This window comes from Vombatus ursinus, unplaced genomic scaffold (assembly GCF_900497805.2).
Source record: "Vombatus ursinus unplaced genomic scaffold, bare-nosed wombat genome assembly UNPS02014355.1, whole genome shotgun sequence".
NCBI lineage: Eukaryota > Metazoa > Chordata > Mammalia > Diprotodontia > Vombatidae > Vombatus > Vombatus ursinus.
The window spans coordinates 202,434-274,522 of record NW_020954133.1 but is presented as its reverse complement, the minus strand read 5'-3'; the positions used below and the strand labels follow the sequence as shown (position 1 = coordinate 274,522).

General features: G+C 39.3%; 3 protein-coding genes and 3 pseudogenes across 4 annotated transcripts; 4 read left to right on the top strand and 2 right to left on the bottom strand.

Annotated features, from left to right (window-relative positions):
- The first annotated feature begins 13,767 nt into the window (after positions 1-13,767).
- LOC114042320 (olfactory receptor 51I2-like) lies at positions 13,768-17,319 on the top strand. 2 transcript variants are annotated; one of them, XM_027861003.1, is made up of 2 exons: positions 13,768-13,799; positions 16,410-17,319. In XM_027861003.1, the coding sequence occupies exons 1-2, from the start codon at positions 13,768-13,770 to the stop codon at positions 17,317-17,319; spliced, it is 942 nt and encodes a 313-aa protein (XP_027716804.1). The 2 variants fall into 2 exon arrangements, with proteins under 2 accessions (XP_027716804.1, XP_027716805.1); XM_027861004.1 differs by lacking the exon at positions 13,768-13,799 and having other exon boundaries at positions 16,381-17,319.
- Positions 17,320-29,277: 11,958 nt separating this feature from the next.
- Positions 29,278-30,222, bottom strand: LOC114042323 (olfactory receptor 51I2-like). The gene has a single exon (XM_027861007.1). The coding sequence runs from the start codon at positions 30,220-30,222 to the stop codon at positions 29,278-29,280; it is 945 nt and encodes a 314-aa protein (XP_027716808.1).
- A 6,844-nt stretch (positions 30,223-37,066) lies between these two features.
- Positions 37,067-42,489, top strand: LOC114042338 (annotated as a pseudogene).
- An 11,093-nt stretch (positions 42,490-53,582) lies between these two features.
- Positions 53,583-54,521, top strand: LOC114042326 (olfactory receptor 51I2-like). Its single transcript, XM_027861009.1, has one exon. The coding sequence runs from the start codon at positions 53,583-53,585 to the stop codon at positions 54,519-54,521; it is 939 nt and encodes a 312-aa protein (XP_027716810.1).
- Positions 54,522-62,050: 7,529 nt separating this feature from the next.
- LOC114042307 lies at positions 62,051-62,996 on the bottom strand (annotated as a pseudogene).
- Positions 62,997-66,793: 3,797 nt separating this feature from the next.
- On the top strand, positions 66,794-68,517 carry LOC114042337 (annotated as a pseudogene).
- Positions 68,518-72,089: the final 3,572 nt, after the last annotated feature.

The following is a 72,089-nucleotide window of genomic DNA, read 5'->3' as shown; positions in this document are numbered from 1 at the left end:
ATGAGGGGATGGTTCAAAGATATACTTTAATACAAGAACCTTCAAAGCACAGTTTAGGACTAGTTTTTATCAGTTTCTGCTACACTTCAGAACTTAACTAAGCCAGTCCTTAAATTCTTTCATGCTATTCAAAGTTAAAAATTGACTAATCCCTCTCCCCATCATAAAGTCAGTTAAAAATCATGTTCTTTATTCTCAATTGGGCACAACAATCTTTTTCACTTGTCTCATATATACTCCCTTATTACATCTCTCATAGTGGTTGTGCCAAATCTTTTCCCCAAATCCTGCCCCCACGTAAAGAATGTATCTCTTATTTTATTGAGAAAACTTTTCATTGTCTAACCAAAGTTCCTTTGGCTCCTTTTCTTCATGTCTGAGTCTTTATGTCTTTTCTCAAACTCTTTTGCTTCTGTCCCATCTTAGAGACTCTTCTTATCAAAGCCTTTGATGTTTGCCTTTGATCCCATCATCCCCTCCTCCCTTCTCTAGAGCCTTGTTCCATTGATCATCACTTCTCTTTCATATATCTTCAACCTCTACTTTTCCACTGGCTTGGTCTCATTGCCTACATTTTCAGAGTGACTCCCAAGGCTTTGTCTCTTAGCCTGACCTGTCTCCTGAGCTCTGGGCCTGCACCCCTAGCTTCCTGGGGGCAGATCCAGCTGGCTTCCCATAAACACTTCAATTAGTTCCATGATATTTCATATTTAAGCAGAAATCTTACAATAGGTATTTAAGATAAAGGTCTTGGAGAACTGCAGACAAAGGGGTACATTTAACAGGGAAGGCAGATTGAGATGAGGAAAAGCTTCCTGGAGGAAGGAACATTTGAATTGGGCTTTAGGAATGGGTGAAAGTCCAACACAGGAGATAGGCAGGTATTCAAGATTCTCATGGATTCTTTGCTTGAGCAAAAAAGAGCATGGCTGAAGGCAAAAAGCATGTTTGGGTATGAAGAACTGTCTAATTTGGCTAGCATATAGAGTTTGTAATGAGAAGTAATAGGAAATGAGGATGGATACATGGAGTGGCAAGTTGGAGAAGGCCTTGAATGCCAGGCAAAATAGTTTGACATTTACTTTGCATACAGTAGTAAATCACTGAAAATTTGATATCAGAGGAGTGCCAGGACTAAATCTATGCTTAAGGATTTTTTTTTTCTTGGAACCTTTCTTATGGTAGGTGTAGATAATGGAGTTATGAAGACATGTAAAGAAACTATTGCAATAGTACAGAAATTTGATAATAAGGGCCTTTATACATACAAAATGGTGCTAATATTGAGGCTCATTTTACAAATGAGGAAACCAAGTCCTAGGAAGGCTAAAACTTAACCAAGGTTACATGAGTAACAGATGGTGAAGCTAAGACTCAAATCAAGTGATACAATGCCAAGTTTGATGCTCTTTCCACTATTTCCCAGCACCATCCTTGTGCACTCACAACATTACACCCTGTATCATACATGATTAATTGGGTCCGTGGGCTATCTGTCTTATTGCACTGTCATTCCATGAGGTTGGGGGCCACATAACTTATTTATCTTCACATCCCCCAAGATGTTGTCCTAGAACTCACACAAAAAAGCTATTGGGACCTATTTCTTTAATCTAATTTAATTGATTCAGTAAAATAAGAAGGGTTGAAATGGAAACTTATGGTCTCATTCTATCCTAAAGTTCTATGTTCCCATGATCTTTAACATAGGCATACACAGAAAAAAGACACAGCAGAAAGACCCACATATACTCAAACACAAAAGACTCTCAGTCATACTCATTTATAAATAAATATATATATACATGTACATAGATATATACATAAACAAATACTCTCATGTAAACTCACATCCACAAACATGAAAACATTCATGAACGTACTGACACATATAGCTATACAACACAAAGTCACAGTCACTGGCGTGTAAACACATACTCACAAATACCTCCAAGCCCCTCATACATGAACATTCACATACACATTCTCGTTTTTATAGTTTTATTCTTACCTGTTGTTCTCATACCATAGTAATTTCCTTAATATACAACCCCACATCTAAACCTTGATGCATTCCCTTATATTAAAGAAAAATAATTAAGCAAGATAAAATAACACAGAGACTCAGTTTAAGAGCATATATAAGATTCCTCACCCATAAGAAGTCCCCTGTCTTTCCACCAAGAGAAAATAGGAACATAGACACACATTCACTCACCTCTCCCACCCTGGTCCCGAGGGTGTGGTATTGTTCTGAAGTGGTTTAGGAAGAATCAAATCAAGATTCTGGTATTTCACATTCTGAGGGCTAGCTTCATTTGGGGTGGTTTTTCAGTTTTGTTTTGTTTTGTTTTGTTTTGGGTAGGCTCAGGTCAGGATTAAGGCTGATATGAGCACAATGTTCCAAGGTTTAGGACAAGGTCTGTGTTGGAATTGGGATTAAAATTAAGGTCTGAGTCAGAGTGAAGACTGAGTCTAGGGCTCAGGGTCAGGCTCTGAGTCTGGTTTGGGTTCAAGGCTTGGATGGTATCCTCAGGAGTGATTGTGAGAGGTGCTTCCCTCTCCTTCATGGGGAGAGCAGGCGGAGTGGCCCCTCCCTTACTTGGGGTCAGAATACTTATGAAATTTCTGTAGCACCCTGGGGGTTGCATGTGGGGATGGAGGAAGAGCTCTGTAGGGGACCAACTCCCTGGAGCAATCTGATATTTGGTGGCAGCCTCAGTGTTGACCCTTTCATGGCCATTGGCATGCAAGCACAGTTTTAAACACACACTCTGAGTTATTCTGATATTTATACACCCAGTCCTAACCCTAAAATATTTACAGACACATACATGGCTCCTAAGGTACATGGTATCTAAAGTACATGCTTAGATACACCATTTGTTATACACTCAAACATACACATAAACATAGACACACAGGTATATAAAAGCAAAGAAATTCTCATATACTCAAGTGAATTGTATATGCATATACATAAAAGCAGATGCATATATATATACATATTATACATACATGATTTGACAAATTAGTAAATTAAGGAAAGTAAAAGGACTTACATAAAGTTAAACTGTAAGAGGCAGGAATAGGACTGAAATCTAGGTCTTATTACTTGCAAGAAATGATTATAAATAACCAATTATTGGGGAGATACAGGTTTTTTTTTTCCTTTTTCCTATTTTCTCATTCAAAGTCTTCAAGGACATCTCTGACCTTGCCCAAAAATTTACCCTACCTAGACCATCTTATCTAGGTGGAGTTATTGCCCCATCCAGCTAGAAAAACCTGACAAAGAAAATCTATTCTGGGTGAATTGCAGTCCATTGTGTTCTACTCAGGCTCCAGGGTGGGGTAGGGGGGATGGGGGGGTGGGGTGAGGTAGTAGATTCTTTGTCTAGATTGCTCAAGGCTGGGGTGGTCTGGGAGTAAGAGTGACATAATCAGTCATGCCCCCCCCAGCCCCTCATTAGAATATGTCCATCTTTCATTATAATATTCATTCTTCTTATTAATTGTTAATGAATCAGAATTGATTGCTCTCTGTCAGGAACACCCACCCTTCCTTAATTGATTCAGTAAAATAAGAAGGGTTGAAATGGAAACTTATGGTCTCATTCTATCCTAAAGTTCTATGTTCCCATGATCTTTAACATAGGCATACACAGAAAAAAGACACAGCAGAAAGACCCACATATACTCAAACACAAAAGACTCTCAGTCATACTCATTTATAAATAAATATATATATACATGTACATAGATATATACATAAACAAATACTCTCATGTAAACTCACATCCACAAACATGAAAACATTCATGAACGTACAGACACATATAGCTATACAACACAAAGTCACAGTCACTGGCAGGTATATAAGCATCAAGAAGATGCCATGATCCATCCTTGGTTTAGGAGGGCTGGCCAAATGGCCGCCATTTATTAATTACTCTCTAGCATAATTAATAAAATGATTAATTATCCAGAAACTATGTTTCTTGAACTTTTTATACAACACAGACTTAAAATCCAGGTGTTGAGTTTGTGTTATTGGTGTCCATGTTATTGGAGTCTGTATAATAAACAGAGTATGTAACTTTAAGGCCATCTGAGAGTATGAATGTATTTTTTAAATAAAAAGCTTATAGTTTAATTGCTCTTCAACTTCTTTTTGTAAAAAATATTTATTTTGGGGGCAGCTAGGTGGCACACTGGATAGAGCACCGGTCTTGGAGTCAGGAGAACCTGAGTTCAAATCTGGCCTCAGACCAAACACTTGATACTTACTAGCTGGGTGACCCTGGGCAAGTCATTTAACCCCAACTGCCTAAAATAAAATATTTATTTTTAACATTCATTTTTAAAAAATAGTGAACTCTGAATTCTCTCCTTCCTACTCCTCCCCCATCCACTGTGAAGGCAAGAGATGTGATATCAGTTATATATGTGAAATCATGCAAAATATATTCCCATATAAGCAATGTTGCAAAAAAAAAGAAAGAAATGCAAAAGAAATAAAAAAGTGAAAAAAATTACGTTTCAGTCTCATTCAGACTCCATTCTTTCTCTGGAAGTGGATAAAATTTTTCATCCTAAGTCCTTCAGAATTGTCATGGGTCATCATATTGATCAGAGTAGCTAGGTGATTCACAGTTGATCATCATCCAATATAGCTGTTATTGTGTACATAATGTTCTCCTGGTTCTACTCAATTCACTTTGCATCAATTCAAATAAGTCTTCTCAGGTTTTTCTGAAAGCATCCTGGGTATTATTTCTTATAGTACAATAGTATTCCATTACAATAATATACCACAACTTGTTCAAGTACTCTCCAATTGATGGGCATGCCCTTGATTTCTAATTCTTTGCCACCACAAAAAGAGCAGTTATAAATATTTTTGTATGTATGGGTCCTTATTACCTTTTTCTTTGATCTCTTTGGGATATAGACCTAGTACTGGTATTGCTGGGTCAAAGGGTATGCATGGTTTTAAAGCCATTTGGGCATAGTTCCAAATTGTTCTCCAGAATGGTTGAATTAGTTTACAACTCCACCAACTGTGCATTAGTGTCTTAATTTTTCTACATCTTCTCCAACATTTGTCATTTTCTTTTTCTGTCATGTTAGCCAATCTGATAGGTGTGAGGTTGTACTTCACAATTGTTTTAATTTGCATTTCTCTAATTGATAGTGATTTAGAGATTTTTTTCATGTCCTTTCCTACTTCATTCTCATGCCCTACTCCACTTCTGGAAGTATGATATATGACTAAATCAACCCAAACACTCCAGATCTTAGCTAGGCATGTGGTAACTACTTAATAAATCCTATGTGGTAGGTTCAAAACAAAAAAGTAAAATTACTGGAGTAATTCACAAGTAACAATAGCCAACAGAGGTAATAATAATAATCTCATAGTTTAAGATATCCATCCATAAATGCAGAGCATAGTCAATAAAGAAAGTAAATGTCTAGAGATCTTAACTCAAGGAGCTATATTTTATCTCACTGGTATCCCTGAGTCTTGGTGGGATGTGGCTTAAAACTAGATTATGGCTATGAAAGGGTATACATTAATCAAAAAGTATAGAATCAGGAAGGTATGACAACAATAATTTATGAGAAAAAGCCAGTTATGTCTATGGAAGGTGGTGGATTTATAAATTGTAGGTTTAACATGAGTCATAGCACTGTGCTATGGCAGCCCCTCCCAACCCCCCCCAAAAAAACACCCCACCTTCTTAGGCTGAATTAATAAGTGAGTAGTGTCCAGAACAAGAAGGGTGATAATCCCTTTGTACTCTGCCTTGGTCAAATCAAATCGGGAGTATTATATTCAGATACCAGAGCTACATTTTAAGAAGGACATTGACAATCTAGAGCATATCCTGAGGAAGGTAACCAGGATGGTGAGAGATGCCTTATGAGGAATGATATATGAGACAATATGGCATAGTGAAACACTGACTTTAGTGCCAGGAAGGCCTGGGTTCAAATCTCAATTATTTACTAGCTCTCTGACCTTCAGCAAGCCCTTTAACCTATCTCAGCCTCAGTTTCCTCATCTATAAAATGAGATTAAAGTAGCTGGAATAATTACCTCACAAGATTATTGGGAAGAATGATGGAAATGATGTATGCAAAGAACTTTGCAAACCATAAAATGTTAAAGAAATGTGAGCACTTGTTAATGTTATTTATGGAAAGGATTGGGGATGTTTAATTCTCAGAAGGGAAGATTTGGGATGATATGATCCTTTTCTTCAAACATCTAAAGGGTTGTCAAGTAGAAAATAAATTAGATTTGTTCTACTTGGCCCTAAAGAGAAGACCTGGAACTCTGAGGTAGCAGCACATTACACCTATCAGATTGGCCAACATGACAACTCAGGAAAATGATAAATGTTGAAGAACATGTGGGAAAATTGGAACACTAATGCATTGTTGGTGGAGTTGCGAAATGATTCAACCATTTTGGAGAGCAATTTGGAACTATGCTCAAAGGGCTATAAAAATGTGCATACCCTTTGACCCAGTAATAGTACTTCTAGGGCTGTATCCCAAAGAGATCATAAACATGGGAAAAGGACTCACATATACAAAAATATTTATAGCAGCTCTTTTTGTAGTGGCAAAGAATTGGAAACTGAGGGAATGCCCAGCAATTGGGAAAGGGTATATGAACAAGTTGTGGTATATGAATGTAATGGAATACTATTGTGCTATAAGAAATGATGAGCAAGTGGACTTCAGAAAAACCTAGAAAGACTTGTATGGACTGATGCTGAGTGAAGTGAGCAGAACCAGGAGAATGTTGTACACAGCAACAGCCATGTTGTGTGATGACTAATGTTGATAGACTCAACCCTTCTCAGCAATGCAAGGATCTAAGACATCTCCAAAGGTCTCATGATGGAAAATACTATCGACATCCAAAGAAAGAACTATGGAGTTTGAATGCATATCGAAGCACACTATTTGCCCTTTTTTTCTTCTGTTTTGTTTTTTTTTCTTTTTCTTGTGGTTCCTCCTATTGGTTCTAATTCTTCCTTATAACATCACTAATGTGAAAATATGTTTAATAGGAATGTATGTATAACCTGTATCAGATTGCATGCTGTCTTGGGGAGGGAGGTGGGGAGGGAAGGAGAGAAAAATTTAAAACTCAAAAGCTTATAGGAGTGATTGTTGATAAATCAAAATAAATTAATAAAGAATTTGTTATAAAAAAAAAAAAGAGAGAGAAGACCTGGGAGTACGGGATACAACTTACCAGGATGCAGAGTTCAGCACTTTGTGAATCAAGAGGATGAATATCAGGCAGGAGGCTGATCTATGTCATGCTGGAGGTCCCTTCCTGCTCTGGGATTCAAAATACAAGAAATCAATACAATTGTAAGATGATCTTGAAACCTCAAATGTGTAAAATAAGGGTCATACAAAAAGCTAGAAAACTTCTGAGGCTCAGAAACACTGCTCTGGTACCACAGTATGCAGTCTGAACCCAGGCCACATCCTGTCTGTCATTCTGGGGTTAATCTTGGAGCTTTCATTTACAGAGCCTTCAAAAGAGGATGAGATGGCTAGAAGAAAGAGGAGAGAAAATGGAGACTCTTTTTAATTTTTTAAAATGTATTTTATTTGTAATTTATGGAATAAAACAAGCATTCCCATAACATAGTACAATAAAAAATGATTGAACATGAAACTGCAAATCTATTATGTGCAACTTGATATTCCTTTTAAATACAGAAAAAAGTTATCATGTAAATTTCTTTTTTTCCCTTTTTTCCCACTCTAGAGATGGCTACCATTAGACACAAATATATATACATATATATGTATATATTCTATTTATCAGTTCTTTCTCTGGATGCAGATAGAATCTTCCTTTATATTACTTTTCCAGTTAATTTGGGAGTCAAAATGATTTACTCCCTCAAAATTGTTCTTAAAACAATATCACTATTACTGTATACAATATTCTCTCGGTTCTGTTCATTTCACTCTTCATTATTTCATGCAAGTCTATCCATGGTTTTTCTAAGATCATCAAGCTCATAATTTCTTACAGCACAGTAGTATTGCATTACAATCATACACCACAATTTGTTCAGCCATCCCCAATAGACACGCATCCCCAAAATTTCCAGTTCTTTGCCACAACAAAGAGAGCCACTATAAATATTTTAGAACATATAGGTTCTTTTCTTTTTTCCCTAATAATCTTTAGAAATAGACCTAGCAGTGGTATTACTGAGTCAAAGGGTATAGGAAGTTTAATAACTCTTTGGGCATAATTCCAGTTTGTTTTCCAAAATGGTTGAATCAGTTCACAATTCTACCAACAATGAATTAATGTCCCAATTTTTTCCTTATCCTCTCCAACATTTGTCATTTTCCCCTTCAATCATTTTAGCTAATCTGATAGGTGTTGCCTGCAACTAAGAGACACACCTAATGGGAGAGCGTGAAATGAAGAAACTTGGGCCAGGTGGGTCAGTGAAGACTGAGCCGTTTATTCATCTGAGGGTCACAGCATATATAGGAAAGGGTTTGGAATTACAAAGGATCCCTTGTGTGGGAAAACTATGCATATTCTGTAACTGTTGCTGATTACACTTTCAAGGTTTAGAGCTCAGTAAAAGATGCTTTCAGGACATATATCAAAGGCGCATGCAATACAAGTGTCAAGAAAAGGATTATACACATTTTAAACAAATGGTTACAAGATAGAGATTAACAATCAATTAATAGGCCTCCACAATCATTCTCAGGGCTGTCTCAGGTTGTTATCTCAAAGTATGTGACTAGTTCCCCCTAGTTTGTCACATGTTATCCCTCATGCCAGACTTTTATTGTGTCACAGTCAGGCAGTTCCACAAGCCCCTTAATGAATAGGAGAGTAGTGAGCCAACATCCTGATTAAGTGAGCCCTTGAAGGTAAGAACAGGCAAGAGTTAAATTCCAACCTGAATTCTTTAACCCTTTCTGGACTGATCAGAGCTGGCCCTCTACAGATAGGTATAAGATGATATCTCAAGGTTGTTTTAATTTGCATTTCTCTAATCAATAGTTACTTAGAACATGTTTTTATATGACTATAAAGTGTTTTGATTTCTTCATTGGAAAACTGCCTGTTCATATGCTTTGACGATTTATCAATTGGAGAATGACTCATATTTTTTATAGACTTGACAAGTTCTTTATATGTTTGATATATGAGACTTTTATCTAAGAATCTGTCTATAAAATTTCCCCCCAATTCTCTGCTTTCCCTCTGATCTTGGCTACATTTGTTTTATTTGTACAAAAGCTTTTTAATTTAATGTAAACAAAACAATCCATTTCATACCTCAATCTGCTCTCTATCTCTTTTTTATTCATAAACTGTTCACCTATTCATAAGTCTGATAAGTAATCTGTTCCGTGTTCTTCAAATTTTCTTGTAATATCTTTCTTTATATCTAGGTCATATATCCATGTTGACTTTATCTTTGTAAACAGTGCAAGATATTGGTCTATGCCCCAGGTTCTGCCATTTTGCTTTCCAGTTTTTCCAACAACTTTTATCAAATAGTGAATTCTTATCCCAAAATCTCAAATCTTTACACTTGTCAATTAAAAGGTTTATATATTTATTTGCTGCTATAAATTGTATATCTACTCTGTTCCATTGATATACCTTCTATTTCTCAGCTAAGGCCAGATAGTTTAGATAATTACTGCCTTATAATATAGTTAAGATCTTGTACTGTTAAACCTCCTCCCTTTATATTTTTTGTATTAGTTCCTTTAATACTCTTGACTTTTTGTTTTTCCAAATGAATTTTCTTATTTTTTCTAATTCAGTAAAAAAAAAATGGTAATTTTTTGGGGATGGCATTGAATATATAAATTATATTTATATATTTATGGAAATGTATTTATATAATTTATATAAATTATATATATAAACTATATAAGTTAGTTTGTCATTTTTTTATTATATTGGTCCTAATCTACCCTTGAACAATTAATATTTCTACAATTATTGAGATCTGATTTTATTTGTATAAAAAGGGTTTTTTTTTTAATAATTTTGTTTCTATAGTTTCTGAGTTTGCTTTGGCAGGTATACTTTTAGGTATTTTATACTGTCTAGAGTTATTTTATTTTATATATATATGTATATATATATATATATAATTTATTTATTTTTAGTTTTCAACATTACATCCATAAGACATTGAGTTTTAAATTTTCTCCCCCTCCCTTTCCTTCCCCCCTCAACAAGATGGTATGCAATCTGATATAGGCTCTACTTATACATTCATATTAAAAATATTTTCACATTAGTCATGGTGTGAAGAATTAGAACTAATAGAAGGAACAAGAAAGAAGAAACAAAACAAAACAAAACAACAGAAGAAAAGGAGAGCAAATAGTATGCTTCCATCTGCATTCAGACTCCAAAGCTCTTTCTTTGGATGTGGATAGAATTTCCCATCATAAGTCATTTGGAGTTGTTTTAAATCCTTGTATTGCTGAGAAGAGCTAAGTCTATCAAAGTCAGTCATAGCACAATGTGGCTGCTACTGTGTACAATGTTCTTCTTGTTCCACTCATTTCACTTAGCCTCAGTCTAGAGTTATTTTAAATGGGGTATCTCTTACTATCTCTTCTTGAAGGGTTATGTTTGTGATATATAGGAATGTTAGTGATAAATATACATTTACTTTATGTCCTGCTACTTTGATAAAATTGTTAATTGTTTCAGCTGAAATTTCAGTTGAGTCTTTGGGATTTTCCAAATATATCATCATATTATCTGCAAAAAGAGATAGTTTTATTACCTCATCGCCTATTCTGATTCCTTCTATTTCTTTTTCTTCTCTTATTGCTATTGCTAGGATTTATAATACAATATTGAATGATATTGGTGACAGCAGGAATCCTTATTTCACACCAGATCTTACTGGGAAGGATTCTAGTTTATCCCCATTACAAATAATAATTGCTGATGGTTTTACATACATGCTTTTTTTGTATCAATTTAAGAAAAAAAAACATTTATACCTATACTTTTAAGTGTTTTGTTTTTTTTTTTAATACAAATGACTGTTGTACTTTATGTTTCTTTTTTCTGCCTGAGCATTTCATGGGAAAGGGAGCTGAAGCCATGTGTTTAAAACCAAAGCTGGAATGAATTAATTCTACATTCTCCTCCAAACTGAAATGAAGAATATGACTTGACCAGATTCATCCAGGAAAGGAAGGGTCCCATAAACGTCTCAATAATATTCTCTTGCACTTGGAATGTTTAGCCTCGAGGATACTTCTTCACTAAGGGAAGAGGGTTCGAAGCCCCAAGAGGGTCCTGAGCCTCATCTCATCACTGACTTCCACCTATTCCCTCTCTGTCCCTTCCCTGGAGTCTCAGATCAGGCTATGAATACAGTGACAACAGACCTGCTCACATTGTGACAGGCAGGGAGAAGGATACACACAGTTCTGTGTATAAGGCTATCTTTCCGTCAATCTACTTTTCTGGATGGGTCTGGTGAGTTCTGGGATCCTCCTGCACTGGTGAGCTCGTTGGTCTCTTCTATTTTCTTCTGGTCCTATGACTACATAAGGTAAGTTCCAGGGATAGAGCAATCTTAAGGAGATAGACACAGTAGGAACTCAAAGAAGGTAGTGAATACTACATTGGAAGCTGGGAAACCTGCAAAACTCCAACTTTGTCACCAATTAATTGTGGTAACTGTGGTAAATCCCTCCACCTTTCTGGGCTTGTGTGTGTGTGTGTGTGTGTGTGTGTGTGTGCGTGTGCATGTGTGTGTGTGTCACAGAGAAACAGAGACAGAGAGAGAAAGACAGCAGGACAGACAGAGAGACAGAGAGAGATTGGATTAGATAATCTCTACTATTCCTTCTAGCTAGGATATAATTGAAAGAGCTTGAGGAGGCAAATAGGCAGAGAGAGCTGAATGTCCAGAGAATAATTCAGGTTCTGAAGGCAACAGTTTCCCAGAGGGAGGGAACTGGAAGTGGAAAGAGGATTGGGTATGAAATCCATCCTCCCAGAATCCTTAATAAAAGACATTTGCATTACCCTAAACAAAATGCTTTCATGATAACACTCCTGTAAGGTAAGTAGCAGAGATATTATTACTCTCATTTTATAGCTAAGCTGAGGTTGAGAGATTAACTGACTTGTCCATGGTTAAACAGCTAGTTAATGTCAGAATCAGCATTTCAATCTAGGTGTTCTTGACTCAGCAATCAGGAACATTTGCATCATACCACAGCTGGCTCTTAGAACCACATAGTTGGTCTCTGGGATTTCTTTCCTAAAAACTAGAGTTCAGGTCAGGTCTGACGTTGTTCAGCACAGAGACAGTGAGATGGACAGGAAACAGGGCTCTGTAATCTTGAGAAGGAACAGAAGACACGGACATGGTGATAGGGAGCAACACTCTTAGAAACTCAAACTACAGAGGACTGATTTCAAGTTAAGGACTCTTGCTTTAAAGTTACCACCTGAGGGCTTAGAGAAGATGTCAGATAAAGAATGAGGTATTTGTGGAGGGGAATGCATTTCCAGTTCCTTGCTGTCATCATGACAACCACAAAGGCAGGCACTTTGCCCTCAGAGGGAACTCCAGGAATATGCTACAAATGCAGGCTCTCTGCCAGTCTGGGGATCAGAGACACTTCAACCCAAATGAGTCCAAACTTGGACAGCATCTTAATGGTTTTCTCCAGTTACCCACAATCACAGCTGAAAGAGGTTTTAAATAAGTAATTCCTATTTCCATAATGCTTGAAGGTTTACAAAGCACCTTCCTTACAATGATCTTAACAAGCAGAGTACATGTTATCTAGCTTTTACCCTTGCCCCAATGCCTCACCCCCAGGTGCTAGTGACTCCACCCTGAAATTGCCTTGTATTTATTTTGTAAATATTTTTGATATATTTCTATTCTTTTGAAAGATACATGTACATAAATTCCTTGAAGACAGAAATTGTTTTATTTTTGTCTGTATTTCTAGCACCAAAGAGTGCCTGGCAACTCTCTTGCTGACTGATTAATTGATCTTTCATTTATTCTGATTCTTTCTTCACAAGGTTCTTAAGTTTCCTTCTGGGGCTGGTCCTCTTCAACCCTTCTAAGATAACTTCCAATGAAGATCATGAAGAGTCAAGGATAAGGACTGGGTGATTTGGTAGGATGGCATCTCAGACAGGGCAGCTTGCTGTGGCACAAAGAGCATGGCATATACAGGATCAGACGGCTAGGATTCAAACCTGGAATCTGCTACAAATTAGCTACATGATCTGGGGGCATGATTTTCCTCTCTTAAATAAGTAAATTGTTCTAGATCAAGACTTCTCAAATTTTTAGGTCTCAGGACCATTTTATACTCTTAAAAATTATTGACACCCCAACCAAAAACAAGTTTTTGCTTGTGCTGCTATACCTATTGATGGTGACTGTATTAGAAATTAAAACATCTTAATATTATTGTGAAAATAGTTCATCTTTAGGGCATCTTGAGAGGTCTCGAGCTTCTTCAAGGGTTCCCATTTTGAGAACCCCTGCTCTATATAGTCCTATCTAGTTCTATACTGTGCACCTGTTAATTTTCTTCTTTTGTGGTCACTACCCTGCATTCCTACTGCCAAATTACCCCTTCACTTCGAGGTATCAAGGACCCTGCAGCATAAAGAGATTTTCTAGGGAAAGCATTCCCTGGGACCTTTTGGATCCTTGGATGTCAAGCCATAAGCCCTCTACTTCCCATAAATGGTAATACAATCGATCCATAGCTGAGGGACAGGTATACGGGCAGCCATATTTTGACTCTGGTAAAGATGTCTTCTTCAAGCCACTAATCTGTGTTCAGGCAGTCAGTCTAAAGACATTAATGATACATATACTGGGAATATGTTGTTATTCAACCATTTCAGTCATGTCTGTTTCTTTGTGAGTCCATTTAGGGTTTTCTTGGCAAAGATATTAGAGTGATTTGCCACTTCCTTTTCTGGCTCATTTTACAGATGAGGAAACTGAGGTAAACAGGGTTATATGACTTGCCCAGAATCACTCAACTAGTAAATGTCTGAGGCCAGATTTCAACTCAGATCTTTCTGACTCCAGGTTTGGTACTCTAGCCACTGTGTCACATAGCTGCTCAAGGGAATATAAAGAAAGACAAAATATGGTCCCTGCCCTAAAGAGGCTCACGTTCTAATAGGGAAGATAGAATGCAAATAAACATATACATGCATGAAATCTGCAGTGTCAATGGAAGGTAACCGCATAGGGAAGGTGGCAGGCAGTGGGGTCTACTGTTTGGGGGGAAAGGAGTGCAGGGATAGACTAGGAAAGGTCTCTTCCAAAATGTGGGACTTACTCTGAGTCTTGAAAGAGACTAGGGAATCCTGGAGACTGAGGGGAGGTGGGAAAGTATTCTGGACATGGGCAACAGTTAGTTAAAAGGCAGAGAGTGGAAGAAATGGAATACTGAGGGCAAAGAATAGCAAGTGGGACAATCTAGATGATAGAGTTTACCTAAGGGAGAATGCTAGAGAAGACTGGAAAGTGATCAATATTATTTGACCCTCACCCTACTCTCAGGGCGCTACTTTCTCAAAGTCTCTCCACAATCTAACTCTGCTTTCAGAAAAGGATTTAAGTGGTTAACCAAAACCTGAGATGTCATGACTATCACTGGGCTAATGCTCCCAGGGCACCTGCATTCTGTGCATGACCTCTCCTAGTGAGGGAAAGATTTTATCTCCTGAGAATTGTCTCTGGCAGCAGTAAGAAGTGGGCAGAAGCCCTTCCTTGCTTCAAGTGATAGAGTGACAGAAAGTCCAGTGCTGAGGGACATAGAGAATAGTGTATGTGTGTGTGTGTGTGTGTGTATTCAAGTGATATTATTGATTGACTATGATAAACCTCACAGTGAACAGTTACCCATGATTTATCAGTGAAGTGGACACCTATAGTGGGTATCTATTTGCATGGAGTTAGTAATAAATTCAGTGAATCAAGGTATTCTATAAAGCATTCTATACATTTAGCAAATTGATTAAATGTCCTTTTCCAATCAGATGCTTAGTGAAGTAAGTTCATTGAAATGGGAATTAAGAGTCCTGGGTTCTAGTATTGGTTCTGCCATATACAATGGGGAATTTCCTTTATTTCTCTCAGACTCATTTTATTTATCTATGGTTTCTACTGGAAGGTCTAATGGGATGAGTGCAACTGCTGGAGTTGAAAGACCTAGATTCCAAACTTACCTCTGAAGTTTACTACCTCTATGACTTTGTGTAAGTCACTTATCCTTCTGAGGTCTCAGTTGCTTTATCTATGAAATGAGAAGGCTTGACTAGAAGACCTCTGAAATTTCTCCCAATTTAAAATCTATGCCCCTTTAACCCTATGAACATACACCTTTTCATTTCCTCTACTTCTGTAAGGAGCTCCATGTTGCTTCCAGGCAGATTTGTGAATAGGTAGATAAGAACTCTCTTGGGACTACATTTTCCAAAATGCTTTGGGCCAAAGGGCATGATAACTGAGAAAGCAACCAGAAGATGATTTTTCCTTGGGCTGTACATGAGGAATATCTCTAGTCAAGAGAGGTTTTTAAAGAAGGGCGATAAAAGAATAAAAAAAAATAGATGAAACTTGGGAGAAAGAACAGTAGCCAACGATGAGTGGTGCCACATGGGTCTTGCCTCATCTAAGGCTGAGGGGATGATATAGCTATAAAGCATGGGAGCCTGCACCCTTGCTGATACATTCTATGATTGTAGCCCTTTGTAGAATGTACCCACCCAGTGGCAGGAGACAATGCTATCACAACCAGGGAAGTGCAAATGCCATTTGTGTTCATTTAGTGAGTGTGTTCAACATTCTGTCAATTCCCTATCCCACAGAACTATATAATAAGGTATTTCTGGGGAGCTATGAACTCATAGTCCTAGTGATCTGGTCATCACTAATTGAAGAGATTCTGCTGAGAATACATTTTATGCTATTTGTTACAGTATTTTCACAATATCATGATTCTTTATCATTTGAGTACATTGTTCTTTTTCTTCAGGATGTAAAGCCAAGGGATTTTATAACACTTAGATTGGGAGAGGGGAACTGAAAGGAACAGGAGGACTTGCGACCACTAAATGCAGTAAAATAAGACCCGACGAGGTTTTGCAGGTGGGCAAATAGCTAGGGAATAGCTAAATTCTTTAGAGCTCTCTAATTCTGAATGTAAGCCTTTAATTTCTCTATCTCTTGATTCTCCTCTAAAAGGGTTCTTCTGCTGTCTTTGTGACAGAAGATCTGACAGTGAAGATTTTCCTGGTCTCTCACCATGGGACTGTTCAATGTCTCACAGCCCACTGTATTCCTCCTGACAGGGATTCCTGGCCTAGAGAGCACTCAGAAATGGCTGGCTGGGCCCCTCTGTATGATGTACACAGTGGCTCTTGGGGGCAATACAATGATCCTGATGGCAGTATGGGGGGAGTCCAGCCTCCATGCACCCATGTACTATTTCCTGTCCATGCTTTCCTTCAGTGATGTGGCCATGTCCCTGGCTACACTTCCCACTGTATTCAGAACCTTCTGCCTCAATTCCCGGGCCATTCTTTTTGATGCTTGCCTTGCACAAATGTTCCTCATTCACTCATTCTCCATGATGGAGTCTGGCATTCTGTTGGCCATGAGTTTTGATCGCTATGTAGCCATCTGCAACCCACTGCGCTATGCCTCTGTCCTCACCAACCAGGTGATTGCTGGGATGGGCCTGGCTGTGACAGCCCGAAGCTTCACAACCCTCTTCCCCTTCCCTTTCCTCATCAAGAGACTCCCCATTTGCAGATCCAATGTGCTCTCCCATTCCTATTGCCTGCACCCAGACATGATGAAATTAGCCTGTGCTGATATTACTGTCAACAGCATTTATGGGATGTTTGTGCTTCTATCTACCTATGGACTAGACCTTCTCTCCATTATCTTCTCCTACATTCTGATCCTTCGCTCTGTGTTGGCCATTGCCTCCCGTGAGGAGAGGCTCAAGGCTCTTAACACATGTGTGTCACACATCTGTGCTGTGCTCATCTTCTACATACCCATGATTGGTGTCTCCACTGTGCATCGCTTTGGCAAACATGCTCCTCGGTATGTGCATGTTCTCATGTCAAATATGTACCTCTTTGTGCCCCCTGTTCTCAACCCTATTATCTACAGTGCCAAAACAAAGGAGATCAGACGAAGTATTGTCCGCATGTTTCACCGACTATGTATGTGACTCGCTTGGATCTGGGTGCTGTGGTACCACTCTGGAAGTCATTATTATCACTGTCATCATTATAATCCATAAACATTGTTTAGTGCTTATTTTGTGTAGGAAAGTAGGAAAGAAACAGCTATAGAGCATAGGCTGCTTTGGATGAGCTTATGGTCTTATAGGGGAGACAGAATATACACCTAAAGTAATGCTTAACCATAGAATGGAGAATAGGAAAGATACAAAAAATTAGGTGCCTCGGATCTTCAGAGAAGGAAGACAGAAATGGCAGGGGAAGACTTTCTGGAGAAGGAGAGAAGCTGTCCAGTATCCCTATCACCATCACAGTCATTACCATCACCATCGCCATCCATACCATAATCACCATCATCACATTAATACCACAATATTTCTGGTGATGTGTATGGCAAGTGTTCAATTTTAGAAGTGGCCTCAGGAGAATTGTCAGATAACATGTACTTAGAATAAGTACAAATTTATCAGCTCCCGTTACACATCAAGAAGTCTTCTAGGACTCTTCGATTTGAATGAAGAATGACAGAACTATTTTTCCCCACTGTGGCAAGTGATTTAGTTTTCCTATCTTGCTATGCATACAAAACGTATGTGACTAAATATGTAATTGTGGGAATAGGAGTATATCCCATTCTTCAATTAGCTTCTAAAGCATATTTCCATCTATCCCTCAATATTGTATTTAGTTAACTTCATACTTGACGTAGTTATTTCCCTTTTTCCATTGTCTTTTTCCATTTTTCTATAGTTTGTACTTTTTCATTTGTAGTAAGTAATCCAACCAAATTATTTGTGTATATGCTCATCTGGCTGTCTGGAAGAAAGAGAAGAAGGCCTAGGGATCAGTGCATATGCTAAAGGGAGGCTTAATATGAAGTCAGCATAGGATGTGGAGTTTAAGATTGTGAGCTCTTTAGAAACTTACCAATCACTACTGTAATGAGTGGGCTAACCCACAATCTGGACTAATCAATGCTTCCAAGTTGGGTATTTATTCCTCCAGTAAAGTTATAGTAGTGCTGAGTAAAAAGGGGGAGCCACCACATTCCAAACTTTTGTGTTAAAATGTAGGCACCCCCTGCCCCCACTTGCATGGGCCTGCTACATACATTAGAGCTGAGCATCATGACATTCAAAATGGGTCTCAAATATCTCTGTATCCTTCCTCTACTACATCCATTAAATGAATCAACCTTGGTGAATTTTGAGTTGAATAGTTCCTTTCTCCTTGACATCTTTTATCCCACATCTGTACAATCACTATCACTTGTCAAGATGATCACCACATTCATTACTACCACCAACAGCACAAGCATCACAGAGAGCTGACAAATATCTGCAGGAAAATGCTAGACCATTTAAAAAATGAATCAGCCAGACCCTATTCTTCATATTCTCCTAAAGCTCATTAGCAAAGACATAGATATAGTTTTATATGCCGAGGACATAGAAAGTAAACCTGTGTAAGTGGAAATGCTACTGGAATAGTAATAGCAAAGTCCTATTTTTCCCCCAGAGCAGTGAGGCCCCATCCTTTCCCTATATCCTGATTAGACAAGCCTTTCCCCTATATTCTTAGCCTTATATGCTGAGCAGACAACTACTTCCTCATATGCTGAGCAGACAATTACTTCCCCCATATGCTGAATAGGCAACCTCACCACTCTGTAACCCACCCTATCACTTGCAACCTTGTGGTCTAGAGACCCTCAGGCTACCCCATCACCGGTGACCTTGTGGTCAACAGACTTTCTCAAGACTATGAAAGAACAATAAGACTCCTCAATGCCCAATAGTAACTTATGTGATGTCAAAGTCCCTATTTACATCTTATGAATATGGTAATGAAGGGCCTCTCAAGAGTGAAGGTATGGCTATTTCAAGATTCCCACCCAGAAGACCCAGTATAGCGTAGGAGCAAGTCTTTTTTTTGCTTATCCTGAACTGCTTGGTTCCATTTGCTTTTACTATAATAAAGCCCTGCTTGGAAGGACTCTGGCCTTGTTATTCTTACCAACTCCAAACCAGCCCTCCCACTGCATTTCTTGGTGCCAAAACCCAGGAGGAGAGGTTAGCTCCTCAGTGCCACTCCCCTCCTCCTATACCAGACTCCTTTCTTAAGCAGGCTTCACTGATTTGACCTCGGCCCAGGTTGGCTAAGTCTTTTTGCTTTCTTTATAGAGATCCCTTTCTCCCTTGCCCCACTGTCAAACAGCCTGTGGACTCCCTGAGAAGCCTCCACTTCTTGGCGGCAGTTGGGTAGCGCCAACCCTGGAGAGAGTTGTGTACTGTGCAGTTCTACTGCAGTAACCTTTCATTAAACTAAGGGACACCTTGGTTGGAATGGTCCATGCTTTCATTTTCTCCCCATGCTCTCAGGACGCTGCGACCACTGGGGACTCTGACTGTTTCAGATGAGACAGGGACCATCTATCCTAGCATGCCCGGCTTTGGGATGCTTGTGAAAGAATTGGGAAAAATTCCCAAGAGGGAACCTGAGGAGAAAGCATCTAGTCTTTTTCTGTAACACCACCTGGCCTCAATATTCTCTAAAAGATCAAGAAAAATGACTAGAATATAGATCCCTAAATTATAATACCATCTTGCAATTAGATCTTTTTGTAAACAGGAAAATTTGTGATGGGGGTTTCTATCAAGCCTCTAATTCCCCCTGTCACTGTCATTAATTATGCACTCTTTTTGTATTTGTCTGTGTCTTTATATATTAAAATGTCTAGGTGTTGTATTGTGAGCAAGATATTGTTCTGTTACCTAGTAAGATTTAAAATGCAGCCAGCAAGAGACTTCTAAGGGCTGCAGCTAGAAAAACAAACAAACAAACCTGTAAAACTCTTTTCCTTTTGGTTCCTAGCCTGGCCAGCCTGGAATTACAGTGAAAATTTCGATACAGCTAAAAACATCTTAGCAGATTTTGGAAGTTTTGAGATTAATCATTAAGAAGTCTGGAAATTGATGGTTTTGGGATTGAAGAAGAAAACTCCTGAGACTTTTGGGATAATTCCATGAGCTCACCCACTGCCAAAACACTTCCACATAATCCTGATTACTCAGCATTCCCCACTCCCTCCCCAGGGTTAGGAGTGTATCTCAGTGTGGGGATTGTAAACAGCCCCATGGATCCTCGTCAATCCCTCTCATCCCAGATCAGATGAAGAAAAGATAATGCTGGAGAATTGTAGGGAAAACTTAAATCCCCTTTCCCCACCTGGCAAAAGGAGGGGAGGGGCCGCAATCACAGACTGGCGGTGGACCTGACAGCCCTGTGCCCCTGGGCACCGTGCAGCCCATCCCGCTAGGCAAAGGCTGAAAATATGACCCAGGTTCTATACAGTCTGCCCATCCTACCCCAGCAGCTGCAAACCACCCCAGACTCATTAAATTCTGTAGCTGTGGGGAGGAGAGAGGTGGACAGATCAGGCCTATAATGAACATTCCCTAAGCTCTGCTACCAAGAGTTGTCACTACTGGGAAGGTCCTAGCATGAGCCACCCCAGCCCCTAGGCAGTGCCCACTGCTGCACCCCACCCCCCAGCACCCAGCTGCTACCTGAGACAATCTGGGTGCCCCTGGAAGTGCCTAGTGAGAAGCCAGCCAGCCTCTGTTCTTGGTAAGCCTCACAGTTCTTTGCTCCCATTGCAAAATATATGGAAAGCTATTTTATCTCTGTTTGCCTCATTTCCTGATATGTAAAGGGAAAAGTAGTGATAGTTGTTGTTATGGGATCAAAGTGATATAATGAGTGTAAAGTGCTTAATACAATGACTGGCATATGTTAGACACAGCATTATTATTATCTCTCTAGTTTAATGTAATTGTTACATACTTGATAACTTGGAAGTGGGTTTTAAATATCAAAAGTAGTAAGAGCAATAATTTCTACATGTGATAATCTGAAAATGCAACATGTCATCTGAAATTTATTATTTGTGCTTTTATTGTATTTCTAAATTGTACTGTATTTCCAAAACTCTCTTAGACTGTAAAATTTGAGAGACCATTGTGAGGTAGAAATGGTGTTAAAGCCATTTTAATCTGGATTTTGTTGTGTATGAATTGAGCCTTTTAAAAGGATGTGATGAAAATAGATGATTTGAAAACTGTTAAATATTTAATGAGGTATATTTGGTTATAAACAAGTAATAATAATAATACTGATATTTACTATGATAGCAGATTTTTCATTAGAAATCTTGACTATTGTAAAAATATATATGGTGGTTTAGAGTTGTAGTTTCAACATATTAATGATGAGATGAATGATTCTCTGTGCAAAGTGATTTCGAAGTGCATTTGCCTAAATTGATAATGGCTTGTTTCAAGTTTAAATACATAATGTTCAGCATATTGTTACATTTCTAACTTGTGTAATTTGGTAAACAGTTGCATCAACTATATTGTTGTAAAACAATTTCTCTTATAATGTAGATGATAGATTTAAGAATTGTACCAAAAAAATAAGGGAGAATGAATGGGTTAGGATAAGCTTTCAAGTTAAGAGGAAGTTTCACTTAAAATTCTTATCAACTCTGTGCAAAAGTTTTCTGTGCTGTAGAATTCCTACTGAGCAAATGAGAATCCTTGCAAAAAAAAAAATTCTCTTGTCTGCACGAGTTAGTGTCTGAACTTATCATATGTATAAGATTTTAGTTCCTGAAGTGTCTTATTCTTCCAGAGTGAATATTATTAGGGAAGAATAAACAAGCTTGTGAAACAAGGACATAAGTCCATCAACCTGTGAAGTTAAAGTAAGGAACCTCTTGTTTAAGGAATGAGATTCCAGGACATACAATTATGTTAGTGGAGAGTAGTAACCTATGAGCTTTTTTGTATTATCTTAATGAGAAATTTAATATTATTTAATCTGGAATTAGCACATGTGCAGAAATTTATGCAAACTGCTTAAGACTCACTTTAAGATGCTCCCATAGCTTAAAGAGATGAGAGCAGTAGTATTTTTCTGTGATCAATCTCTTACTTTTACCAACATGAGATTAAATATTTATTATCTAGGAGTGTGATCCTTGAGAGCCAAATTCACCTGAAGCTCTGATTATTGGAACTTGCTACACAAGGCATGATAGGACTGCAATTTATTATTGTTTTGAGCTTTGATTACAGGGATAGTTGTCTGAATTTTCACGAAGCCAATAGTAGAATGGCATGCGCTGCAGGCTGAGAACTGCTAAAGGTGGATGTCTGTGCCTGGGAAGAGTTTTGAGGATGACCTTGGACACAGCCTAGGTAGAATCTTCCTGACTCCCAATTCCTGACTCCCTGACTTCCCAACTGTGCTACTTCCTTTCTGAAAAGGAAAATTCCCCACCTGCTGCTTTTAACATCTAGTGACTATGAGAATGGCTGTCACATATGACTCATACCTGGAATCAAACAAACCTAAAGAAGTCTTTTTTTTCCTTCTGTCATGATATATGACACCCTCTTTTTCCTTGTATAGCAAATTTCTATAATCAAGAAGTTGTATAAGTACAATACTAAATCTATTAAATAATAGATGGATACTGGAACATCCCTGAGTTACTACAATAGGATGCAACAATAAATAGCTTACAATTTTAACTTACATTCATGGTCAAATAATAATAATATAGGGATAGCATCCTCCTAAGGAGAAAATGATTAGACCAAGTAATAAGACAAAGATGTAATGTGATAGATGTCTAATTATATAGGATAATGGTAGAAGTAAGTGAAATTATTTCTCCTTTATTAAAGTATCCGTCTGATAATTTTAAAAGGAAGAAGAGTTCATTTTATGGTTGAAACCTCATATTTTAAAAGATCCTTATACCACATACAGGATTTAGGTATGGGCAGAAACAGCAGATGATATATAAACTGAAATTCTCTGAAGTTTCAAGAATGGAGAACCAAATTTAAGTGATTTACTAATCTATATTAAGTCAGAATTATCTGGGAACTTCTAAATTTGAACCAGAGAAGCAGAGCTCCCTTTTAGAGCTGTCCAAAGAATAAAACCTATTGTCAAAGAAAGGATATTTAGACACCAGATAACTATATGAGACATCTGGGATACAAAAGGTACTGCTTAAATAGACATTGGGAATAGATTACAGGAATACAAGGAACTTAAGGGTTAGTTAACATTGGTAATAATGATTATATTGATTTGTATGATTCATGTTTAAGTTTTCTTGGTTACCTTAGTGACATGTAAATTTCCCTTCTCAAAACTAGTCTATTATGAGCCTTCTGAAGTAGTTTAATCTGTACCTGACTTAACGTTATTATTCAATTTTGTGAATTATGAGAAAAAATTGTATTGTATTATTGGAACCTAATTCCGCATGGCTGGGAAACTGAACCATCTCTCTGTGCCTTTAACCAAGGACCTATGTTATACTGTTTTCTCTCAATTGTCAACTCATGTCTTCTAAGAATCCCTATCAGGTCTTTCTGACTACTCCTACAGCTGCCCACTGGTGGATGTGGACTCCTGAATCATCTGATGATGTAGGCTCCAAGTGGAGCCTCACTCCCTGAGGAAGAGTGAAGTTTTCCCATGCCTAGATGGTCTGCAGGGGCACCTTTTGGTGCACCATTGACCAAAAGTAGACCCTTCCCCAAACCATTTTTGAAACCTCAAGACCCGAGAAAGGCCTAAAACTTGGATTGGCCAATCAGGAGGAACATTTTGGCCCTCTTCCTTGGTCCGCCCCTCCTCTCTCATTGCCAGACACCTCTTTCAAATCAGAGTCCTCAGAACAGCTAGGTGGCATAGCGGATAGAGCACTGGCCCTGGAGTCAGGAGGACCTGAGTTCAAATCCGGCCTCAGACACATAACACTTACTATCTTTGTGACCTTGGGCAAGTCACTTAACCCCATTGCCTAGCAAAAACAAAAACAAAACAAAACAAAAAAAAAACAAATCAGAGTCCTCACAGCCACCACTTATTCTACTTCACTTGATGTCTCCACTGCCTCCTTTGGTGCTGCTTGTGTGCAGTAACCCTGCTTTGACGCTCCTTACCTTTGCCCCTTATCAGCTTGAAGCAGCCAATGATGGGCTTCCCCTTAATTTCCACAACACAGGAAGCTGGGAAAATGGAGTAGGAACAGCAAAGTCCTATTTTTCCCCCCAGAGCAGTGAGGCCCCATCCTTTCCCTATATCCTGATTAGGCAACCCTTTCCCCTATATTCTTAGCCCTATGTGCTTAGCGAACAGATACTTTTCCCATATGCTGAATAGGCAACCTCACCACTCCATAGCCCACCCTATCACTTGCAACCTTGTGGTCTAGAGACCCTCAGCCTAACCTATCACCAATGACCTTGCGGTCAACGGACTTTCTCAAGACTATGAAAGCACAATAAGACTCCTCAATGCCCAATAGTAACTTATGTGATGTCAAAGTCTCTATTTACATCTTATGATTATGGTAATGAAGGGCCTCTCAAGAGTGAAGGTATGGCTATTTCAAGATAGCCACCCGGAAGACCCAGTACAGTGCAGGAGCAAATCTTTTTTTGCTCACATAGCACAAAGATTATGCTATAGCAAATTTCCATAAGCTACTACCCTTTCAGCTCTGATATAAGCAAGTCCCCATTCCCCTTCCACCCAACCAAAGAGTATCCTGAACTGCTTGGTTCCATTTGCTTTTACTATAATAAAGCCCTGCTTGGAAGGACTCTGGCCTTGGTAGTCTTACTGACTCCAAACCAGCTCTCACACTCCACTACTACCAAAGAAGAACAAAAATACATTGAAAAACAAAAAACATTAATGGACTTCTTATTCAGTAAACAAGCATTTATGCAATGCTTACTATATTTCAGTCATGAGTTTGAATTCCTATGGATTTTAAATGTGAACAATCTTAATCAAAGGTAATGGCATTATAGTGAAGAATTCCTTGATGACCAAGGGGCATTAAATAAAAAAACTGACACTAAGCCCAAAGGGCCACTAGAGGACAACAAAATTATTAGTCCCATAAATACACTGGGTTACTGAGTACAGAAGTGTTAACAAGACAATACAGAAGACAGGGTCAGAGTTGAGCTGACAATGCCATGCCTTGGAATTTACTGCTTCTAAACCACTTCTCTTAATCACTTTGACTTTCTGCCAATGCCAGTTGTGGTAACTGGTTGGGTATACTGGAGTGCTTTCCATGGTTTTAGCAAACACAAATACATCATGCTTTTTCTCTTTTTCGGTGGTTGTTGTTAGTCTGAATTCTGAACCACAAATAATAGAATTGTTCTATAACAAAAGCAATCATAATGCCCACCTTGATGTAATTGTGACTATTCTAAAAATCCAACATGCGTCTCACACCAAGACTTCTTTGCTACTACGGATAGAATTCAACTGAATGAGAAATTCTGTGTAATGGCTGCATTCACAGTTCCCTCTTCAGACTAGAGTTTGTCATAATTAAACTTTGTATCTCTTCCAGTGCCTATCACAGTGACCTGTGAACAGTGCATACATATTAAATGTGTGCATGATTTGTTTTGTTGTTGTGCAGTCATTTCAGTTGTGTTGAACTCTTTGTGACCCCATTTGGGGTTTTTCTGAGCAAAGATAATGGAGTGGTTTGTCATTTCCTTCTCTACCTCATTCTATAGATGAGGAAACACGCTTAACAAGTCACTTAAATGGGTTAAGTCCTTTATAATGTCCCATATTCTACTTTTTTGCACAAAAATTGTTACTGATAATATGTAGCTGCCTACTCATGACCATTCGGTGGCATTCTTCCAAAACTTTTTATTGATATGCTCTATTTCTTATATCATAGTCATTTCTGATATACCTTCTCCTGCTCCCAAGCCCCTTGAATTATTCCTTGTAACATTTTAAAAGATATGGTAAGGAAAACCAACCAATGCAGCAACTGTGTCTGACATCTTACCCAATACTCTGGACCCACCCAAAGTGTTCACCACCTCCTCATTGAGAGGAAGGAGGTACATTTTTTAATCTCTTCTCTGTAACAAGATTTGGCATTGGATCAAAATTGCTGAACTCAGAGCTCTTATATGCTTACCCTCTCACTTTACATAAGAAGCAGCTGAGAACTTGAGAGGTGAAGTGATTTCTCCCAGGTTTTACAGTAAGTAGCAAAGATCTGACCCAAAGTCATAGGTTCACAGGTTTGGAGCCTGAAGGGACCTTAGACTCCACTTAGATCAAAGCCTTCCTTTTACAGATAAGGAAACTGAGACCTGGAGAGGTGAATGGATTTACTTGAGATCATACAGGTAGTAAGTAGCACAATTAGAACAGGAAACCAGGTCATTTAAGTATAAATTCAGACTTCTTTCCAGTACTGAATGCCATGTTAGACCCTAAACTCTTAAGAGCTAAAAAGGACCTTGAACTCATTTAGTCAGACTTTTATTGATTTTACATGTACAAACAAGGAAATCAATGTTCAGAGAAGGAAAAGCAACTTGTCCTAGGTCACACAGTGGGCCAGAAATAGATAGGGTCAGGGCTAAAACAGTGAACAAGCTTCATTACTCTCCTCTTCTCTATTTGCTCTACTCCTGACTCTCTGGTCCTTCTCTACCATGCCTCCACATTAGCTTCCTCATCCTGGAAGTTCTCTCCACTTGTGGACTTCTCACACTAGAATTACATTCCACCTCGGGGACCCCTTCCTCTGACTGCATCCTTGCTCTCAGGACCTTCATTTTAACAAAATGTCCAAGGCAGTCACATCTTCCTTCCTCTCCAGGCTCTGCTCCTGACTCTTCAGACTTTCTTTGCCATGCCCCCAAATGGATACCTTCTCCTCCCTCTCTAGCCTTTAATTATTTCACTTATGGGTTGTCTTCCCTCGATAGAATGTAAGGTTTTTGAGAGAAGGGAATATCTTTTTGACTTATATTTTTATTCCCAGTGCTTAGTACAGTGCCTGGAATATAGTAAGTAATTCATGCTTGTTGACTTAACTTGACTAGAATCTATACCTGGAAAAGAATGGAGAAAGGCTATGGGTCCTGGACTTAAGACTTGTCTGTCTTCTTTTCTTCTCCAGAATTTCATGATGCCTTCATTTCTCCTTCTCCTTCTTAATGCCGGAGCAAACTCACAGTTCTTTGAAGGCACAGAGCTCAATATTTCTACATTAGTAATAGTTCTACATAACTAGTCTATCAGACTTTGCAGCTCCTGAAGCTTTTCCCAGGACTGTATCAGATTCATTTTAGATACATAAATTTTATACTAGTCTAAGTCTATATTTTGTTAGTAATTTACATACTATTTCTAGAATAATAAGAGTGGTCATTTTTAGGTCAGTTTAAATTTTGCAAAACACTTCATATTCACTATTTCATTTTAGCTGCCACTAAACTCAGACAGGTAAACTATTATTTCCACTATATAGATGAGGAAACCAGGTCTCAGAGATGTATAATGTCTTCTTGACTTGCATGTGAATTGGATTTAAGTGAGGTTGAACTGTGTGTCAACCTCTCTGTCTTCCAGAATCATTAGAGTCTAGTGGCAAGACAAAGGTCAAGATGCCTGGTGATGCCTCAAGATGCAGTAAACGACCTTGCATGTTCAATGTTTGGCAAAGTTCTAAGCTCTCAACAGGGCCTGTTTCCCCCTCCTTCATGTCCCATTGGAATAAATTGTCCTCCTCCGTCTATTTTGCCAAGAAAGACTTCACCTACTTCGAGTAGATATTCCCCTAACCAACCATCAGGTTTAAGGCTTGTTGGTTACCTTCAACCTGGTTTAGCCTTTCTAAGGAGACAGTTTTACTAGAGTGTGTCTGTGACACATGCTACAGCTTCTTAGAGTCATAGGTGAGAGCTGGGTGGCAGGTGGACACCAAAGGTAGAAAGCAACCCTGAAAAGGGCTTGGCAAGCCTTCGTATCAGATTGCTAGTCCTCCTGAACACTCTAGAGATGTATAATAATTCTTCCATTGTAGAGCACTTATGAATTGTTAATGTCAGAGATGGATTCAAATCCAGGTCTTCCAAAATCCAAGTCCAACACTCAATTCACTACACATGTATTATTGTGTTTTTAGCCATTTTATGTGCCTGGGTTTGTATCTGTGTAACAATGGTGGTTGACATTAGTAATTTGGAACTATGCCCAAAGGTCTACAGAACTGTGCATGTCCTTTGACCCAGTAATACCACTGGGTTAGGTCTACATCCCAAAGAGATTTTTAAAAAAGAGTAAAGGACTTATTGTACAAAAATATTTATACCAGCTCTTTTGGTGTTGGCTAAAAATTGGAAATTGAGGGGACACCTATCAATTGGGGAATGGCTGAACAAGTTGTAGTATATGATTGTGATGGAATATTTTTGTTCTGTAATAAATGACAAGCAGGCTGATTTCAGAAAAACCTGGAAACTTACATAAACTGATGCAAAGTGAAGTGAGCAGAACCAAGAGAACATTGCACACAGTAACAGCAATATCATATGACAAAGTACTCTGAATGACTTAGCTATTCTCAACATTACAATGATCCAAGTCAATCCCAAAGGACTCAGGATGAAACATGGTCTCTGTCTCCAGAAAAAGAATGAATGTTTCTGAATACAGATTGAAGAATACTATTTTTCATTTTCTTTCTTTTTTTGTTCAAGTCTTCTTGTACAAAATGAATAATGTATAAATGTTTTACATGACTGCATACACACACACACACACATACACACACACAAATGATCTCTATCAGGTTGCTTACTATCTCAGGGAAGAGGGAGTGGAGGAAGGGAGAGAATTCAAAACATAAGAAAACAATGATTTCAAAAAGACCTGGTATGTTAAATTTATACAAATGGCAGCCACCAGTATCTGTGTGTAGATATTGTAAAACCAACACTTAAAGTCACAATGGACTTGATGGTATAACGTGTGTGATTGGTGTTTTTTTCTAGCTTCTTTGTTCAAAGTTTTGTCCCAGAGAATAACCTGATGAGCCTCCTATGGATCTCCTTTGTCTTGATAGAATAGATGACAGGATTGAGCATGGGAGGCACAAAGAGGTAGACAAGGGACATTAGTGTATACACATAAGGTGGTGCATATCTCCCATAGCGGTGTACCATGGATACACCTAACATGGGCACATAGAAGATTAGTACTGCGCATATGTGAGACACACAAGTATTGAGTGTTTTAAGCCTCTCTCCTTGGGAGGCAATAGCTAGCACAGAGCGGAGGATGAGAATGTAAGAGACGAGGATGAGTACAGAATCCAGGACAAAGGTAGAGATGATAACACAGAGACCAAATATGCTATTGAAAGTGATGTCCCCACAGGGTAGATGGATCACGTCTGGGTATAGACAGTAAGCATGGGACAAAATATTGGCTTTGCAAAAGGGCAGACGCTTCAGGAGGAAGGGCAATGGAAAAACCACACAGAAGCTGCGGAAACCAATGGACAGGCTCATTTGTGCAACTCGAGTGTCAGTGAGAATGGTAGGATACTTCAGTGGGTTGCAGATAGCCACATAACGATCAAAGCTCATGGCCAGTAAAATCCCAGACTCTGTGAAAGAGAAGAAATGAATGAAGAACATCTGTGCCATACAGGTATCAAAGGTTATCTTCTTGGTATGGAAGCAGAAAGTGGCTAATACTGAGGGCAGTGTGGACAAGGACGCACCAAGGTCATTGATTGAAAGCAGAGACAAGAAATAGTACATGGGTTGGTGCAGACTTTGCTCCTCTTTGACAATGAAGAGAATTAGGCTGTTTCCCACAATAGAGACAGTGTAGAGGACTCCAAGGAGAAGGAACATCCAGTGTTGGGAGTCTTCCAGCCCTGGGAGGCCAGTTAGAGTGAAGAGAGGTGACCCTGTGTCATTAGTGGAAGAATTTCTCATCCTGGGAATTTTCTTCAGGCTTTACAGTCAAAATTCATGGAAGGGAAAGGAAGAGGTAGGTCATTGTTGATCATATCCTTCAGGGTGGCATTCAAGATCTTTGTAATCTGAAACCGCTCTATTCAAAGTTCTATGTTACTCTATTGCTCAGTATATACCTTCTATTCTAGTGAGGGAGGTCTCCTAAACATCTCCTGTCCTTTACTCCTTGCCAACACTTAGAATAACTTCCCTTAGTCTTTCAGTTAATCCTTGTTCATTACCTTCTTTAAGGAAGATTTACAAATTAATTCATTCAGGAAGTCTTTCTTGCTCACCCTAACCTCTGCGGATCTCTTGGCCTTCCAGACTGATAATAGTAAATGATAACAATGCCAATTTATTAGTTTAGTCCTTTGTTTGCAGCCATAGCCTATGTCCTCACATTTCCCCAGCTCCCTCATTCCCACTAAAGAACAGGGTGTGAGGGACTGTCTGATGTTGGCTACTGCCAAGTGCAGGTTGTGGCAAGATGGGGTAGGAACTGGGTATTAGGAAGTAACCGGAGCTCACGCTCCCGAGGCAGGGGCTGTGCTAGGCGGAGTTGTGGTGAACTGGGATGGGCTGGATACGGAGAAGTAACCGGAGCTCACGCTCCTGAGGCAGCGGGCAGTGCTATGTGAGCTGTGATAAGCTGGGGAAGGAACAGGATGCAAGGAAGTAGCCGGAGCACGTGCTCCTGAGGCAGGGGGCTGTGCCATGTGGGAGCAAGACAGCAGAGGACGAGTTCCCTTTGCTTATTCTCCCATTCCCTGTTTCCAGTGTCCTCTGCCTCACTCCCTGATTCTTCCTCACTACTGATTTCTGCTTCTTTCACTCTTTCATATACTTCTTTCCCTAGCACCTCCCAATCTGGGACCTTAACAAACATCTGTCCCATCTTCCTTCCTTCACCCTATTGGCTACGGGTCTCGTCTCTCTTCCTGCGACCAGACCAGCTGATCCGCCTCTGGCCTATTTCCTCCGCCCCACGTTGGGCGCCACTTGTGCCGGCCGCGCCGTGCACTCTCCTCCTATAAGGAGCAGGCTGCCAGAGTCATACTTACCAGTCTTTGGGGCCTACCCGGATAAACACACAGAGACGAGCCGACCAGGAGGTGCCAACACCCGAGCTTTATTCAGAGGCCATCACAGCAAGGCCAAGCAGGAAGGCTATAGCAAGAGAGCAGGAGCAAAGAGAGAGTGTGCTCCGACCAGGACCGTTCCTTAAGTACCTACCTAGCCCCTCCTCCTCAGCCTGCCTACTAGTCATTGATTGTAGGATCAGATACAGGAAGGGGATGTCTGGGTTTAGCGCACCAAGGGAGAGGAAGTGACGCAGGAGGCTAGGACTGGATACAGGAAGGAGGCGTCTGGGATTAGTGCATAGACAAAGAGAGTACGTGACCTAGGAAGTCAGGCTCAGATACTGGGAGGAGGCGTCTGGGGTCAGTGCTACACAAAGGGAAGGTACGTGACCCAGGAAGTCAGGAAGGACACAGGAAGGAGGCGTCTGGGGTTGATGTTGCACTTAGGGAGGGGATTAAGCAAAGGGAACTCGTCCTCTGCTGTCTCGCTCCCACGTGGCACAGCCCCCTGCCTCAGGAGCACATGCTCCGGCTACTTCCTTGTATCCTGTTCCTTCCCCAGCTTATCACAGCTCACATAGCACTGCCCGCTGCCTCAGGAGCGTGAGCTCCGGTTACTTCTCCGTATCCAGCCCATCCCAGTTCACCACAACTCCGCCTAGCACAGCCCCTGCCTCGGGAGCGTGAGCTCCGGTTACTTCCTAATACCCAGTTCCTACCCCATCTTGCCACAACCTGCACTTGGCAGTAGTCAACATCAGACAGTCCCTCACAACAGGGAACAGAAATTTCTCCCCCATACGTCCTCCCCCTTTTTATCCTCTTACATACCCTCCTCTCTTCTTCTTCTTCCTCTTCCTCTCCCCTCTATTACTACCTTACTTTTTTTCCTCTTCCTTCTTTGCTTTTCCTCCTTTCCTCATGCTTCTCCTCAAAGCACAGAACACACCTTGACTATTTCTTTACTTTCTAACAGACCTTAATCACAAATCCTCTTTGAGATTGGGGAGAATGAAGGCTACTTTTGCTGCCTGAATCTACAAGACTGGGATGAGGTAGAAATTCTTAAGCAAGCTGAGTTAGTTATGTCTAAAAAGCTTTATTCACAAATTTATGAGAAATAACCACAAAAATAAGGTTCAAAAATACAGTTGTTGAATCTCAGAGCTAGAATCATAGAATCTCAGAATTTTAGAGTCGGGAGGGTCCTTAGTGACCATTGAATGTAACCAATAGTCCCAAATGAATCTCTCCTTCACTGAACATGAAAAGTATTATCCAAGTATTGCTTGAAGATGTCTAATGAGGGGAAACCTATTACCTCTAGCAGCTTTTCAATAACTTAAATGATAGATAACTTAAATAAATTTTGGATAACTTAATTAAAACCATTAATAGTTTTAATGTTTATTAAAACTATGGTTATTAAAACATTTCTTAACATAACAAGTTCATGGCTCCCAGGTTAAGAATCCCTGCTTTAGAAGGAAATACAAACTGCTTTGTTTCACATTTAAGGTCCTTTAAAACTGAGCCCCAACCTAATAGCACATCATTCCTTTCCTCAATCTAGTCAAACTGATCTTATTTTGCCTTATATGTGGCAAGCAACCTAAATTCATAAATGTAAATTAAGGGCTATCTCACTATCTCCCTAATCCTTTAGTTCTTTTATTTTTTCCCCGTCTAGAGATACCCACCTCGGCAGAGACAGCAGATGCAAAATGAAAATTGAGCATCTCTGAGTTTTCTCTGCTGTCAGTTATTCCTTCTTTAATGTTCCTTCCTCCCCCCACATAACCAAAAACAAAGACATCGAAAGGTGGACAAAAACCTTTTGTTGTCCTTAACCTTTCCACATCAAGTTCATCTCCTTTTGGAGGTGAGTACTCAGCTCTATTTTTAATGTACAGCTTTTTGAATTCCTGGTACGTTACCTGCCCTTGTTTCATACATATGTAGACAGATGTAGATATATTGATATAGATATAGATAGATACACACACATACATATATACCTATATACATATTCACATACCTACATATATACATATAGTCATATATGTATATATGTTTATTTGTACATATAAAGTGTGTATGTGTGTGTGGATGACCTTAGAAGTAATCTAGACCAACTGGTACATGAACAAGAATCTCCTCCAGAACAACCCCAAGTTGTTCATGCAACTTCTGCTTAAATCTCCCTAATATAGAGAAATGACTGATTCCAGAGTCAATTCATTCCAGTTTTGAACAATTTTATTATTGTTTCCAAGCATTCCTTACATTGAACTAAAATCCCACTTTCCTTCTGCAACTTCCACCAATTTTTTCCAGTTCTGTCCAGGGTAGTCAAGGAGTAAAAATCTAATCCCTCTTACACAGAACAACAGTTCTAATGTTTGCAGAAAGAAATCTTTTCTACCTTCTCCTTACCACCCCAAGTCTTCTCCAAGCTCACAATCCACATTTACTTCAATGAATTCTAATATATCATGATTGCTAGTAGTCTCATTATCCTAGACATCTTCCCCACCTGAATATGCTCCATCTTCTCAATGTCCCTCCTCAAACAAGGTGCCCAGAAGTGAAGATATGTCAATTTACTTAAACACAAGGGATTTTTCTCTCCTTTACCTACTGTTTTGCTGTATCTTCAGAATCTCATTACCACTCCCTTGTCTCCCTTCCACTCTGGACCTTTAGTATTTCTCTATATTCACAGAATTTAGATAAGGTTTCATCTTCATTTCTAGGTAAAATTTATACTCTTTTTCCTCTAGGTATTATATCAGCACTACCTCTGCTTGGTTCACATGGATATAAACAGCTGCTATATTTTAAGGACTAAGAATGAAACACTTGTACGATCCTCTTACTGCAAAAACTTTAGAAAATACTTCATTTTTTTCTTTTCTTTTTTTTTTTTTTTGGTTGGGCAATAGGAGTTAAGTGACTTGCCCAGGGTCACACAGCTACTAAGTGTTACCTGTCTGAGGCTGGATTTGAACTCAGGTCCTCCTGAATCTAGGCCGGTGCTCCATCCACTGCACCACCTAGCTGTTCCCAAAAGACTTCATTTTTAAAACAAGTCAAACTGGACAGCTCTAAATTCTTTGAACATAGTTTATACTTGCCCAGTCCTTGGCATTTTTTCTAGTTATTCCTTATCCCCAGAATATTATTATTGACCACCCACTTTTCTACTGGTCAACATCCATGATTTTACCTTTACCTTTGAAACCTTCCATGACTTTCTAACCAGAAATATTCTCACCATACTATGTTCTCCCATTTAACTCTTTCCATTAATTATGACTTTTTATCACATACTTCCTTATTTTCTCCTTAGATCTATTCCTGTTTTCTCCTCAAATCTATTCCTGTTTTCTCCCATCCACTAGACTGTAAGCTCCATGTGGACAGGGACCATTTCTTGTACATCTTCAAATCTCCCCCAGGGCCCAGCAAAGGACAGTGCACCCAATGAAATGAATGGAAAACTTTTGAGCAGGGGAGTGAGTGATATAATGCTTTGCTAATAATAATTCACATTTCTGTGATGCTTTAAGGTTACTAAAAATTTTTCTTATAACTATGACTAGATTTTTGAATAGCATATGGACATCATCATTATCTCACTTTAATATAGCACATTAGAGTTCAGAAGTCCTTTCTCATAAAAGGAACCGCAGAAGTTTTATTATCTTCATCCCATAGATGAGGAGGCTAAGGACCAGAGACGATGAATAATTTTTCCACAGTTCTAAGGCTAATCCTTTAGGTGCCAGGATAAGCAGACGTTAGGAAGGTAGCTCTGGTAGAGTGTGCAGTGTGGATTGAAGAGATGGAAGACAGACTGAATGGAGCCAGGGATACTTGTTAGGAGGCCATCCCTGTAACTCAGGTCAATGGCACTGAACAGTTTAAGCTAGGCTGGTGGCAATTGGAATGGTGAGGATGTAGAGGCATACAGAGAAGCAGTGTAGCCTGATGCAATGTAAGCTGGACTGGGAGGACTATAAAAGACAATCTTGAGATATGGAACTAAGAGGACAGCAGGATGAGCCACAAGATCATTAACTGAATTAGGTAATCAACAAATCAACTATCATTTATGTTAAGCAAATACTATGTGCCTGGATTTGTATTAGGAACCAGGCATACAAAAAAGTAGGTTTTCATTTTTCCTTTCCACCTGGTGTGTATGTGTGTGTGCGTGTATGTGCGTGTGTGTGTGTGTGACAGAAAAAAAGAGACATACAGAGGGACAGAGACACAGAGACAAAGACAGAGAGCCAGAGTGACAGAAATGAGAGTCATTTCATTCTACCAGGTCTCAGGAATTAAGAGTAGTCAGATCACATGTAGCTTTAGACAGGAGGCCCTTTCAAATTCCTGGAATAACTCCACAAAAAGTGGTCTCTGACTCCTTAACTGAAAGATGCTAATCTTGTGGGGGCAGGATTGGGCTTCAGAAGAGAAGGTCCAATGCTTTACTAAAGGAGAACATCACAGAGTTACGCGCTTGGAGGATCACAGAATCATAGATTTAGAGCTGAGAGAGATCTTAAATGCCATTTAACAGATAAGGAAACTAAGGCCCAGAGAAGTTACGTAACTTGCTCAGGGTTACATAGCTGGTAAGTGTCAGGGTCAGAATTTCAACTCAGGTCTTCCTGCCTTCAAGTCCAGCTGTCTTTAGCATGCTATGAGAGCTGGAGGGATGTATGATGCAGATTCTTTCATAGAATAATAGATCTACAGCTAGAAGGAACCTCAGAAACCATCTGACCTCATTTTACAGGTGAGGAGACTAAACCCAAGGAGTCAAACTGACTTGTCCGGGTCAAAGAGGTAGTATGCATTGGAGCCTGGATTTGAACCAACAGCCTGTGACTCCAAAGCCAGGGTTCTTTCAACCACCAACCACATTGTCCCCTTTCTTGTTAACATGGAGCACAGCAGAAATTTCTCTGTCTGTCACAAGAATATTTCTTATTTTTAGGCTATGAGAGATGTGGAAGATTCCTGGTCTTCTACCTTCCTTTACCCTTCATCTACAGGTACTAATGAATTGGATTCTTCCTAACTTCTATAGCATTTGTCTCCCTAGCATTTAGCATAATGCCTGGCACATAGTAGGAAATTCATAAATGTTGATTGATCGATCACTTGCTACAGTCAGTTCACCTGAGGTGAAGCAGGGATCTTTTGACCCATCATGTCACATACTCAATTCTGTCATTGCCATCTAGACACATACAAAACTTCCCACACTAATAGAAAACTTATAATCTGGAGGAGTCTGCTGGGATACTAGGCAGGAGTAGCAGGCAAGACTTACATCCATAGGACCCAGACCCAGGGAGGTAAATGGGTCCCCCTGACCAGAGCTCTGGGGAGTACTGTTTTCAGTTCTGGGCACTATATTTTAAGATAGATGGTGAAAAACTTATATGACCAAGGGAGTACCTTTTTCTGGTAAAGATCAGCCTTTGGCAGTCCATGGTATCTGGCTTCAAATATGTGAAAGGCTTTCATGTGAAAGAGGAAGTATTTTGTGAGGCTCTGGATGGGAGAAATAGGACCTCTACGTCCAAGATATAGGATAATTTTTTTGGCTTGACATAAGAGTAACCCTGTATGTAACTATTGGTGTTGTGCATGAATGGAATTGACTCCTTCAATAGTGAGTGAGCTATACATCACTGTAAGTAGAGATTGGATGAGAATCCATGAGGGGTCCTGCCGAGGGGACCTTTGCAATGGTTAGGGACTAATCTAGATGACTATTAAGGGCCTTTAGAACTATTATCATGTCATTCTTTGATGATGAGGTGAAGCCTGTCTCCCTAGTAACCTCCAAAACTATCTCATGTCAGTCTGGAAAGATGGGATTGAGGTTCCCCAGGCAAGGGTCAGTGATTGGTGGTTAGGGGATTTGGGATCCCAGGACTTACCTACTTCATTGGAACCACCATGGCAAGGGATGGAGGGTCTGCAATTGTTCAAACCAACACTCCTCAGACTTCTGGCTCTAAATGCCCAGAGTTTTATAGGGGTGCCTCTAGGGAGTCCCCAGGCTCTGCAATTAAGCAGGCACTTAAGGGATACATCAGGAAATAAACATGGAGGGAAGGAGGGGTCTGTGGTACCTTGAGATCCATCAAGGTAGAAGAACTATGGCTAGGGATTTCTTAGTCTACAGTCCCAGTTTGAAATCCTAAATCCCCCATTTAGGCTGTATACTATGTCTCTGAGCTGTGTCTTCTTCAGAAGAGCCAGGCAGAATTAAACCAATGATATTTAAAGAATCTCAGAATTTAATGCGATCTCTGAGGACATTTAGTCCAATCCATCCCTGAAGAGGAATTCCATCTACAACATGGAAGTGATCAAGTCACCGCTGCTTGAATGCCTCTGGTGAAAGGGAACCCATAATGTCCTGATGCAGTCATTCTAACATTGGAAAGATGGATATAGATACAGATGATACAGATATAGATATATAAAGAGAAATTACACAGATATAGATATATGTATATATTTGTATCTATATATGTGTATATGTATGTATATATGTGTGTGTGTATATATATATATATATTTTTTTTTTCCTTATAATGAGATAAAAACTGCCTCTGTAATTTTTACTCATTGCTTGTCATTCTGCCCTCTGGTACCAATAGAACAAAGCAAATCTTTCTTCCACTGAACAGCTCTTCAAATAAATGAATACAGTTATCACGCTTCCCCTCTTCTCCATGCTAACCACCCACTTATTTCAGCTGTTCCAGTTCTCTCACTGTCCTGGTCACCCTCCTGCAGTCCTCTGCATCCCCTGTAGACAGGCTTCAGCTTCCTTTGCTGAGTCCTGATAGTGATCAATGGAACACCTGTGACAGAGGTCAGACTGTGTTTTATAAGGCTATTGCTATAACTCAGCAGACAGGTGAGTTTCATTTAGAAGAATGAGCAATCTTGTACAGGAGCTGCATTATGGGTTCTTTCTTCTACTACAGGCCAATCTGTGGGGTACGCCATGTTTTTGAATCCCTATGAAATGATCAACAGCCTAATGAAAGTCTGACATTTCAAAATACTACGTGGGTGACAGTTGGGAATTTATATTTAGTTTGAAGTCAAGATTGAGTCTATCTGTTGGCACCTTAGCCTAAGAGGGGCTGAGTTCCTATAGGCTGTAGAGAACTGTGAGTTACTTGGCAGAAATCTAAGAGCATGACAACTCGCTTGGTGAAATCCCAGATCACCAGCCTGGCCCACTTTAGTTTCACAAAAAAACTGGGGCCAACAACATTCTCTGCTGGGTGGTTTGAGTGGTTACAGGAATAGCAGCACCTTCATATATGTTACCCAGGAAGAAGGGGAAAAAGTTAGAAAACAGCAGGCTAAGAGTTATAATGGAACAGGGAAAGGGAAGGAACATTCCCTTTGCTTGGGGAACTTTAGGACATGGACAACTTCCTGGCTATAAATCTATGGGTTTCCTTATCACCAGTGTAAGAATCATTTCCTTCCCGCTTTGCCACCTTCCCCCTTCCTCACAGTCTGAATCATTGCCCAGGAGCAGCAATAGTGGGTCCTAGGCTCATTTTATCAGATCATGGAAGAAAATTGAAATTGGAATAAAGTAAAAGCAAGTTGATGCCAAGTAATGGTAAAATACAGCAAACATTCAATAAGAAGTGAAATAAAGATCTTGGAATCAAATATCTCATATTTGGAAGGTATTCCAAGGTCACTTATTTATTACTAAAGCATTCTCATTTAAGTAAAGCATTGACATGTGAAGTCAGAACTAATAGCCTTATTAAAACTACAAAGTACAATAATATTAATAAGGACAAATCTGTCATCATACTTAATATAATGATCATTAAATATATTTAATGAAGTGACTCCTTTAAGGGAATAAAATCATTTTTCTATTTTTTTTAATTCATGACATGACTCTTCTGTTTTGGTGCCTAATATTGCTACTACTTAACTGTGCACATTCTAGTATAAACCTTGACTCAAAAGACCAATTGCATGGGACTCTCTCCTCATTAGAAGAGATTGATTAGTCAATACCCTGTGCCTTTGATAGAGGCAGGCAGAATTAGTGAAAGCTAGAGAGGAGAGAGCTCTATTTTTCTGGCTTTCAGCAAGGAGAGAGAAAATATGTAATTCCAATTTCTCTTTAGGTCCTTGAAAGGATACTGTGGAAAGAAGCCGACATGTAGAATAGTTGGCAATCTCTGTATCATCCCTATCCTCAACCTATTATACTAGGAGCTTTGAGGAATTTCCTCTTGGGTAAGATTTAAGACTCTGTATGTTGGCTAAGCTGTGTTATCTAGATTGTAATGGGAGAGTTTATTCACTTTATGTGGTCTGGTATATATTCTCCTTAACATCATTCCTCTCATTTATTTTTTGCTGTTGACTTGGATAAATGGGTTTATTGGCTATTTGCTACATATGGGTTCATTGTGGAACTGGAAGGAGTCTTTGTGGAACAGGAGTCAAGATTTAAACATACAGATTGAGAAATTCCTTCCTTTCTCTCTAAGGAGTAGTGATCAGAGTGAAGCTTGAACTTAAAAAAATGTATTTTCACCAGACTTCCTTGTGGAAGGGTTAGGAGGGGCAGGTTAGATGGCTATATACATACATATTATATACATACATATATATATGTATATGTGTGTGTGTATACATATATATACACACAAATATATATTTGCCTCCCTATGAGCGACATCTAGACAGATCTTTGTGACAAGATATAACATACATGTTTCACGACCTAGGCATGTGACCTACTTGGATTTAGATGTTGTGGTCCTGCTCTGAAAGTCATTAGGACTACTGTCATCATTATAATCCAATAAACATTGTTAATTACCTATTCTGTGTAGGATACTAGGAAAAGAAAGAATTATACAATATAGACTACTTTGATGAACTTACAGTTTAAAACAAATGTGAGAAATGCTAATAATTTGGTTTCCACAGACACTATAGGAGCAATGGATATTGCAAAAAAAAAAAATAGATGTTACACAGGATGTGCAGAAATATGTAAAACACGATGAAAGGGAGGGCAGAATGACCCTATCCGATCATATTGCTGGAATAATTCTTTAAGTTCCTCTTGAAGGGGGCACAGGCTGAAACCGGCTCAAGCTGGTCATGGTCAAGAGGAGGTCACTGACTTTTGACTGACACGCATGCTTAATTATCCTCATGCATATTAACTTACACACTCCATGGGGGGAGACAGCCTCCATTTTTGTACATGCAGCGCGTGAGGAGGGAGAAGAAACACTTAAGAAGTAATATGCAAGGGGTGGTCAAGGAAGAGGGACGTCCTGTCTGTCCCTGACCAACGGAGGAAAGGGAGGGTGGGACAAGGTGGGGTTATAGCCAAATAATCCTATACAATCGCTTGCTCTGCTTCTGTATGGGTTATGTGTGGATCCCATGAGGGAATGTAGACACTCGCTTCTCCCAAGAATCACAATAAAGGCATCTCTTCTTTCACTACACTGTGGTTTCCTTATTACCCAGTTAACTCTCAGTTGAGGAATTCAGTGAGCCCAGTCTCAGGCAGAATTCTGAATTGAGTCTGGGGTCTTTATAACATAAATGAATACTCAACCATGTAAGAGAGCATAAGAAAATGTCTCATGAATGATGCAAAAAGTAAGTGCTTCAGTCAGGGCCAAGATGGTGGAGTAAAGGCAGGGACTAGCCTGAGTTCTTCCCCAAACCCCTCCAAATTCCTTTATAAAATGACTGTACGGGGCCCAGGGCTCCAGAGGAGGAGAGAGGAGGGAAGGGGAGTGGGACGAGAAGGCAGCTAGCGACTCTACCCCGTAACCCGTAGGGCAGGTGGGCATGAAAGGCAGGGGTACCGCAGCCCTGAAGGTGGGGTTCAGAGAGAGGCAGAGACTAGGGCGGACCCGGCACCAGACACCCGCCCCAGACTCGCTCTGGCCCTCCCGGAGTCTGGCTCACCTCCAGACCTCTTCCCGCTCACTACCGGGTCCTCTTAGCGCTTGGGGCCAGGTGACCTTCCCTCCTCAAGTCGCCCCGTACTGAGGGCACGAGACCTCGCCCCCTCCCCCCCAGCCCGAGGCCTTGAGGTCCTAGCGTGGGTCCGACCCACTCTGCCTATCAGACGAGCTGGGGGAGCTCCGTGCTCCTGTACCCCTTAGCTCCCTCTGGTGAGCTCTCCATGGCTCTCCCCACCAGCCCTTGCACTCTGCTGCTGCTTGAGACCAGAAAGTTTGTTTCTGTGAAACAAACAAGTTAACAAACTGCACTGAAATATCACCAGATGTGTGCCAGTGTCAGGCTATTGGTTCACCAAATATAGTCACCTGTTCAAAACTGGCTACATAATGTTTGATGAGGAAGGCAAAAATGACTAATTCAAAGAGTGGACTGAGAAATAGACCAGAAGGAGCTATTAAAGAAAATGGATGGAATATATGATCCTATTGTGATGCACACAGTCATTTCAAACCTCGACAATGCAGTAGCACTGGTCTTTGCTGGTGTGTGAATACAGCTGGAATAAGAACAGATAAGGATAGTGAAATACCATGCAGCAAATTAGCAAGAGCATACTGAATCATCATGAACCCAAACACAAAACAAGAGAAAAACCTTTTAATAGTACTATCTTAGACAATGCCATCAAACAGGAAATTCAGCATCATTATCAACTGAACCCATAATACCTCAAAAGAATTTTGTATCAAGATGATGTTATCGCTATTGACCTGATGCAAATAGCACCCAGAAAAGCACTAGTGATGTGGAGACAGCTGATGTGGTTTATTATTTTGAGAAAGATGTAAAAGGTGATCTCTCTTTTATTCCAGTAAAACTAATCTTGACATAAATGGTGAAATGCTTGATCTGGATCCTGCTAAAACTTTAATCTATTATCTTGATGGAAAGTCACCTGAATTTTCAATGCAAGGACTAAAAGCTAGTGTTATTGCTGTCATTGTAGTTGTAGTTCTGGCACTTGTGACTGGAAGTGTTGTGCTGGTTATGTCCAGGAAGAAAAGGAGGGCAAAATATGAAAAAAACTGAAATAAAGGAGATGGGTGAATTGCATAGAGGACTCTCCACATAACTACCAAAATATGAAGACAAGAAGAAGAAAAAATAGATATTGATACTGTATTGTGATCATGGAAAAAAAGAAACTTTGTCGGATTAATATCTTGTTAGGAGCAACAATAACCTAAATTTTGGCTATCCCTATTTTAAAAAGTTGGGCCACTACAATTTATTCAAATATACATTTTCTTAGACAAAAACTAGACTGCATAGGTTTAAGCAAATGCTTATATGACATCAAAGTCATGCTTTAAGTATATTTCCGCAATAGCGTTTGAATTCCACACTTTCACTTGTAAATGAAAGCTAGTTTTCAATAATGTTTTTTGTTTGTCTTGTGCATATTTTTGTCTTGAATTTCCTTAAACTTTTTTATGACACTGATGGGGTGCTTGTGCTTGTACTTGGACCCCAATTTTCTCCTTAGCCTCAGAAACACTGTCTCTGACAACCACTCCCCAGCCCAAGGACACTGTGCCTAGAGGTTATTCATGCGTGGGCCCCAGCACGACCCTTATCTGTCTCCCTGGTGCAGCTAAACACACAAAGCTGGGTGAGAGAGTGCTGGGCTGCTCAGGCCCCAGCCCTAAGATCATGTCTCTGGAAGCCTCTCAATTCCTTAGTAAGTTCCTGTCTTGTGAGAAAGCTTTCCCTTATTGCAGAGCATTCTCTCATCAAGACAGAGGGAGAGGGGTGCCTTGCCCAGCCCAAGGAGTTTTGTCCTTGGCCGGCCCAAGGACTCTTCCTCCTGCCAGACGCCAAAGATCCATACCTCTGTCATCTCCCTTCCTGTCTGGTATACTCCCTGTACTTTCTCATCCATACCTCCCAAAGACACCTGCACCTTTAGATTACCTCATCAGTGTCACTGGCATTCCTTTCCCATGCCCTCTTCCATATAAACCCTAGGTTCCTTAAGAATCCTTCCCTGCTGAAAAGTGTAACAATAAATCTTTGCCACCTTGACTTAAAGAATGCTTGAGTCTGTGAATTCATTCCAGACGACCCTGTCCTGTACACCAGTCTTTGACGGGTCTCAACCTCTCAGATCGCAACAACACTATGAAATAAACAAGTTGTAAAAAGAAAATGACTAAACAAATTCTAGAGCAACAGAATACACAAAAAGATGAAATGAAACACATTCTCAGCCCAAGTCAACTTGGAAGGTCAGCAGGAAAGATCTGTTGCATCAGGATGAGAGAGGAACATAGTCAAATGCAGGTAGTGCCAGCGCAGAAACAGCCCCATCAAACCCAGAGCAAGCCTTGGGGAGACTGAATCAGTGGCAGCAGTGGTGGTTTCCAGACCTCTCAGCCCACAGATGGCAAAGACAACTTAGAAGTCAGCAGGAAAGGTATGACACACTTGGGTGAGAGTGGAGTGCAGTCCAGCACAGGCCTTGACAGCACAGCCCTGGCCACACTTACCAGGACCAGGCCTTGGGAGTAACTGAATTCCCGGTGACAGTGGCAGCAGGAGGTCAAACATCTGGTCAGAAGTAGATAACAGAGGACTTTTTGCTAGCACTGAGGCAGGACTCTGTTGCTTTGCCCCTACTTGAATTGAGGTTACAGTCCTGGGTGGCAGACCTAGGCTAGGAGCAGCACTAGAATAGCACAGCTTGTGGCAGCAGTGGCGGGGAGGACCCTCCTCACAGTTCCAGGGCAGAAAAGAGTGCTTGTGGTCAGTCACAGACCAGAGCACAGGCCAGGAGAGAAATAAATAGCTCTCCTTAGATCATATCACCTTGGAAGAACTGAAAACTTACAGTTCCCTAGCAGTATTTCTGAAAACACCTGCACAAAATCCTTGAAGCTTGGGACATCTCTACCCTAGAAGCAGAGCCCTACTTTAACAAAGAGTTAAAAGTCAACTAATATGCTAGGAAAATGAGCAAACAAGAGGAAAAAAAAATAAAAACCTCTTAACTGTTGAAAGTTACTATGGTGACAGGACAGATCAAAACATATACTCAAAATAACACAACAAAGTCAAAGCTCCTACATCCAAAGCCTCCAAGGAAAACTATAAATTGATCTCAGGCTATGGAAGAGCTTGAAAAGGATTTCAAAAATCAAGTAAGAGAGGTAAAGAAAAAAATTGGGAAAAGAAATGAGAGTGATGCAAGAAAATCAAGAAAAATGAATTAATAGCTTGCTAAGGGAGACACAAAAAAATACTGAAGAAAATAACACCTTAAAAAACAGACTAGGCCAAATGCTACAAGAGATCTCAAAAAGCCAATGAGGAGAAAAATGCCTTAAAAAGCAGAATTGGCCAAATGGAAAATGAAGTATAAAAGCTCACTGAAGAAAATGATTCCTTAAAAATTAAAATGGAGTAAATTGAAGTTAATAACTTTATGAAAAATCAAGAAACTTTGAAAAAAAACAAAACAGTAAAAAAAGAAGACAATGTGAAATATCTCATTGAAAAAACAACTGCCCTGAAAAATGAATTCAGGAGAGATAATTTAAAAATTATTGGACTTCCTGAAATCCATGACCAACAAAAGATCCTAGACATCATCTTTTAAGAAATTATCAAGGAAAATTGCCCTGATATTCTAGAAGCAGAGGATAAAATAGAAATTGAAGGAATCCACTGATCACCTCCCCTCCTGAAAGAGATCCCAAAATGAAAACTCCCAGAAATATTATAGCCAAATTCCAGAGTTCCCAAGTCAAGGAGAAAATATTGCAAGCAGCCAGAAAGAAACAATTCAAATATCATGGAGCCACAGTCAGGATAGCACAAGATTTAGCAGCTTCTATATTAAAGTATCAGAGGAATTGGAAAATGATATTCCAGAGGGCAAAGGAGATAGGATTAAAACCAAGAATCATCTACCCAGCAAAACTGAGTGTAATCCTTCAGGGGAAAAATGGATATCCAGTGAAATAGAAGATGTTCAAGCATTCTTGATGAAAAGACCAGAGCTGAATGGAAAATTTGACTCTTACGGGCAGGTAGGTGGCGCAGCAGATAGAGCACCGGCCCTAAAGTCAGGAGGATCTGAGTTCAAATCTGGCCTCAGACCAAACACTTAACGCTTATTAGCCATGTGACCCTGGGCAAGTCACTTACCCCCAACTGCCTAAAAAAAAAATTAAAAAAAAACCAAAAGAAAATTTGACTGTTAAATACAAGACTAAAGAGAAGGTAAACAGGAAAGGGAAATCATAAGGGACATAATAATTTTAAACTGTTTACATTCCTGCATGGGAAGATGATATTTGTAACTTAACACCTTTGTTATTATTAGGATAGTTAGAAGGAGTTTATATAGACAGAGGGCAAGGTATAAGTTAAATATGAAGGGATGATATCTAAAAAATAAAATTAAGGGGTGAGGCAGGAATGTACTAGGAGAAAGAGAAAGGGAGAGGTAGGATGGGACAAATTATCTTGCATAAAAGAGGCAAGAAAAAGGTTTTACAGTGGAGGGGAAGAAGGGGGAGCTGAGGGGGAGTGAGTGACTCAAAGAAGGAATAACATGCACAGTCAATTGGGTACAGGAATCTATCTTATCCTACAGAAAAGCAGGAGAGGAAAGAGATAAGAGAAGGTGGAGGGGGGAGGTTATGGAAGGGAGGGCAGATTGGGGGAAGCAAAACACTTTTGAGGAAGGCAGGATGAAAAGAGAGAGAATAAAATAGATGGGGTGGGTGGAATAGGATGGAGGGAAAATACAGTTAGTAATAGTAACTGAAAAAAAATTTGAAGCAAATTTCTCTGAAAAAGGCCTCATTTCTCAAACATATAGAGAACTGAGTCAAATTTATAAAAATAAGGGCCATTCCCCAATTAATAAATTATCAAAAGATATGATCAGTTTTCAGATGAAGTAATCAAAGCTATCTACAGCCTTATGAAAAAATACTCTAACTCACTCTTGATTGGAGAAATGGAAATTAAAATAATTCTAAGGTACTATTTCATAACTATTAGATTGCCTAATAGGATAGAAAAGGTTGGAGGGGATGTGGGGGAAATGAGATTTTAATGCACTGTTGGTGAAGTTTTGAACTGATTCAAACATTCTGTGGAGCAATTTGGAAGTATGTCCAAAGGGCTATAAAACCATGCATACCTACCCTTTGTCCTAGCAATACCACTACTAGGTCTGTATCCCAAAAGAGATAAAAACAAAAAGGAAAATAACCTAAATACATAGAAAAAATATTTATAGCAGCTCTTTACTGAGGGTAAAGAATTAGAAGTTGAGGGGAAGCCCATCAGTTAACATTATAGCTGAACAAGTTGTGGTACATGATTATGATGGAATACGATTGTACTATTGGAAATGATGAGCAGGATCCTCTCAGAAAAACCTGGAAAGACTAGCATGGGCTGATGCAAAGTGAAATGTACTGTGTACAAAGTAACAGCAATACTATAAGATGATCAGCTGTGCATGACTTAGCTATTCTCAGCAATACAGCAATCTGAGACAACTCTGAAGGACTTATGAGGAAAAATGCTATCCATTCCCAGAGAAAGAACTGATGATGTCTGAATACAGATTGAAGTACTAGTTTTCTTTACTTTCTTTATTTTTCTTGTTCTTTTTGTGTATGTTTTCTTTTATAACATGGCATGCATTTTGCATGACTACACATGTATAGTATATCCTAAATAATAATAATAATAATCACATTAATAAGTACTTCAGGTCTTCAGAGAAGGAATGGTAAGCCTTTTTGCTTTACATTTTCTTCATTAGTTCTTTGACATTCTTGACTTTTTGTCCAAATGAATTTTGTTTTGTTTTTTTTTTTGCAATTCAGTAAAATTTTTTGGTAATTTAATTGGGATGGCATTGAATAGATAAATTGGTTTAGGTAAAATTGTCATTTTTATTATATTGGCCCTCACCGACCATTGAACAATTCATATTTCTCCAATTATTTAAATCTGATTATATTTGTATTAAAAAGTTTTTATTATTTATAATTTTCTTTATAAAGTTTTGTTTTTGGCAGGTATGCTCCAAGGTATTTTATACTGTTGGTTTTTGGCAGGTATACTCTCAGGTATTTTATACTCTCTAGAGTAATTTTAAATGGGGTATCTCTTACTATCTCTTCTTGTAGGGTTTTGTTTGTGATATATAGGAATGCTAGTGATTTATGTGGATTTACTTTATGTCTTGCTACTTTGCTAATGTTACTGATTGTTTCAGCCAATGTTTTAGTTGAGTCTTTGGGATTTTCCAAGTATTACCTGCAAAAAGAGATAGTTTTGTTATCTCATTGCCTATTTGGACTCCTTCTTTTTCTTTTTCTTCTCTCATTGCTATTTCTAGGATTTCCATTACAATAATGAATAATATTGATGACATTGGCCATCCCTATTTCACACCAGATCTCACTGGGAAGGCATCTACTTTATCCTCACTACAAATAATGCTTATTGATGGTTTCAGATAAATGCTTTTTATCAATTTAAGGAAAAATCCATTTGTAGCTATGTTTTCAAGTAGAAATGAGTGTTGTACTTCATCCTTCTTTTCTCTGCCTCAGTGTTTTATGGGAAAGAGAGTTGAAGCTATGTGCTTGAAACTGTTTTGGAATGGATTCTATAGTCTATAGTCTCCTGCAAACTGTCATAAAGATCATGACTTGACCAGATTCAGCCAGGAAAGGAATGGCACCATAAATGTCTCAATCATATTCTCTCTCACTTGGAATTTTTATCCTGTAAGATACTACTTCAATAAAGGAGGAAGGTATGAAGCCCCAACAGGGTCCTGAGCCTCATCTCATCACTGTTTTCCACTGTTCCCTCTCTGTCCCTTCCCTGGAGTCTCAAATCAATCTATGAATACAGTGATGACAGACCTGCTCACATTGTGATAGGCAGGGAGAAGGATACACACAGTTCTGTGTAGAAGACTATCTTTCCATCAATCTACTTTTCTGAATGAGTCTAGTGAGTTCTGGGATCCTCCTGGGTTGGTGAGCTCCTTGGTCTCTTCTATTTTCTTCTGGTCCTATAACTACATAGGGTAAGTCTCAGGGATGGAGTGATGTTACAAAGACAGACATAATAGGAACTCAAAGAAAGCAGTGAACACTGGATTGGATGCTGGGAAACCTGGTGAAATTGCAAATTTGTCAGCAATTAATTGCATGACCTTTGGTAAATCCCTTCCCCTCTCTAGGCTTTTGTTTCTGTGTGTGTGTATGTGTGTGTGTGTTTGTGTGTGTGTGTGTGTGTGTGTGTGTGTGTGTGTGTGTACTATTCCTTTGGGCTGGGACATAATTGGAAGAGCTTGAAGAGGCAAATAGGCAGAGAGAGGTGAATGTCCAGAGGATAATTCAGGTTCTGAAGGCATCAATTTCCCAGAGGAAAAGAACTGGAAGTGGAAAGAGGATTGGGTGTGAAATTCATCCTCCCAGAATCCTTAATAAAAGACATTTGCATTACCTTAAACCAAATGCTTTCATGATAACTCTCCTGTAAGGTAAGTAGCAGAGATATTATTACTATCATTTTACAGCTGAACTGAGGTTGAGATATTAAGTGACTTGTCCATGGTTAAACAACTAGTTAATGGCAGAGCCAGAATTTCAATCCAGGTATTCTTGACTCAGCATTCAAGAAGATTTGCATCATACCACAGCTGGTTCTTAGGAACACATAGCTGGTCTCTGGGATTTCTTTCATAAAAGCTAGAGTTCAGGTCAGGTCTAAGGCTGTTCAGCACAGAGACTTTGGGATGGACAGGAACAGGGCTCTGTAACCTTGAGAAGGAACAGAAGAAACTGACATGGGGCTAGGGAGCAACACTCCTAGAAAGCTAGAACTACAGAGGACTGACTTCAAGTTAAGGACTCCTGCTTTAAAGTTACCACCTGAGGGCTTAGAGAAGATGTCAGATAAAGAATGAGGTATTTGTGGAGGGGAATGCATTTCCAGTTCCTTGCTGTCATCATGACAACCACAGAGGCAGGTATTTTGCCCTCAGAGGGAGCTCCAGGAATATGCTACAAATGCAGGCTCTCTGCCAGTCTGGGGATCAGAGACACTTCAACCCAAATGAGTCCAATATTGGACAGCATCTTACCACTTTTCTCCAGTTACCCACAATCAGAGCTGGAAGAAACTTTAAATAAGTAATTCCTATTTCCATGATACTTGAAGGTTTGCAAAGTACTTCCCTTACAATGATCTTAACAAGTAGAGTAAATTTTATCCAGCTTTTACAGATGAGGAGAGTGAGACCCAAATAAGTTAAGTAACTCAACTGGAGTCACATAGATTAAGAAGGGTCAGAACTAGGGTGCAAACCCAAGGACTTGAGCCTGAAGGCTCGAGCTTTTTTTCCAGTAAGCTCTCTCAGTAGACTGAGAGCTCCTTGAGATCAGAGACTGTCTTTAGTCTTCAATTGTATCTCCAGCACTCAGCAATGTTCCTGGAACATAGGAGGTGCTAAATAAACATCTGTTGAATTTTGCCAAACTATGGGACCATCATGTCACAAAACATCATTTTTGGGAAGAAGAAAGTAGGCCCAGCAAATAAAAGCAACCCAGGCAGATCTGCGGATTCATAACCCATTCAGGGTCATTTCTACTTTCCCCACCCTTCCCTTACCCTCACCCCAATGGCCCACTCTCAGGTGCTAGTGACTCCACCCTGAATTTGCCTTGTATTTATTTTGTAAACATTTTGGATATATTTCTATTCTTTTGAAAGACACATGTACATAAATTCCTTGAAGACAGGGATTGCTTTATTTTTGTCTATATTTCTAGCACCAAAGAGGGTCTGGCAATTCCCTTGCTGATTGATTAACTGATCTTTCATTCATTCTGATTCTTTCTTCACAAAGTTCTGAAGTTTCCTTCTGGGGCTGGCCCTCTTCATCCCCTCTAAGATATAGTCCAATGAAGATCATGAAGAGTCAAGGATAAGGACTGGGTGATTTGGTAGGATGGCATCTCAGACAGGGCAGCTTGCTGTGGCACAAAGAGCATGGCATAGAGAAAATCCGAAGGCTAGGATTCAAATCTTAAATCTGCTACAAATTAGCTACATGATCTGAGGGCATGATTTTTCTCTGTCAAATGAGTAAATTGGTCTAGATCAGGACTTCTCAAATTTTAAAGTCTCAGGACAAATTTACTCTCTTAAAAATTATTGAGCCCAACCCCCCGCCCCAAAAAAGCTTTTGTTTGTGAATGTTATATCTATTGATAGGGACTGTATTAGAAATTAAAACATCTTAATATTATTATGAAAATAGTTCTGACCTTTTTGCATCCTGAGAAGGTCTTGAGCTTCAGGGGTTCCCATTTTGAGAGCCCCTGCTCTAGATAGTCCTATCCACTTCTGACATACTGTGCATCTGTTAATTTTCTCCTTTTGTGGCCACTACCCCGCATTCCTACCACCAAATTACCCCTTCACTTCTAGGTATCAAGGACCCTGCAGCATTAAGGGAAAGCATTTCCTGGGACCTTTTGGATCCTTGGTTGTCAAGCCACAAGCCCTTTCCTTCCCATAAGCTGTAATACAATCAATCCATAGTGGAGGGATAGGTATATGGGCAGCCATATTTTGACTCTGATAAAGATGTCTTCTTCAAGTCCCTAATCTGTGTTCAGGCAGTCAGTCTAAAGACATTAATGATACATTTACTGGGAATATGTTGTTATTCAATCATTTCATTCATGTTAGCTCTTTGTGACCCCATTTGGGGTTTTCTTGGCAAAGACATTAGAATAATTTACCACTTCCTTTTCTGGCTCATTTTACACATGAGAAAGCTGAGGTAAACAGGGTTATATGACTTGCCCAGAGTCACTCAACTAGTAAATGTCTGAGGCCAGATTTGAACTCAGATCTTTCTGACTCCAGGTTTGGTGCTCTAGTCACTGTGCCACATAGCAGCTCATGGGAATATAAAGAAAGACAAAAACATGGTCCCTGCCCTAAAGAGGCTCACATTCTAATGAGGAAGATAGAATGTAAATAAACATATACACACAAGAAATCTACAGTGTCAAGGGAAGGTAACCTCATTGGGAAGGGGGCTGGCAGTGGGCTCTACTGTATTGGGGGAAAGGGGCACAGGGATAGACTGGGAAAGGTCCCTTCCAAAAGGTGGGACTTAATCTGAATCTTGAAGGAGAATAAGGAATCCTGGAGACTGAGGTGAGGTGGGAGAATATTCTAGACATGGGCGACAGGTAGTCAAAAGGCAGAGAGTGGAAGAAATGGAATACTAAGGGCAAAGAATAGGAAGTGGGACAATGTAGGTGATAGAGTTTACCTAAGGGAGAATGCTAGAGAAGACTAGAAAGTGGTCAGTATTATTTGACCATCACCCTATTCCCAGGGCACTCCTTTCTCAAAGTCTCTCCACAAACTAACTCTGCTTTCAGAAAGGTCTCTAAGTTGTTAACCAACCCCTAAGATGTCCTGACTGTCACTGGGCTAATGCTCCCAGGGCACCTGCATATTGAGTTTGGGCTTTCCTGGGGAAGAAAAGATTGTATCTCCTGAGAATTGGCTCTGGCAGTAGGAAGAAGTAGGAGGGATGCTGGACAGAATCCTTTCCTTGTTTCCAGGGATAGAGTGATAGAGAGTCCAGTGCTGAGGGACATAGAGAATAGTGTGTGTGTGTGTGTGTGTGTGTGTGTGTGTGTGTGTGTGTATTCAAGTGAGATTATTGATTGACTATGATAAAGCTCACAGTGAACAGTTACCCATGATTTATCAGTGAAGTGGACACCTATAGTGGGTATCTATTTGCGTGGACTTGGTAATAAATTCAGTGACCCAAGGTATTCTATAAAGCAATCTATACATTTAGCAAATTGATTAAATGTCCTTTTCCAATCAGATGTTTAGTGAAGTAAGTTCATTGAAATGGGAATCAAGAATCCTGGATTCTACTATTGGTTCTGCCATATACAATGGGGAATTTTCTTTACTTCTCTCAGACTCAGTTTATTTATCTATGGTTTCTACTAGAAGGTCTAATGGGATGAGTGCAATGGCTGGAGTTGAAAGACATGGATTCCAAACTAACCTCTGAAGTTTACTACCTCTATGACTTTGTGTAAGTCACTTATCCTTCTGAGGTTTCAGTTGCTTTAACAATGACATGAAAAGGCTGGACTAAAAGATCTCTGAGATTTCTTCCCATTCAAAATCTATGCCTCTTTGACTTTATGATCATACTCCTTTTCATTTCCTCTGCTTATGTAAGTGAGTTCCATGTTGCTTCCAGGCAGATTTGTGAATAGTTAGACAAGAACTCTCTTGGGACTACATTTTCCAAAATGCTTTGGGCCAAAGGCCTTGCAGACTGAGAAAGAAACAAGAAGATGACTTTTCCTAGGGCTGTACATGAGGACTGTCTCTAGTCATGAGAAGTTTTGAAAAAGGGTACACAAAAGAATTATAAAAAGATGAAACTTGGAAGAACAATGCCCCATGGGTCTTGCCTCATGTAAGGCTGAGGGGATTATATAGCTATAAAGCATGGGAGCCTGAATCCTTGCTGATACATTCTATGATTACGGACCTTCGTAGAATGTATCCATCTAGTGACAAGAGACACTGCTACCCCAAGCAGTGAAGTACAGAATCATTTGTGTTCACTTGATGAGTGGGTCCAATATTTTGTCAATTTCCAACACACAGCACTATATAATGGGGTAGTTCTGAGGAGCTATGAACTTATAGTTCTAGTTATCTGGTAATGAGGAACATTTTGAAGAGATTCTGTTGAGAATACATGTTATGCTATTTGTTACAGTATTTTCACAATATCATGATTCTTTATCATTTGAGTACATTGTTCTTTTTCTGCAGGATGTAAAGCCAAGTGATTTTATAACACTTGGATTGGGAGAGGGGAACTGAAGGGAACAGGGGGACTTGTGACCACTAAATGCAGTAAAATAAGACCTGATGAGGTTTTGCAGGTGGGCAAATAGCTAGGGAATAGCTAAATTTTTTAGAACTCTATAATTCTGAATGTAAACCTTTAATTTCTTTATCTTTTGATTCTCCTCTAAAAGGGTTCTTCCAATGTCTCTGTGACAGAAGATCTGACAGTGAAGTTTTTCCTGGTCTCTCACCATGGCACTGTTCAATGTCTCACACCCCACTGTATTCCTCCTGACAGGGATTCCTGGCCTAGAGGGCACTCAGAAATGGCTGGCTGGGCCCCTCTGTATGATGTACACAATGGCTCTTGGGGGCAATACAATGATCCTGTTGGCAGTCTGGGGGGAGTCCAGGCTCCATGCACCCATGTACTATTTCCTGTCCATGCTTTCCTTCAGTGATGTGGTCATGTCCTTGGCTACACTTCCCACTGTATTCAGAACCTTTTGTCTCAATTCCCGGGCCATCCTTTTTGATGCCTGCCTTGCACAAATGTTCCTCATTCACTCATTCTCTTTGATGGAGTCTGGCATTCTGCTGGCCATGAGTTTTGATCGCTATGTAGCCATCTGCAACCCACTGCGCTATGCCTCTGTCCTCACCAACCAGGTGATTGCTGGGATAGGCCTGGCTGTGATAGCCCGAAGCTTCACAACCCTCTTTCCCCTCCCTTTCCTCATCAAGAGGCTGCCCATTTGCAGATCCAATGTGCTCTCCCATTCCTATTGCTTGCACCCAGACATGATGAAGTTAGCCTGTGCTGATATTAGTGTCAACATCATTTATGGGATGTTTGTGCTTACATCTACCTTTGGACTGGACTTTCTCTTCATTATCCTCTCCTATGTTCTGATCCTTCACTCTGTGCTGGCCATTGCCTCCCATGAGGGGAGACTCAAAGCTCTTAACACATGTGTGTCACACATCTGTGCTGTGCTCATCTTCTACATACCCCTGATTGGTGTCTCCACTGTGCATCGCTTTTGCAAACATGCTCCTTGGTATGTGCATGTACTCATGTCAAATATGTACCTCTTTGTGCCCCCTGTTCTCAACCCCATTATCTATAGTGCCAAAACAAAGGAGATTAGACGAAGTATTGTCCTTATGTTTCACCGACTATGTATGTGACCCACTTGGATCCGGGTGTTGTGGTACTACTCTGGAAGTCATTATTATCACTGTCATCATTATAATCCATAAATATTGTTTTGTGCTTATTCTGTGTAGGAAACTAGGAAAGAAAAAGCTGTACAAAATAGACTGCTTAGACTGAGCTTATAGTCATATAGGGGAGGCAGGATATACATATAAATTAATGCTTAACCATACAAAGGAGAATATGAAAGATACAAAAAATGATGCCTTGGGTCTTCAGAGAAGGAAGACAGGAACAGTAGGCGAAGACCTTCTGGAGAAGGAGAGAAGCTGTCCAGTATCACCACCACCACCATGGTTAATACTATCACGTTTGCCATCCAATATCATAATCACCATCATCACATTAATACCACAATATTTCTACTGATGTGTATAGCAAGTGTTCAATTTTACAAATTGACAATTGTCTCAATGCCTCAGGAGAATTGTGAAGGCCCCACTTGAATGGGCCTGCTACATACACTAGTTGACCATCATGACATTCAAAATGGGTATCAAATATCTCTGTATATTTTCTCTACTACATCAATTAAATGAATCATCGTTGGTGGATTTTGAGCTGAATAGTTCCTTTCTCCTTGACATCTTTTATCCCACATCTGTATAATCACTATCACTTGTCAAGATGATCACCACATTCATTGCTACCACCAACAGCACCAGCATTACTGAGAGCTGACAAACATCTACAGGACAATGCTAGACCATTTAAAAAAAGAATCAGCCAGACTCTATTCTTCATACGCTCCCAAAGTTCATCAGCAAAGACATAGATACAGATTTATGTGCTGAGAACATAAAAAGTAAACCAGTGTAAGTGGAAATCCTACTATTGAACAGGACCAAAATTGCATTGGAAAACAAAAACATTAATAGCCTTCTTATTCAGTAAACAAGAATTTATGCAATGCTTACTATATTAAAGTCATGAGTTTGAATTGCTATGGATTTTAAATGTGAGCAATCTTATCGAAGTTAATGGCATCATATTGAAGAATTCCTTGATAACCAAGGGACATTAAATAAAATATTGGCACTAAGCCCAAAGGCCCTACTAGAGCACAACAAAATTATTAGTCCCATAAGTACATTAGGTTACTGAGCAAAGAAGTGTTAACAAGACAATACAGAAGATAGGATCAGAGCTGAGTTTACAATGCCATGCCTTGGAATATACTGCTTCTAAACCACTTCTCTTTTATATATTAATTTATTTTGATTTATCAATAATCATTTCCATGTGTTTTTGAGTTTAAAAATTTTCTCCCCCTTCTTCCCCATCACCCTCTCCAAGATGGCGCACAATCTGATACAAGCTATACATTTACATTCCTATTAAACATATTTTCACATTAGTGATGTTGTGAGTAAAAATTAAAACCAATAGGAGGAACTATCAGAAAGAGGAAATAAAACTCAACAGAAGAGAAAGTAAATAGCAATTCAACTTCCATAATTCTTTCTTTGGATGTGGATTCCATTTTCCATCACAGGGCCTCTGGAAATGTCTTAGATCCTTGTATTGCTGAGAAGGGTTAAGTTCATCAATATTAGTCATCACACAATGTGGCCGTTATTGTGTACAACATTCCCTTGGTTCTGCTCTCTTCACTCAGCATCAGACCATACAAGTCTTACCAGGTTTTTCTGAAGTCAGCCTGTTCATCATTTCTGATAGCACAATAGTATTCCATCACATTCATATACCACAACTTGCTCAGCCATTCCCCAATTGATGGACATCCTCTCAATTTCCAATTCCTTGCTACCACAAAAAGAGCTGCTATGAATATTTTTGTACATGTGGGTCCTTTTTCCATTTGTATGATCTCTTTGGGATATAGCCCTAGAAGTGCTATTGCTGGGTCAAAGGGTATGCACATTTTTATAGCCCTTTGGGCATAGTTCCAAATTGCTCTCCAAAATGGTTGGATCATTTCACAACTCCACCAACAATACATTAGTGTTCCAACTTTCCCACATCTTCTCCAACATTTATCATTTTCCTGTTTTGTCATGTTGGCCAGTCTGATAGGTGTGATGTGTTCCTGAGAGTCGTTTTGATTTGCACTTCTCTAATTAATAGTGACTTAGAGCATTTTTTCATATGAGTATAGATGGCTTTAATTTCTTCATCTGAGACCTGTCTGTTCATATCCTTTGACCATTTATCAATTGAGAAATGGTTTGTATTCTTATAAATTTGACTTAATTCTCTATATATTTTAGAAATGAAGGGGCAGCTAGATGGCACAGTGGATAGAGCACTGGCCCTGGATTCAGGAGGACCTCAGTTTAAATATGGCCTCAGACACATAAGAGTTACTAGCTGTGTGACCCTGGGCAAGTCAATTAACCCCCATTGCCGAAACAAAAAAAAAAAAAAAGAGGCCCTTAACAGAGAGACTGGTTGTAAAAATTATTTCCCAATTTTCTACCTTCCTTCTAATATTAGTTGCATTGGTTTAGTTTGTGCAAAAGTTTTTCAATTTAATGTAATCAAAATTATCCATTTTGCTTTTCATAATGTTCTCTATCTCCTCTAAATCACTTCTTTCAATCATTTTGACCTTCTGCCAATGCCAGTGTGGTAGCTGGTTGGGTATACTGGAGTGCTTTCCATGATTTTAGCAAACACAAACACATCATACTTTTTTTCTTTTTTTGGTTGTTGTTGTTAGTTTGAATTCTGAACCACAAATAAATGTTCTATAACAAAAGCAATCATAATGCCCACCTTGATTTAATGTGAATGTTCTAAAAACCCAACATGTGCCTCACACTAAGACTTCTTTGCTACTATGGATGGAATTCAACTGAATGAGAAATTCTGTGTAATGACTGCATTCACAATTCCCTCTTCAGATTCCTTCTTCAGTTTGTCATAATTAAACTTTTTATCTCTTCTAGTGACTATCACAGTGACATGTGAACAATGGATACATATTAAATGTGTGTATGATTTTTTTTGTTGTTATGCAATCATTTCAGTTGTGTTGAACTCTTTGTGACCCCATTTGGGGTTTTTCTGAACAAAGATACTGGAGTGGTTTGTCATTTCCTTCTCTAGCTCATTTTATAGATGAGGAAACTGAGGCTTGACATGTCACTTATCAGGGTTAAGTGACTTGGCCAGGGTCACATCACAAGTGAGTATCTGAAATTGAACTCATGTCTTCCTGACTATAGGCACAGCGCTCTATCCACTCTGCCTCCTAGCTGACTTGCTACAGGACTGGTTTACCTCCTTTTCCAATTATATATGTCCTTTATAATGTCTCATATTCTACTTTTTTGCACAGAAACTGTTACTGATAATATATAGCTGATGACTTATGCCTATTCTGTGTCATTCTTCCAAACATTTTTATTGACATGCTCTATTTCTTATATCATAGTCATTTCTGATATACCTTCTCCTGCTCCCAAGACCCTTGAATTATTCCTTGCAACATTTTAAAAAATAAGGTAAGGAAAACTGACCAATGCAGCAACTGTGTCTGACATATTACCCAATACACTGGACCCACCCAAAGAGTTCACCACCTCCTCACAGAGAAGAAGAGGTACATTTTTTAATCTTTTCTGTGTAACAAGATTTGTCATTGGATCATAAATACAGAACTCAGAGCTCTTATATGCTTACCCTCTCACTTCACATAAAAAGCAGCTGAGAACTTGAGAGGTGAAGTGATTTCTCACAGGTTTTACAGTAAGTAGCAAAGATTTGACCCAAAGTCATAGGTTCATAGGTTCACAGGTTTGGAGCCTGAAGGGACCTTAGACTCCACTTAGATCAGAGCCTTCCTTTTACAGATAAGGAAACTGAGACCCAGAAAGGTGAGTGGATTTACTTGAGATCATACAGGTAGTAAGTAGCACAACTAGAACAGGAAACCAGGTTGTTTAAGTATAAATTCAGACTTCTTTCCAGTACTGAATGCCATGTTAGACCCTAAACTCTAAGAGTGAAAAAGGACCTTGAACTCATTTAGTCAGACTTTTATTGATTTTACATGTAGAAACAAGCAAATCAATGTTCAGAGAAGGAAAAATACCTTGTCCAAGGTCACACAGTGGGCCAGAAATAGATAGGGAAAGGGCCAAAACAATGAGCAAGCTTCATTACCCTCCTCTTATCCATTTGCTCTACTCCTAACTCTCTGGTCCTTCTCTACCATGCCTCTACAGAAGCCTCCTAATCCTGGAAGTTTGCTCCACTTCTGGACTTCTCACACTAGATTTACCTTCTACCCTGGAACTCCTACCTTTGATTGGTTGCTTCCTCCCAGGACCTCCATTTTGATCTTCTTTGTTATGAAAGAAGGATTTTATGATCTGACTTTTTTTGTGCCTTCCTTTGCTTATGATCCCAGACAATTACTTGAATTATAATCCCTTTGTTAAGGTAGGGGTCTGCTTCCAATATGGCAAATGTCATATCCCAAGCTTCAGGGAGTTTTGTGAAGCTGTTTTCAGAGATACTTCTAGGGACTTGTAAGTTTTCAGTTCTCTCAAGTGCTATGATCAAGGGCGAGGTGTTTGCTCCTTTCCTGGACTGTGTTCTGGTCTATGAGTGACCACAAGCACTCTTTTCTGCTTTGAAACTTTGAGGAGGATTCCCTCTCCACCACCACTACAAGCTCCACTACACCAGTGCTCCTTCTTGTCCCAATATCGCCACCCAGAAGTGTGATCCAGATCCAAACACAGGTAATTTAAGAGAATCCTGCACCATCAAAGAGCTCCCTGCAAACCCTCTCTGATCAGCCACTGGATTTCCCCTCAGTCTGTGGGCCTGAAGCTCAGGAAGCAGCTGCTGCTTCAGGGATGCAGCCAGGGCTGTGGCTGGGACTGTGCTTCTCTCTCACCATAGTCACAGACTTTTCCTACGGACTTTCTAAGTTGTCTTTGGTGTTTGTGGGTTGAGAAGTCTAGAAACTGCCACAGCTGGCCATGATTCAGTCCTCTGAAGCCTGCTTCAGGTTCGCTGAGGCCTGATCTTTCCCTGCATACCCACACTGAACTGCATTCCTCTCCCAGCCAGGTGATAGACCTTTCTAATCACCCATCCAGGTTGTCTAGGGCTGGAAATTTGTTTCACTCTGGCTTTTTGTGAATTTGTTTCACTCTGCTCTAGAATTTGTTTAGAGACATTTTTTTTTACAAGTATTTGGAGGGGTTTGGGGGAGAGCTCAAGCAAGTCATTGCTTTTACTCCGCCATCTTGGCTCTGCCCCCTCAAGACCTTCATTTTAACAAAATATCCAAGGCAGTCACATCTTCCTTCTTCTCCAGGCTCCACTCCTGACTCTTCAGGCTTTCTTTACCATGCCCCTAAATGGATATCTTCTCCTCCCTCTCTAGCCTTTTATTGTTTCATTTTATGGGTTGTCTACCCTCATTAGAATATAAACTCCTTGAGAATACGGAACATCTTTTTGACTTACATTTTTATTCCCACTGCTTAGTACAGTGGTTCATGCTTAGTGACTTAATTTGACTAGAATCTATACCTGGAAAGGAATGGAGGAAGACTATGGGTCCTGAACTTAAAACCTACCTCTCTTCTTTTCTTCTGCAGAATTCCTTGATGCCTTCATTGCTCCTTCCCTTCCTTGATGCCAGAGCAGCCTCACAGGCACAGAGCTCAATATTTGTACATTGGTAATGGTTCTGCATAACTAGTCTATCAAGCATTGCAGCTCATGATGCTTTTCCCAGGACTGTATCAGATTCATTTTAGATATATATATTTTAAACTAGTCCAGTTATATATTTTATTAGGTACTTACATACTCTTTCTAAAATAATGATAGTGGTCACTTTTAGGTCAATTTAAATTTTGCAAAACACTTTATATTCATTATTTCATTCTAGCTTCCACTAAACTCAGCCAGATAATTATTGTTTCCAGTTTATAGCTGAGGAATCCAAGTCTAAGAGATGTATAATATCTTCTTGACTTTCATGTGAATTGGATTTAAGTGAGGGAGAATTGTAAACCAACCTCTCTCTCTTACAGAGTCATTAGAGTCTCGTAGCAAGACAAAGGTCAAGATGCCTGGTGATGCCTCAGGAAGCAGTAAATGGCCTTGCATGTTCAATGTCTGGCAAAGTTCTAAGCTCTCCACAGGGCCTGTTTCCACCTTCTTTATGTGTCATTGGAATAAATTGTTCTCTTCTGTCTATTTTGCCAGGAAAGTCTATACCTACTTGGGGTAGATATTCCCCTAAATAATCATCATTTAAGACTTGCTGGTTACCCTCAACTGATTTAGCCTTTCTATGGAGACAGTTTTACTAGGATGTGTCTGTGGCACATGGTACAGCTTCCTGGAGCCATAGGTGAGGGCTGAGTGGCAGGTGGACCCCAAAGGTAGAGAGCAACTCTGAAAAGGGCTTGGCAAGCCCTCATATCAGATGTGCTAGTCCTTCTGAATACCCTAGAGATATATAATAATTCTTCCATTGTAGAGCACTTGGGAATTATTAGTGTCAGAGATGGATTCAAATCCAGGTCTTCCAGAATCTAAGTCCAGTACTCAATTCACTACACATGTACTATTGTATTTATAGCCATATTTTGTGCCTGAGTTTGTAATTGTGTAACAATGGTGGTTGGCTTCTAGAGAGTAATTTGGAACTATGTCCAAATGTCTACAAAACTGTGCATACCCTTTGATCCAGCAATACCACTGCTAGGTCTGTATCCCAAAGAGATTTTTTAAAAAAGAGTAAAGGACTTATTTGTACAAAAATATTTATACCAGCTCTTTTGGTGTTGGCTAAAAACTGGAAATTGAGGGGATGCCTATCAATTGAGGAATGACTGAACAAGTTGTGGCATATGACTGTGATAGAATATTATTGTGCTACAAGAAATGACAAGCAGGCTGATTTCAGAAAGACCTAGAGAGGCTTACATGAACTGATAGAAAGTGAAGTGAACAGAACCAAGAGAATATTGTACACAGTAACTGCAATATCCTATGACAAACAACTATGAATGACTTAGCTGTTGTTAGCAGTACAATGATCCAAGTCAATCCCAAAGGACTCATGATGAAACATGTTCTCTGCCTCCAGAGAAAGAAATAATGTTTCTGAATACAGGCTGAAGCATATTATTTTTCATTTTCTTTCTTGTTTTTCTTCAAGTCTTCTTGGACAAAATGAATAATGTGTAAATGATTTACATGATTGTGTATATATATATATATATATATATAATGTCTATCAGATTGCTTACTTTCTCAGGGAAGAAGGGGTGGAGGGAAGGAGATATATATATATATATACACACATATATATATATATATGTAATTTAGAACTCAAAACTTAAAAAAAATTATCATATACACCCAGTATGTTAGAGCTTATACAAATGGCAGCCACCAGTATCTTTGTGTAGATAATGTAAAACCAACACTTAAAGTCACAATGAACTTGATGGAATGATGTTGTGTGTAATTGGTGTTTTTTTTCCAGTTTCCTTGTTCAGAGTTTAGTCTCAGAGAATAACCTGATGAGCTTCCTATGGATCTCCTTTGTCTTGATAGAATAGATGACAGGATTGAGCATGGGAGGGACAAAGAGGTAGATAAGGGACATTAATATGTACACGTATGTTGGTGCATATCTGCCATAGTGGTGAACCATGGATACACCCAACATGGGCACATAGAAGATTAGTACTGCGCATATGTGAGACACATAAGTGTTGAGAGTTTTAAGCCTCTTTTCTTGGGAGGCAATAGCCACCAGAAAGCAGAGGATGAGAATGTAAGAGATGAGGATGAGCACAGAATCCAGGAGAAAGGTAGAGATGATAACACAGAGACCAAATATGCTATTGACAGTGATGTCCCCACAGAGTAGATGGATCAGGTGTGGGTGTAGGCAGTAAGCATGGGACAAGATGTTGACTTTGCAGAAGGGCAGATGCTTCAGGAGGAAGGGCAATGGAAAATCCACACAGAAGCTGCAGATACCAATGAACAGACTCATTTGTGCAACTCGAGTGTCATTGAGAATGGTAGAATACCTCAGTGGGTTGCAGATATCCACATAAAGATCAAAGCTCATAGCCAGTAAGATCCCAGACTCCGTGAAAGAGAAAAAAATGAATGAAGAACATCTGTGCCATGCAGGCATCAAAGGCTATCTTCTTGGTATGGAAGCAGAAAGTGGCTAACACTGAGGGCAGTGTGGGTAAGGACACACCAAGGTCATTGACTGAAAGCAGAGACAAGAAATAGTACATGGGTTGGTGCAGACTTTGCTCCTCTTTGACAATGAAGAGAATTAGGCTGTGTCCCACAATAGAGACAGTGTAGAGGACTCCAAGCAGAAGGAACATCCAGTGTTGGGAGTCTCCCAGCCCTGGGAGGCCAGTTAGAGTGAAGACAGGTGACCCTGTGTCATTAGTGGACGAATTTCTCATCCTGGGAATTTTGTTCAGGCTATACAGTCAGATTTCATGGAAAGGAAAGGAAAAGTTAGGTCATTGTTGATCAAATCTCTCAGTCTGGCATTTAAGTCCTCTGTAATCTCAAACCACTCTTTTCAAAGTTCTATGTCACTCTATTGCTCAGCATATACCTTCTATTCTAGTGAGGGAGGTCTCCTAAACATCTCCTGTCCTTTACTCCTTGCCAACACTTGGAATAACTTCCCTTAGACTTTTGGTTAATCCTCTCCATAATGTTCTTGAAGGAAATTTATAACTTAACTCACTCAGGAAATCTTTCTTGCCAATCCTAACCTCTGCAGATCTCTTGGCTTTCCTGATTGATAATAGTAAATGATAACAACTTCAGTTTATCAGTTTAGTCCTTTGTTTGTAACCATAGCTTATGTCCTCACATTTCCCCAGCTCCCTCATTCCCACCAAAGAACAGGGAACAGAAATTTTTGCCCTAACTTTTTCTCTACATTGTACGTCCTCCCCCTTTTTTCCTGTTATGTACAATCCTCCATTCTTCTTCTTCTTCCTTTTCCTCGCCCCCATATTACTACCTTACTTTTTTTCTCTTCCTTCTTTGCTTTTCCTCCTTCTTTCCTTATGCTTCTCCTCAAAGCACAGCAAGCCACACCTTGACTGTTTCTTTACTTTCTAGCAGACCTCAATCACATATCCTCTTTGGGATTGGGGAGAATGAAGGCTACTTTTGTTGCCTGAATTTATGTAATCTACAAGACTGGGAAGAGGTAGAAATTCTTAAGCAAATTGAGTTAGTTATGTCTAAAAAGCTCTATTCGTAAATTTAGGAGAAATAACCTCAAAAATAATGTTCAAATATAAGGTTGTTGGACCTCAGAGCTAGAATCATAGAATCTCAAAATTTTAGAGTTGAGAGGGACCTTACTGGCCATTTAATGTAAGGCATGGTCCCAAATGAATCTCTCCTTCACTGAACATGAAACGTATTATCTAAGTATTGCTTGAAGATGCCTAATGAGGGGAACCCCATTACCTCTAGCAGCTTTTGAATACTTAAATGACAGATAACTTAAATAAACTTTGGATAACTTAAATAAAACCACTGATACTGAAATATAGTTAAGAAAACATTTCTTAAAATAACAAGTTTAAGGCTCCCTTGCTAAGAATCCCTGGTTTAGAAAGAAATATAAACTCCTTTGTTTCACATTTAAGGTCCTTTAAAACCGAGCCCCAAGATAGAGTACATTATTCCCTTCCTCAATTCAGTCAAACTGATCTTATTTTCCCTCATGTGTGGCAAGCAACTTGAGCACATAAATGTAAATTAAGGGCTCTCTGACTATCTCCCTACTCCTTTTGTTTTTTTTTCTCCCTGTCCAAAGATATTCATCTTGGCAGAGGAAGCAGAACAAAATTAAAATTGAACATCTCTGAGTTTTTTCTGTTGTCAGCTATCCGTTCTTTAATCCTTCTTTTCCCTCCAATACAAATAAAAACAAAGACATATGTTCTCCTTAGCTTTCCTCATCAGGGTCATCTCATTATGAGGGTTAGTACTCAACTCTAATTTCAGTGTCCAGTTTTTGTATTCCTGGTATGTTACCTGCCCTTGTTTTATACAGATAGATAGATATAGATATATAGATGTATATATAGATAGAGAGATGGATATACACATATATACACCCAAATACATACAAACCTATATATGCACACATACACATATATAGGCATATATGTGTATGTATATCTATATAAAGCATGTACACACATGTAAATATGTGTATATTTATGTACATGTGTGTGTGGGTAACTTTAGAAGTAACGTAGTCCAGCTGGTTCATGAACAAGAATCACCTCCAGAACAACTTCAAGTTGTCACACAACTTTTGCTTAAATCTCCATAACATAAAGAAATGATTGATTTTTAGAGTCAATTCATTCCAATTTTGGACAATTATTACTGTTTCCAAATATTCATTACATTGAACTAAAATTCCCCTTTCTTTCTGCCACTTCTACCAAATTTTCCCAGTTCTATCCTGTGCAGTCAAAGAGGATAAATCTAATCCCTCTTGCATGAACAACACTTCTAATGTTTGCAGAAAACAATATTTTCTACTGTCTCCCCACCACCCCAAGTCTTCTCCAAGCACACAATCCCCATTTGCTTCAATGAATTCTAACATATCATGATTGCTAGTGCCCTCATTATCCTAGACATCTTCCCCACCTCAATGTCCTTCCTCAAAAATAAATGGAATAAAGATATTTCAATTTGCTTATACATAGAGATTTTCCTCTCCAATAACTGATGTTTGACTCTGTCTTATGAATCTCATTCCCACCTCCTTCTCTCTCTTTCAGGCTGGTACTATAGTATTTCTTTACATTCACAGAATATAGATAAGGTTCATCTTCATTTTATTTCAGATTCTTTTTCCTTTAGGTATTATTTCAGCATGGCCTCTGCCTGGTTCATGTGGATAAAAACAGCTGCTACATTTTGGAGATTTAGAGCTAAACTTTTCTATGGTTCCCTTACTGGGAAGACTTCAGAAAGGGCTTTTCCCTTTTAACACAAGTCAAACTGGACAACCCTAAATTCTGTGAACATAGTCTATACTTGCCCAATCCTTGGCCTTCATTCCACCTACTCCTTATCCTGTCAGTGCCCTCAGTGCCCACTTATTTCTCTGTTGGTCAAAATCCAAGATTTATTTAAGGCTTAGTTACAATGCTCCTTTACCTTTGAAACCTTCTATGACTCTCTTACCAGTAGTATTCTCACCCCCCATGTTCTCCTATATAACTCTTTCCATTAATTATGACTTTTTGTCACATCTTTCCTTGTTTTCTCCCCAAAATTATTCCTGTTTTATCCCATCTACTAGGCTGTAAGCTCCGTGTGGACAGGGACCATTTTTTGTATATCTTCGAATCTCTCCTAGTGCCCAGCAAAGGACAGTGCACACAATGAAAAGAATGGAAAACTTTTGAGCAGGGGAGTGAGTGATATAATGCTTTGCTAATAATAATTCACATTTCTGTGATGCTTTAAGGTTACAAAAAGCTTTCCTTACAACTATGACTAGGTGTTTGAATAACACATGGACATCATCATTATATCACATTTAAATAGCACTTAGAGTTCAGAAGTCCTTTCTCATAACAGGAACTGCAGAAGTCTTATTATCTCCAACCCATAGATGAGGAGGCTAAGACCCAGAGACAGTGAGCAATTTTTCCACAGTGCTAAGGATGATCTTTCAGGTGCTGGGATAAGCAGACTTGTCCTTTAGGAAGGTAGTTCTGGTGGAGTGTGCAGTGTGGACTGAAGAAGTGGAAGACAGACTGAATGGAGCCAGGGATACTTGTTAGGAGGCCATCCCTGTAACTCAGGTCAATGGCAGTCAACAGTTTAAGCTAGGCTGTTGGTGATTGGAATAGTGAGGATGTAGAGGCATATAGAGAAGTAATGTAGCCTGATGCAATGTAAGCTGAACTGGGAGGACTATAAAAGACAATCTTGAGATTTGGAACCTGGATGACTAGGAGGACAGCAGTATGAGCTACGAGATCATTAACTGAATTAGGTAATCAACAAATCAACTAATTCTTATGTAAATAAAATACTATATGCCTGATTGTATTAGGAACCAGGCGTCCAAAAAAGGAGGTTTTCATTTTTCCTTCCCACCTGGTGTGTGTGTGTGTGTGTGTGTGTGTGTGTGTGTGTGTGGGCACATGAATGTATATGACAGAGAAAAAGAGACGGAGACAGAGGAACAGAGATGCAGAGACCCAAAGAAAAAGACAGAGAGGCAGAGGGACAGAGGGACAGAGAAATGGGAGCCATTTCATCCCATCAGGCCTCAGCAATTAGAGTGGTGAGATCAGATGTAGCTTTAGATAGGAGGCCATTTTCAATTCCTAGAATGACTCTGCAAACGGTGGTCTCTGACTCCTTGACTGAAAGATGCTAATCTTGTGGGGGCAGGATTGGGCTTCAGAAGGGAAGGTCCAATGCTTTACTACAGGAGAACATCACAGAGTTAAGTGCTTGGAGTAACATAGGATCATGGATTTAGAGCTGAGAGGGATCTTAAATGCCATTGAACAGATAAGGAAAAGAAGGCCCCAAAAAAGGTAAGTAACTTGCTCAGAGTTACGTAGCTAATAAGTGTCTGAGTCAGAATTTCAGCTCAGGTCTCCCTGCCTCCAAGTCCAGCTGTTTTGAGCATGCTATGAGAGCTGGAGGCACACAAGACAGGGATGTATGATGCAGATTCTTTCATAGAAAAATAGATCTAAATCTAAAAGGGACCTCAGAAACCATCTAATCTCATTTTACAGGTGAGGAGAGTAAATCCAAGGAGTCACTTGCTACAGTCAGTTCCCCTGAGGTGAAGCAGAGATCTTTTGACCCATTCTGTCATTGTCATCTAGACACATACAAAATTTCCCACACTAACAGAGAACTTACATTCTGGAGAAGCTTGCTGAGAGACTAGGCATGAGTAACAGGCAAGACTCACATCCATAGGATGCAGATCCAGGGAGGTAAATGGTCCCACTGGCCAGAGCTCTGGGGAGTACTGTTTTCAGTTCTGGGCACTATATTTTAAGAGAAATAGTGACAAACTAATATGACCAAGGGAGTGCCTTTATCTAACAAAGACCAGCCTTCTGGCAGTCCATGGTACCTGGCTTCAAATATGTGAAGAGCTTTCATGTGAAAGATTAAGTAGACATTTTGCGAGGCTCTGGATGGGAGAAATAGGACCTCTATGTCAAAATTATAAGATCATTTTTTTTTGACTTGACATAAGAGTAACCCTGTAACTATTGGTGTTGTGCATGAATGGAATTTACTCCTTCAATAGTGAGTGAGCCTCCTCCCTCCAGTCCGAGGCCTTGAGGTCCTAGCTGTGGGTCTGACCCACTCTGCCTATCAGACAAGCTGGACGAGCTCCACGCCACTGTATCCCTTAGCTCCCTCTGGTGACCTCTCCATGGCTCATCATTGAACTGAAACACAAAGTAAGAGAAAAACCTTTTAATAGTACTATCTTAGAAAATGTCATCAAACAGGAAATTCAGCATCATTATCAACTGAACCTTAAATACATCAAAAGAATTTTATATCAACATGGTGTTATCACTATTGACCTGATGCAAAAATAGTAACCAGAAAAGCACTAATGATGTGGACATACCTGATGTGGCTTATTATTTTGAGAAAGTAGAAAAGGCGATCTCTCTTTTATTCCAGTAAAATTAAGGGGTGAAATCCTTGATCTTGCTAAAACTTTTATTATGCTGATGGAAAGGCACCTGAGTTTTCAATGCAAAGACTAAAAGCTAGTGTTGTTGCTGTCATTGTGGTTGTAGTTCTGGCACTTATTGCTGAAAGTGTTGTGCTGGTTATGTCCAGGAAGAAAAGGAGGGCAAAATATGAAAAAAAAAAACTGAAATAAAGGAGATGGGTGAATTGCATAAAGGACTCTCCACATAACCACCAAAATGTGAAGACAAGAAGAAAAAAAAATAGATATTGATACTGTATGTGTGGATATGGGGAAAAAAAAGAAGCCTTGCCAGATTACTATCTTGTTAGGAACAACAATAACCTAAATTTTGGCCATCCCTATCAAAAAAAATGAGCAAGCAATAGGGAAAAAAAACCCTCCTGACTGTTGAAAGTTACTACGGTGACAAGAAAGATCAAAACATATACTCAGAAAAACACAACAAAGTCAAAGCTCCTAAATCCAAAGCATCCAAGGAAAAATATAAATTGGTTTCAGGTCATGGAAGAACTTAAAAAGGATTTTGAAAATCAAGTAAGATAGGTAAAGAAAAAATTGAGAAAAGAAATGAGAGTGATGCAAGAAAATAATGAAAAATGAATTAACAGCTTGGTAAAGGAAACAAAAAAAATAGAAGAAAATAACACCTTAAAAAACAGACTAAGGGGCAGCGAGGTGGCACAGTGGATAGAGCTTCAGCCTTGGAGTCAGGATGACCTGAGTTCAAATACGGCTTCAGACATTTGACACTTACTAGCTGTGTGACCCTGGGCAAGTCACTTAATCTCAATTGCCTCACCAAAAAGCAAAAAACAAAACAAAACAAAAAATAGACAGGGTCAAGTGCTAAAAGAGGTCTCAAAAAACCAATGAGGAGAAGAATGCCCTAAAAAGCAGAATTGGTCAAATGGAAAATGAGGTACAAAAGCTCACTGAGGAAAATAGTTCCTTAAAAATTAGAATGGAGCAAATTGAAGTTAATAACTTTATGAAAAATCAAGAAACGTTAAAACAAAAACAAAATAATAAAAAAGAAGACAATGTGAAATATCTCATTGGAAAAGCAACTGCCCTGGGAAATGGATTCAGGAGAGATAATTTAAAAATTATTGGACTTCCTGAAAGCCATGACCAACAAAAGAGCCTAGACATCATCTTTTAAGAAATTATCAAGGAAAACTGCCCTGATATTCTAGAAGTAGAGGGTAAAATAGAAATTGGAGGAATCCAGTGATGCCTTCTGAAAGAGATCCCAAAATGAAAACTCCCAGGAATATGGTAGCCAAATTCCAGAGTTCCCAGGTCAAGGAGAAAATATTGCAAGCAGCCAGAAAGAAATCATTCAAATATCATGGAGCCACAGTCAGAATACCACAAGATTTAGCAGCTTCTACATTAAAGGACCAGAAGAATTGGAAGAAGATATTCCAGAGGGCAAAGGAGATAGGATTAGAACCAAGAATCATCTACCCAGCAAAACTGAGTGTAATCCTTCAGGGGAAAAATGGATATTCAATGAAACAGAAGATGTTCAAGCATTCTTGATGAAAAGGCCAGAGCTGAATTGAAAAATTGACTCTTAAATACAAGACTCAAGAGAAGGTAAACGGGTAAACAGGAAAGAGAAATTATAAGGGGCATAATAACTTTTAACTGTTTACATTCTTGCATGGGAAGCTGATATTTGTAACTCATAACACCTTTCTCATGATTAGGATAGTTAGGAGTATATATAGACAGAGGGCAGAGGTGTGAGTTGAATATGAAGGGATAATATCTAAAAAATAACATTAAGGGGTGAGAGGAATGTACTAAAAGAAAGAAAAAGGGAGAGGTAGAATGGGATAAATGATCTAGAATAAAAAAGGCAAGAAAAGCTTTTACAGTGGGGGGAAGAAGAAGGGGGATAGGAAGAAGTTGAGGGGGAGTGAGTGGCTCAAAGAAAGAATAACCTGCACAGTCAATTGGGTACAGAAATCTATCTTACACTGCAGGAAAGCAGGAGGGGAAAGAGATAAGAGAAGGTGGAGGGGGAGGTCATGGAAGGGAGGGTACATTGGGGGAAGGAGTTGGCAGAAGCAAAACACTTTTGAGGAGGACAGGATGAAAAGAGAGAGAGAATAGAATAGACTGGGTCAGGAGAATAGGATAGAGGGAAATACAGTTAGTAATAGTAACTGTGAAAAAAAAATTGAAGCAAGTTTCTCTGATAAAGGCCTCATTTCTCAAACCTATAGAGAACTGAGTCAAATTTATAAAAATAAGGGCCATCCCCCAATTGATAAAGTATCAAAAGATATGATCAGTTTTCAGATGAAGTAATCACAGCCTTATGAAAAAATACTCTAACTCACTATTGGTTGGAGAAATGGAAATTAAAACAATTCTAAGGTACTACCTCATAACTATTAGATTGCCTAATAGGATAGAAAAGGTAAATAACAAATGTTGGAGGGGATGTGGGAAAAATGAGATTTTAATGCACTGTTGGTAAAGTTTTGAACTGATTCAAACATTCTGTAGAGCAATTTGGAAGTATGTCCAAAGGGCTATAAAACCATGCCTTTGTCCTAGCAATACCATTACTAGGTCTGTATCCCAAAAGAGATAAAAACAAAAAGGAAAAGGACCTAAATATGTATGAAAATATTTATAGCAGCTCTTTACTAGGGGTAAAGAATTAGAAGTTGAGGGGAAGCCCATCAGTTGCATTACAGCTGAACAAGTTGTGGTATGTGATTATGATGGAATACAAGTGTACTATTGGAAATGACAAGCAGGATCCTCTCAGAAAAAACCTGGAAAGACTTACATGGGCTGATGCAAAGTGAAATGTACTGTGTACAAAGTAACAGCAATATTGTAAGATGATGAGCTGTGCATGACTTAGCTATTCTCAGCAATACAGCAATCTGAGACAACTCTGGAGGACTTATGAGGAAAAATGCTATCCATTCCCAGGGAAAGAACTGATGATGTCTGAATACAGATTGAAGAATAGTTTTCTTTACTTTCCTTATTTTTCTTGAGTTTTTTTGTCTGTTTTCTTTTACAACATGACTGCTACACATATGTTTTATGTGACTACACATGAATAGTATATCCTAAATAATAATAATAATAATAATAATTATAACAGTAAAAAGTACTTCAGGTCTTCATAAAAGGAATGGTAAGTCTGCTTCCTTTACATTTTTTTTCATTAGTTCCTTTGACATTCTTGACTTTTACCCAAATGAATTTTATTATACTTTTATAATTCATTAAATTTTTTGGAAATTTAATTAGTATGGCATTGAATACATAAATTAGTTTAGGTAAAATTGTCATTTTTATTATATTGGCCTTCACCTACCTTTGAACAATTCATATTTCTCCAATTATTTAAATCTGATTACATTTGTATAAAAAGTTTTTTTTTAATTTTTTAATAATTTTATTTATAAAATATTGTTTTTGGCAGCTATTCTCCCAGGTATGTTAAACTGTCTAGAGTTATTTTAAATGGAGTATCTCTTACTGTCTCTTCTTGTAAGGTTTTGTTTGTGATATATAGGAATGCTACTGATTTATGTAGATTTACTTTATGTCTTGCTACTTTGCTAATGTTATTAATTGTTTCAGCTAATGTTTTAGTTGAGTGTTTAGGATTTTCCAAGTGTATCATCATATTATCTGCAAAAAGAGATAGTTTCGTTACCTCATTGCCTATTTGGATTCCTTCTGTTTCTTTTTCTTCTCTTATTGCTCTTGCTAGGATTTCTAATACAATAATGAA

Coding starts and splice junctions, on each gene's coding strand:
- LOC114042320 (XM_027861003.1), top strand. CDS start 13,768: ATGTCAAGCCATAAGCCCTCTACTTCCCATAA. Junction 13,800..16,409: donor AAGCCCTCTACTTCCCATAA/ATGGTAATACAA, acceptor CTCACAGCCCAC/TGTATTCCTCCTGACAGGGA.
- LOC114042323 (XM_027861007.1), bottom strand. CDS start 30,222: ATGAGAAATTCTTCCACTAATGACACAGGGTCACCTCTCTTCACTCTA.
- LOC114042326 (XM_027861009.1), top strand. CDS start 53,583: ATGGCACTGTTCAATGTCTCACACCCCACTGTATTCCTCCTGACAGGG.